Raw genomic sequence first — 72,089 nt, forward strand, 5'->3', positions numbered from 1 at the left:
TCAACCAGAAGATGGTTGTCATTAGCATAATCGCTAACAGCTACACATAGTGGTAGACAAATGCACTCAGACAGGGCCATTTCTGGTCTGTTTCCTCTTCAGAAAGTTAAAGGAAAATACAAATCACTTAGGTGAATTTAACGACGACTTGCAGGCAGTGGGTTCAGAATAACTATGAGAAAAAATGAATCCAAATTATACCTCCAACCAAAAGGACACTTCAGAGACAGGAAGGGAAAAGGGGCATGTGCTCTACACAGGTAGAGCCGTATCTGTCCATGTTGCCTTATGCAAAGTGGGCACTGCTTCATGTGGCAACACCAACACTCACCTAAATAGCCCATATGCCACTGGGTGAGAGAAGTTTTCATTGTTTTTGGCCAGCATTATGTGAGGTGTTAATATGTGTTGTTAGCGATGAGCCTTGGTCAATTTATCTCTGAATATGCCACCCTCTTCAATCTGTCACCTAATCCTGCCTAATGGGCAGGTCAGACCTGGAGTAAAGTATTGGCTGTAAGAAGTAAGAGAAAGCATAACATCTGGTTGTTTTTAAATGACTTCTTATGACATTGCTTGACAGAATAAACATTGTAATGGAGATTTTGTTCCAATCTGCGTTACCCACTCCAGTCAGCAGATGGCGATGTGAGTATTTCAGGTGATGCTTCTTGCGTGACGTATAATCTAGTGGACGGAACTGGAGGCTTCTTCAACAGCGACAACAGGCTTCTGATTCAACCAACGTGGTGGTTTGCTAGCGAATATAAAACTGAAACGTTGACGCGTTTAAGACCAAACTTGTTTATATTACTCTTAGTGTTTTGAACATACTTATGTTTACCTTTCTACTAGCTAATTTCAACGAAATTAGCGAATGTGTTAAATTGATACAGCATTAGGCTAATCCCCCGGAACATGAGCTCACTAAGCAAGACGGAGAAAGTTGCTCTGGTGAAATTAGAGAAAGAAGCTTTCAGAATGAAAAAGGAAAAAGATGCCATAACATTTAAAGAAGAGAATGTAGTGAAAGAAGAGGAAGAGCATTTTGGACTGAAAGAGGAAGAGAAGGCTATCTCAGTAAAAGAGAAGGAAAACGTTTTGGGAGTGAAAAAGGAGGAGACTGAAGATCCGATTACCACCAGTGAGTACTATCTTAAAAACAGGGGCACAAACTATGCAGTTGTTGAACTAATGTGGGGTTTTAAGGGGCATTCTACTGAAGTTCTACACTTGAATATGTTGTTCAGTACTGTATAAATTGTTTAAGGGACAATCTGCCATTGGTACATATTTTTGTGGGACTTTTCAATTAGATGTATTGAATTCTCCATGTGGTGTATATTAAAGTGCACTAAATCTAATATAACAGACTTTTAAAATGTAATATTGGAGCATAATTTACACTTAAAATATCAAAGGGATGCAAAAGGCACCCATTTAGTGGAACGACCCTTTTACATTCACAACCCAAACAATATTTGATAAAATCATGATGAATGTGGCAATTTTTAGACATATTCATGCCTCTTGTAAGACCCTATGATTGCAATAGATGGTCATAAGTTTATCATCTGTTTGATCTTGTCATTCACACAGGAGAGAGACATGACTATCGTGGATCCTCTGTGGAGCCTCAACAACATCCTGATGCTGACGAGGCAGAGAAGAGTCTCTCCAGATCAGAACACCAGATGGTACAGCTTGGTCTGGTCTAGCATACAGCTTGCTCTATCTGGGTCTGGGTTTCTGTAAAGCACTTTATGACAACAGTGGCATCAGCATCCATAATGATATGTGTCCCCTCTTTATGGTTAACAGGACAACGCTAGCCGGCCCCCTTCCACCCTCCCAGAGTCCCCGTGTCGTGCCTCTCCCGGTAGCACCTTACTGCTGGGTATGAAGAGGTTGTCTGTGCTGCTGGTGGACTGCAGGAAATCAATGGGGCTGAGTGGAACTGTGAGAGGAGGAGAAATGAAAAGATCAGATTTGACTCATCAAAGTAAGTGCTGTAATTTAGTTTGAACAAATAAAATAGATCTGCCCACTGCTATCTGTTCCCATTAGGGCTGTCCCCGACTACTACAAATACAGCTTTGCACACTGTTGGCGTTCTCTCAACCAGCTTCATCTGGAATGCTTTTCCAACAGTCTTGAAGGAGGTCTGAGCACTGCTGAGCACTTGTTGGCTGCTTTTCCTTCACTCTGCAGTCCAACTCATCCCAAACCATCTCAATTGGTTTGTGGTCTGGTGATTGTGGAGGCCAGGTCATCTAATGCAGCACTCCATCACTCTCCTTCTTGGTCAAATAGGCCTTACACAGCCAGGAGGTGTGTTTGGTCATTGTTCTGTTGAAAAACAAACGATAGTCCCACTAAGCGCAAACCAGATGGGATAGCGTATCGCTGCAGAATGCTGTGGTAGCCATGCTGGTTAACCTTATCCAATGGTAGAGCGTGTCGTGAAATACAAATACCTCAAAAATGCTATAACTTCAATTTCTCAAACATATGACTATTTTACACCATTTTAAAGACAAGACTCTCGTTAATCTAACCACATTGTCCGATTTCAAAAAGGCTTTACAGCAAAAGCAAAACATTAGATTATGTCAGGAGAGTACCCTGCCAAAAATAATCACACAGCCATTTTCAAAGCAAGCATATATGTCACAAAAACCAAAACCACAGCTAAATGCAGCACTAACCTTTGATGATCTTCATCAGATGACACTCCTAGGACATTATGTTATACAATACATGCATGTTTTGTTCAATCAAGTTCATATTTATATCAAAAACCAGCTTTTTACACTAGCATGTGACGTTCAGAACTAGCATACCCACCGCAAACTTCCGGTGAATTTACTAAATTACTCATGATAAACGTTCACAAAAAAACATAACATTTATTTTAAGAATTATAGGTACAGAACTCCTTTATGCAATCGCGGTGTCAGATTTTAAAATAGCTTTTCGGCGAAAGCACATTTTGAAATGTTCTGAGTACATAGCCCGGCCATCACAGGCTAGCTAATTTGACACCCACCAAGTTTGGGACAACCTAAACTCAGAATTACTATTACTAGAAAAAATTGATTACCTTTGCTGTTCTTCGTCAGAATGCACTCCCAGGACTTCTACTTCAACAACAAATGCTGTTTTGGTTCCAAATAATCCATAGTTATAATCAAATAGCTCTGTTTTGTTTGTGCGTTCAGGTCACTATCTGAAGGGTGACGCGCGAGCGCATTTCGTGACAAAAAATGTCAAAATATTCCATTACCGTACTTTGAAGCATGTCAAACGCTGTTTAAAATAAATTTTTATGCCGTTTTTCTCGTAAAATAGCGATAATATTCCAACCGGGCGACGTTGTATTCATTCAAAGGTTGAAAGAAAAAAAATTGACAATTCTCATGAATGCGCCTCTGTCTCACTGTTCCCAGGCTGACCACTAACAAATTCTCCTGCTGTTCTTCGCCCAGAGACATTCCACTTTCTGGCGCCTTCTGAGAGCCAATGGAAGCCTTAGAAAATGTCACGTTACAGCACAGATGCTGTATTTTCGATAGAGATGCTACAGAAGGACAATAAATTGTCAGACAGGGCACTTCCTGTATGGAATCTTGTCAGGTTTTGGCCTGCCATATGAGTTCTGTTATACTCACAGACACCATTCAAACAGTTTTAGAAACTTTAGTGTTTTCTATCCAAATCTACAAATTATATGCATATTCTAGTTTCCGGGCAGGAGTAGTAACCAGATTAAATCGGGTACGTTTTTTTATCCGGCCGTGAAAATACTGCCCCCTATCCATAACAAGTTAAATCATCCCCGTTTGGCGAAGTCGGCTGTCTTTTTTAGGAAGAAATAGTCTTCACAGTTCGCAACAAGCCAGGCGGCCCAAACTGCTGCATATACCCTGACTCTGTTTGCAAGAGAAGTGACACATTTTCCCTAGTTAAAATAAATTAATGTTAGCAGGCAATATTAACTAAATATGCAGGTTTAAAAATATGTACTTGTGTATTGATTTTAACCTGTTTGGGATAGGGGGCAGTATTTTCACGTCTGGATAAAAAACGTACCCGATTTAATCTGGTTACCACTCCTACCCAGTAACTAGAATATGCATATACTTATTACATATGGATAGAAAACACCCTAAAGTTTCTAAAACTGTTTGAATGGCGTCTGTGAGTATAACAGAACTCATTTGGCAGGCAAAAACCTGAGAAGGTTTCATGCAGGAAGTGGCCTGTCTGACAAGGTGTTGTTCTTGCGTCTGTTTATTGAAGAGTCAGGATCTTAGCTGTAACGTGACATTTCCCACGGCTCCAATAGGCTCTCAGAGCCCGGGAAAAACCTGAACGATGACGAGGCAGCCTCAGGCTGAAACACATAATCGCCTTTGCCAAGTGGCCCATCAGAGGACAATGGAATTAGGCGCGTGCCCGATTCAACCCAGTGATATATTTTCCTTCGGCTGTTTATCTAATTGCAGATTCCCGGTCGGAATATTATCGCTTTTTTACGAGAAAAATGGCATAAAAATTGATTTTAAACAGCGGTTGACATGCTTCGAAGTACGGTAATGAAATTTTTAGAAATCTTTTGTCACGAAATGCGCCGTGCGCACGACCGTTATTTACCATTGGGATAGTGTCTGGGACGCACGAACAAAACGTCGCTGTTGGAACATAACTATGGATTATTTTGGACCAAACCTACATTTGTTATTGAAGTAGAAGTCCTGGGAGTGCATTCTGACGAAGAACAGGAAAGGTAAGACCATTTTTCTTATAGTAAATCTGATATTGGTGAGTGCTAAACCTGCTGGGTGTCTAAATAGCTAGCCCTGTGATGCCGGGCTATGTACTTAGAATATTGCAAAATGTGCTTTCACCGAAAAGCTATTTTAAAATCGGACATATCGAGTGCATAGAGTAATGTATCTATAATTCTTAAAATAATTGTTATGCTTTTTGTGAACGTTTATCGTGAGTAATTTAGTAAATTGTTAGTAAATTCGCCGGAAGTATGCTAGTTCTGAACGTCACATGCTAATGTAAAAAGCTGTTTTTTGATATAAATATGAACTTGATTGAACAAAACATGCATGTATTGTATAACATAATGTCCTAGGTGTGTCATCTGATGAAGATCATCAAAGGTTAGTGCTGCATTTAGCTGTCTTCTGGGTTTTTGTGACATTATATGCTAGCTTGAAAAATGGGTGTCTGATTATTTCTGGCTTGGTACTCTGCTGACATAATCTAATGTTTTGCTTTCGTTGTAAAGCCTTTTTGAAATCGGACAGTGTGGTTAGATTAACGAGAGTTTTGTCTTTAAATAGCTGTAAAATTGTCATATGTTTGAGAAATTGAAGTAATAGGATTTTTAAGGTATTTGAAAATCGCGCCACAGGCTTCAACTGGCTGTTACGTAGGTGGGACGAATTCGTCCCGCCTAGCCCATAGAGGTTAAGACATTGATGTTTATGGTTAGGTACACGTCGGAGCAAAGACAGTCCTTTTTTCGCGAATGCGCACCACATCGATTATATGCAAAGCAGGACAGGCTAGATTAACTAGTAATATCATCAACCATGTGTAGTTAACTAGTGTTTATGATTGATTGATTGTTTTTTTATAAGATAAGTTTAATGCTAGCTAGCAACTTACCTTGGCAACGTAAAGCAGGTGGTTAGAGCGTTGGGCTAGTTAACGTAAGGTTGCATCCCCAAGCTGACAAGGTAAAAATCTGTCGTTCTGCCCCTGAACAAGGCAGTTAACCCGCCGTTCCTAGGCCGTCATTGAAAATAAGAATGTGTTCTTTAACCTCTCTAGGATAGGTGGCGCCAAATCGTCCCACCTACGTAACAGCCAGTGTAATCCCGTGGCGCGTTATTCAAAAACCTAAAAAATGCAAAATCTTCAATTTTTCAAACATATGACTATTTTACACCATTTTAAAGACAAGACTCTCGTTAATCTAACCACACTGTCCGATTTCAAAAAGGCTTTACAACGAAAGCAAAACATTAGATTATGTCAGCAGAGTACCCAGCCAGAAATAATCAGACACCCATTTTTCAAGCTAGCATATAAACCCAAACCACAGCTAAATGCAGCACTAACCTTTGATGATCTTCATCAGATGACAACCCTAGGACATTATGTTATACAATACATGCATGTTTTGTTCAATCAAGTTCATATTTATATCAAAAACCAGCTTTTTACATTAGCATGTGACTAGCATGTGACTAGCATTCCCACCGAACACTGCCGGTGAATTTACTAAATTACTCACGATAAACGTTCACAAAAAGCATAACAATTATTTTAAGAATTATAGATAAAGAACTCCTCTATGCACTCGATATGTCCGATTTTAAAATAGCTTTTCGGTGAAAGCACATTTTGCAATATTCTCAGTAGATAGCCCGGCATCACAGGGCTAGCTATTTAGACACCCAGCAAGTTTAGCACTCAGAAAAGTCACATTTACTATAAAATGTTATTACCTTTGCTGTCTTCGTCAGAATGCACTCCCAGGACTTCTACTTCAATAACAAATGTTGGTTTGGTTCAAAATAATCCATAGTTATATCCAAACAGCGGCGTTTTGTTCGTGCGTTCAAGACACTATCCGAAAGGGTAAATAAGGGTGACGAGCATGGCGCAATTCGTGACAAAAAAAGTCAAAATATTCCATTACCGTACTTCGAAGCATGTCAACCGCTGTTTAAAATCAATTTTTATGCCATTTTTCTCATAAAAAAGCGATAATATTCCGACCGGGAATCTGCGTTTAGGTAAACGGACAAAAGAAAATAAAGCATTCGGTCGACTCGGGCATGCGCCTAAGCCCATAGTACTCTGATCGGCCACTTGCCAAAAGCGATAATGTGTTTCAGCCAGAGCCTGCCTCGATATCGTTCAGCTTTTTCCCGGGCTCTGAGAGCCTATGGGAGCCGTAGGAAGTGTCACGTTAGAGCAAAGATCCTCAGTCTTCAATAAAAAGAGCCAAGATGAAACACCACTTGTCAGACAGGCCACTTCCTGCATGGAATCTTCTCAGGTTTTGGCCTGCCATTTGATTTCTGTTATACTCACAGACACCATTCAAACAGTTTTAGAAACTTTAGGGTGTTTTCTATCCAAAGCCAAAAATTATATGCATATTCTAGTTATTGGGCAGGAGTAGTAACCAGATTAAATCGGGTACGTTTTTTATCCGGCCATGTCAATACTGACCCCTAGCCCTAACAGGTTAACTGACTTGCCTAGTTAAATAAAGGTTTGAAAAAATAAAATACAAATTTTGAAAAATCGGTGGCCAAAAATACCGATTATCGATTTGTTATGAAAACCCCAATTAATCGGCCATTCCGATTAATCGGTCGACCTCAAGCAGAGATCATCCGTTCACCTACTCTGTATCTCACAAAGACACGGCGGTTGGAACCAAAAATCTCAAATTTGGACTCATCAGACCAAGGGACAAATTTCCACCAGTCTAATGTCCATTGCTCGTGTTTCTTTCCCCAATCAAGTCTCTTGTTCTTATTGGTATCCTTTAGTAGTGGTTTCTTTGCAGCAATTCGACCGTGAAGGCCTGATTCACGATGTCTCCTCTGAACAGTTGATGTTGAGATGTCTGTTACTTGAACTCCGAAGCATTTATTTTGGCTCTCCTTCTCAGTGGCCGACTTGAGTAAGACATTTAAGTATTAACTCTCGCAGGTCTGCCGGCCCAGACAGCATCCCTATCCGCATCCTCAGGGCATGCGCAGACCAGCTGGCTGGTGTGTTTATGGACATTCAATCTCTCCCTATCCCAGTCTGCTGTCCCCACATGCTTCAAGATGTCCACCATTGTTCCCATACCCAAGAAAGCAAAGGTAACTGAAGTAAATGACTATCGTCCTGTAGCACTCACTTCTTTCATCATGAAGTGCTTTGAGAGACTAGTCAAGGATCCTTACCTGACACCCTAGACCCACTTCAATTTGCTTACCATCCCAATAGATCCACAGACGATGCCATCTCACTGCACACTGCCCTATCCCATCTGGACAAGAGGAATACCTATGTAAGAATGCTGTTCTTTGACTATAGCTCAGCATTCGCCACCATAGTACCCTCAACTCATCATTAAGCTCAAGGCCCTGGGTCTGAACCCCGCCCTGTGCAACTGGGTCCTGGACTTCCTGACGGGTCTCCCCCAGGTGGTGAAGGTAGGAAACAACACCTCCACTTCACTGTTCCTCAACATGAGGTCCCCTCAGGGGTGCGTACTCAGTCTCCTCCTGTACTCCCTGTTCACTCATGACTGCACGGCCAGGCATGACTTCAACACCATCATTAAGTTTGCCGATGACACAACAGGGGTAGGCTTGATCACCGACAACGACGAGACAGCCTATAGGGAGGAGGTCAGAGACCTGGCCGTGTGGTGCCAGGACAACAACATCTCCCTCAACATGATCAAAACAAAGGAGATGATTGTGGACTACAGGAAAAGGAGGACAGAGCACGCCCCCATTCTCATCGACGGGGCTGTAGTGCAGCAGGTTGAGATCTTCAAGTTCCTTGGTGTCCACATCACCAACAAGCTAACATGGTCCAAGCACACCAAGACAATTGTGAAGAGGGCACAACAAAACCTATTCCCCCTCAGGAGAATGAAAAGATTTGGCATGGTTCCCCAGATCCTCAAAATGTTCTACAGCTGCACCATCGAGAGCATCCTGTAACAATTTCAATGATTTACAGTTCATATAAGCAAATCAGTCAATGTAAATAAATGAATTAGGCCCTAATCTATGAACTTCACATTACTAGGCAGGGGCGCAGCCATCCACCCGCTGGGGAGCTAGTCCCACCCACTGGAGAGCCAGGCCCAGCCAATGAAGCTGTCCGGGTGGCTGGTCTAAGACAATGTGGAGGTCCTGGACTGGCGTGGTTATACGTAGTCAGCGGTTGTGAGGCCAGTTGGATGTACTGCCAAATTCTCTAAAATGACATTGGAGGTGGCTTATAGTAGAGAAATTTAGATTTAATTCTCTGGTAACAGAGTGGATATTCCTGCATGCCAATTGCACACTCCTTTGAGACATCTGTGGCGTTGTGTGACAAAACTGCACATTTTAGTGGCCTTTTATTGTCCCCAGCACAAGGTGCACCTGTGTAATGATCATGCTGTTTAAACATGCCATACCTGTCAGGTGAATGCATTATCTTGGCAAAGGGATATAAACACATTTGTGCACAAAATGAGAGAAATAAGCTTTTGTGCATATGGAAAAAGTCAAATTATGTATCTTACAGCTATGAAGGTTAAATATTTAGAACCACCTGCTCGATAGGAATCCATCGACGTCTGTCTTGAGGGTCCTAGAACGGTCTAGTTGTTTGTATTCTGACTTCTAAAACAGAATTAATAAGTAAGTAAACATATCAGAAATTACCAGGAAGCTCTACAACGTTTGTTTTAAATGATTAAATGTTTGAAAACTGGCCTCAGGTTGAGGGCTCTGATTTGGATTAAACCTCATAGCAAGGCAGTTTTGTCATGTTGAGATTTAAATGCTGTTTTATTTTTAAATAAACATTGTCGTTGGCAGAAGATAAACCAAACTCTGAGGAATCAGAGACGTCCGAACCAGCTAGACGACGCAACTGCTCCCAGATTGGAAAGAGTTTTACCAAGTTAGGAAGCCTGAAAAGACATGAGAGGACACACACTGGAGATGGGGAAAGTGACACAGAGTTACTACAGGACGAAGACGAGTCATTGAGCGAACATAGCTTTGACTCCCAGACGGAAGATATGTTTTTACACGGGGAGGACATCGTTTTGGACTGGTAAGTTGTTCTTATGATAATGCCGTTGTTTGGAATGAATAATATCAAATATTATCCATTTGAGATTTTATTTTATTTGCAATATATAAAAATATAATCAGTAACGAAATGTGTAAAGTACAAATTGGTTATACATTGTGGGTGTATATGTGTTTTTTGTGTGTGTATATATATATACACACACACCCACAATGTATTTTTTTTTAAATGTTATACATATTATACATCAATATATTTTTTATATAATCAGTAAATATTTTGTATATAAAAGTGGAGTAGAATGGAACAGCAAACACACCTCTCCACGCTCCCTCTACTCCACACAATCACCTCACCACAGTGACCACGCTCCCTCTACTCCACACAATCACCTCACCACAGTGACCACGCTCCCTCTACTCCACACAATCACCTCACCACAGTGACCACGCTCCCTCTACTCCACACAATCACCTCACCACAGTGACCACGCTCCCTCTACTCCACACAATCACCTCACCACAGTGACCACGCTCCCTCTACTCCACACAATCACCTCACCACAGTGACCACGCTCCCTCTACTCCACACAATCACCTCACCACAGTGACCACGCTCCCTCTACTCCACACAATCACCTCACCATGCTCCCTCTACTCCACACAATCACCTCACCATGCTCCCTCTACTCCACACAATCACCTCACCATGCTCCCTCTACTCCACACAATCACCTCACCATGCTCCCTCTACTCCACACAATCACCTCACCATTCTCCCTCTACTCCACACAATCACCTCACCATGCTCCCTCTACTCCACACAATCACCTCACCATGCTCCCTCTACTCCACACAATCACCTCACCATGCTCCCTCTACTCCACACAATCACCTCACCATGCTCCCTCTACTCCACACAATCACCTCACCATGCCCCCTCTACCCCACACAATCACCTCACCACAGTGACCACGCTCCCTCTACTCCACACAATCACCTCACCACAGTGACCACGCTATATTGATTGTGTGGAGTAGAGGGAGCGTGGTGACTGTGGTGAGGTGATTGTGTGGAGTAGTGTGAGCGTGGTGACTGTGGTGAGGTGATTGTGTGGAGTAGAGGCAGCGTGGTGACTGTGGTGAGGTGATTGTTTGCTGTTCCATTCCATTGTTATATAAATAGCCATTGGAGGCTGTTGAGGGGAGGGCAGGCCCACAACAATGGCCGGAGTGGAATGGAACAGCACTTCACCATAGTGATTGTGTTCCCTCTACTCTATATTATACAGATCTGTTTATTTTACCTGTTGATACAGGGCTCATCTGTAAAAGTGTTCTTACTGAATTGTTTTTCTTACACCAGGAAGTCTGATGAACAATGGGAACCCACAATGTCAAGGTGTCCATCCCCCACTAATTCAGACGCTGAAGCTGGTTCATCCAGCTGGACCCCTGCTGTCTCCGGCTCCACACCTTCCCCCGCCCGGCCATCTAGAGGTGTGAAGAGGCCAGTCCAGAAGCGGAGGAGGGCCAGTGCACAACCTGCAGACAAAGGGACCGAGGGGCGTTGGCACACTGTGCTAGACGTGGATGTGGAACCAAGTGCACCAACATTTAGACCGAAAAGGCAGCCAGGACCTCAGATGGACATGACTGCAAAGTACAGCCCCCTTCATCTTTTCCAGATGTTTTTCTCCTTGTCAGTTCTGGATTCGCTGGTGTCTAACACCAACAAGTATGGGGCTAAGAAACAAGCAGGCAAGAAAGAGGCATGGAAGCCCATTTCCATCCAAGACCTATACTGTTACATCTCACTGGTTATTTACATGGGGCTTGTGAAGTTGAAAAACCTGAAGGACTACTGGAGAAGCTCAACACTCTACCAACTGCCTTTCCCCACCACTGTCATGTCTTGTAAAAGGTTTCTGACTATCTCACGGGCGCTTCATATCAGTGACCCACAAGTTGATGAGGACAATCACAAGAAGAGAGGCACATCAAGCTTTGATAGGCTCTGCAAAATCAAACCTCTCTACCCCAGCATGGTTGAGGCCTGCAAGACCCATTTTCAGCCCTACCAGAACCTGTCCATAGATGAGAGGATGGTAGCCTCAAAGGCTAGAATTGGCCTCAAACAATATATGTGTAACAAGCTGTGTGGGTATAAACTCTTTGTTTTGGCCGATTCTGTGTGTGCCTACACTTGGAATTTTTTTGTTTATGAGGGGGAAAGCAGTTTTGCTACCGGTAAGGGACTTGGTTATGATTCCGTTATGGAGTTGTTGGATTTTCAACTGCTTGGGACAGGCTACAAACTGTTTATGGACAACTTCTACACAAGCCCTACCCTGTTCACAGACCTGAGGAAGCTGGATGTGTGGGCTTGTGGCACAATTCGTACCAACAGACAGGGCTTTCCAAAAACTAAAGTAAATGACATGCCTAAGAGGGCTGATAGGGGTACCATGCGATGGATTCGTAAGGATGACCTGCTCTTTGTAAAGTGGATGGATACCAGAGAGGTGGTCATGTGCACCACTATCCACAAATCGTACAGTGGCGATCACGTCGTCAGGCGTGTGAAGGACACTAATGGGGCACGGACCACTAAAAATGTCCCCATTCCAGCTGCTGTGAAGGACTACAACAAGAGCATGGGAGGTGTGGACCTGTCAGACGCTCTGATAGGCTACAACAGTGTTCTCCACAAGACAATGAAATGGTACAGGACATTGTTCTATCACTTCATTGACATCGCTGTGGTGAATGCATTCATCCTTCATAAGGAAATGGCTAAGAGCTCTGGACAGACCTCCATGACACAGCTAGCCTTCAGAGAGCTGCTCATCCGGGAGCTTGCTGGCTACGGCACAAAGTCCACTGCATCACATTCTGTCCCTTCTACTCCTGTTGTTCACATTCCCAAATACCTATCTGCAGGCATGAATGTGCCTAAGGGCAAAAAAGGCACAGTAGGGAGGCGTCATTGTGTTCTGTGTCACAGGAAAGGCCCCATCACCTGCACCACTTGTTCTGTTACCCTCTGCTTTACACCAGAAAGAGACTGCTATGGGCCTTGGCATCAGCAGCACGGTATTGTGTAGGACTGAGGATCTTCCAAATACTGTCATTCTAAAGTGTGTAATTTGTATTCTTTTTTTCAAAACATTTTTTGCCTTTTCTTCCTTTTTTTTGAGAGAGGGTGTGTAGCATTTTTGTATGTTGTATATAGTTATTTTCTTGAAAATGTATCACTTTACCAATTTGGAAATTTGGGTACATTTGGACAACTTGTGTGGGACACCTGGGTGACTTCATGCTAAATGTCATGTAGCTCCTGAAGTGATCAGTCTAAAACTTTACACACACTGCTGCCACCTAGTGGCCAAAATTTAAATTGCAGCTGGTCTGGAATAATACAATATGGCCTTTCTCTTACATTTCAAAGATGATGGTACAAAAAAAATACCAAAGTTTTTTTTCTTTGTATTATGTTTTACCAGATCTAAAGTGTTATATTCTCCAACATTCCTTTCACATTTCCATAAACTTCAGTGTTTCCTTTGGTATCAAGAATATGCATATCCTTGCTTCAGGTCGTGAGCTACACGCAGTTGGATTTGGGTATGTCAATAAAGATGAAAATGGGGGGGGAAATGGGTGGATCCAACATTCATGAACCTTCACTATCTTCATTGCTAAACTAGCAACAATGTCTATTGTTATTCTAAATGACCTTCCTGGCCATATGAAAGCCAAGCTAAATACAATGTTGGTGTCAGTTTTCATGTCTTTGGTTATGCAAACATTTGTTTATTCAATTATATTTCTCATTAAGATGAATGTTTTAATTCTATATGGGTCATGCATTGCTTTGGTCATGTGTTCTCTTATGGGTCAATGATTTTAATTAGAATATAGCAATTATGCTCTCTCCTCAGTCACTTACAGTGCCTTTGGAAAGTATTCAGACCCCTTGACTTTTTCCACATTTTGTTACGTTACAGCCTTATTCTAAAATGGATTAAATAAAACAATTTCATAAGCAATCTACACACAATACCCCATAATGACAAAGCGAAAACTGGCTTTTTAGAATTTTTTGCACATTTATTAAAAACAAAAAACAGATACCTTATTTAGATAAGTATTCAGACCCTTTGCTATGAGACTCGAAATTGAGCTCAGGTGCATCCTGTTTCCGTTGATCATCCTTGTGATGTTTCTAAAACTTGATTGGAGTCCAATTGGGGTAAATTCAATTGATTGGACATGATTTGGAAAGGCACAGACCTGTCTATATAAGGTCCCACAGTTGACAGTGCATGTCAGAGCAAAAACCAAGCCGTGAGGTCGAAGGAATTGTCCGAGCGCCGAGACAGGATTGTGTCTAGGCACAGATCTGGGGAAGGGTACCAAAACATTTCTGCAGCATTGAAGGCCCCTGATTTAGCCCCCTGCAGTAAAAGGTTATTAAAAGGCTTAAATTATCTGTTTAAGTCATTAGTAAAGGGCACATCGTTAAAGACTAGAATTATCTTTTTTTTGTGGTCTATATCCTGTCAATCATTTATTCTTACATAAACAGAAAACGTGTACCTAAACACAACATGTCTGCAAGGGCCCCTCTAGGTTCACAACCTCTTGACCATTAAATCTGGATAGCTGACAACTGTCTTTTAAAGGCTATTAGTGATCTGTTTAGGTCGTCAGTAAAGGAAGCATAGTTAAAGAGTACAATGAACCTTTCAAAGAGGATGGTGTGAGGCTTCTGGGGCTTTTGGGGGGGGGTTGACTGAGCCATCCCACAGACACTCTTTTATAGGGGGGTAAAAGATTACAATGACCCTTTCAAAGACTGAGACATTCCCCGGACATCCCACCCATAACTATTTTTAAAAGGGTAAAAATGATGTGTTTAGGTCGTTAGTAAAACATGTTTTCAAAGACACCTGGGGGTCCAGGTTGTTAATTATTTTGTGTACATATAGTTCCACTGTGTGCAAGGGCCCCCTGAGATTCACAACTTCTTGACCCTTAACATTCCCAGCCAAGGGGAGACACAGAGGGAGAGAGAGATAGAGGGGGAGAAAGATTGAATTCATTGAAGGTAAATTACTTTTTCTTTCAAACATTTTATTTTATTTGAAAACTTTAATCCAGACATTTATACATACATATTACAATTATTAAAGTGTATTATGTAATATTAAATACTAAATTGTCACTGTTTTTTTACTAAAGACCTTTATATAGATCATACATATTATTACACGTAGCAACACAACATGACAGCAGCCCAAAACATGGTACAAACATTATTGGGCACAGACGAGCACAAAGGCAAGAAGGTGCCGACAACAATACATCATACAAAGCAGCCACAAGTGTCAGTAAGAGTGTCCATGATTGAGTCTTTGAATACAGAGATGGAGATAAAACTGTCCAGTTTGAGTGTTTTTTGCAGCTCGTTCCAGTCGCTAGCTGCAGCAAACTGAAAAGAGGAGCGTCCCAGGGATGTGTGTGCTTTGGGGACCTTTAACAGAATGTAACTGGCAGAACGGCTGTTGTATGTGGAGGATGAGGGCTGCTGTAGGTATCTCAGAGGGGAGTGAGGTCTTAGAGGGTTTTATAAATAAGCATCAACCAGTGCGTCTTGCGACGGGTATACAGAGATGACCAGTTTAGAGAGGAGTATAGAGTGCAGTGATGTGTCCTATAAGGAGCATTGGTGGCAAATCTGATGGCCGAATCGTAAAGAACATCTTGCCGCTCAATGTATCCTACAATGACTATATCCAACCCTACTCCATGTTTTGCCACATGCATGTATCCTACAGTCGTGGCCAAAAGTTTTGAGAATGACACAAATATTAATTTCCACAAAGTTTGCTGCTTTAGTGTCTTTAGATATTTTTGTCAGATGTTACTATGGAATACTGAAGTATAAAAACAAGCATTTCATAAGTGTCAAAGGCTTTTATTGACAATTACATGAAGTTGATGCAAAGAGTCGATATTTGCAGAGGTGACCCTTCTTTTTCAAGACCTCTGCAATCCGCCCTGGCATGCTGTCAATTAACTTCTGGGACACATCCTGACTGATGGCAGCCCATTCTTACATAATCAATGCTTGGACTTAGTCAGAATTTGTGGGTTTTTGTTTGTCCACCCGCCTCTTGAGGATTGACCACAAGTTCTCAATGGGATTAAGGTCTGGGGAGTTTCCTGGCCATGGACCCAAAATATGGATGTTTTGTTCCCCGAGCCACTTAGTTATCACTTTTTGCCATATGGCAAGGTGCTCCATCATGCTAGAAAAGTTTGTCACCAAACTGTTCCTGGATGGTTGGGAGAAGTTGCTCTCGGAGGATGTGTTGGTACCATTCTTTATTCATGGCTGTGATCTTAGGCAAAATTGTGAGTGAGCCCACTCCCTTGGCTGAGAAGCAACCCCACACATGAATGGTCTCAGGATGCTTTACTGTTGGCATGACACAGGACTGATGGTAGCGCTCACCTTGTCTTCTCCGGACAAGCTTTTTTCCAGATGCCCCAAACAATCGGAAAGGGGATTCATCAGAGAAAATGACTTTACCCCAGTCCTCAGCAGTCCAATCCCTGTACCTTTTGCAGAATATCAATCTGTCCCTGATGTTTTTCCTGGAGAGAAGTGGCTTCTTTGCTGCCCTTCTTGACACCAGGCCATCCTCCAAAAGTCTTCGCCTCAGTGTGCGTGCAGATGCACTCACACCTGCCTGCTGCCATTCCTGAGCAAGCTCTGTACTGGTGGTGCCCCGATCCCGCAGCTGAATCAACTTTAGGAGACAGTCCTGGCGCTTGCTGGACTTTCTTGGGCGCCCTGAAGCCTTCTTCACAACAATTTAAACGCTCTCCTTGAAGTTCTTGATGATCCGATAAATGGTTGATTTAGGTGGAATCTTACTGCCAGCAATATCCTTGCCTGTGAAGCCCTTGTTGTGCAAAGCAATGATGACGGCACGTGTTTCCTTGCAGGTAACCATGGTTGGACAGAGGAAGAACAATGATTCCAAGCACCACCCTCCTTTTGAAGCTTCCAGTCTGTTATTCGAACTCAATCAGCATGACAGATTGATCGCCAGCCTTGTCCTCGTCAACACTCACACCTGTGTTAACGAGAGAATCACTGACATGATGTAAGCTGATCCTTTTGTGGCAGGGCTGAAATGCAGTGGAAATGTTTTTTTTAGGATTCAGTTCATTTGCATGGCAAAGAGGGACTTTGCAATTAATTGCAATTCATCTGATCACTCTTCATAACATTCTGGGGTATATACAAATTGCCATCATACAAACTGAGGCAGCAGACTGAAAATTAATATTTGTGTCATTCTCAAAACTTTTGGCCACGACTGTACAATAACTATATTGTCGTGTCTTTAGTATCATTAAAGGTGAAGACTGTTATTTTATCAAATCAATTCTCTGTAATTATTATTACGTGATTAAACTAATCATGTAAATTTAATTAACTAGGAAGTCGGGCACCACGGAAAATGTTCAGATTACAAAGTTATAATTTTCAGAATATAACTCTTCAGATATTTTAATATCTGATCAATTAGTCTTCTAATTAATGAATTATTATTATTACCTTCGTCAGTCTCATCTGAATGTCGTAAGGTGTTGGTTATCTGCACGAACCCAGCCTTTACTATAAATCATCCATACACCAATTGGCTCAATTATTTATTTACTAACTAATTAAACAATTACAGAATATACAATACATAATAACATTATACCGTTCCTAGTGGACTAAACAAAAACAGTTGGGTTATAACACAATAGATTCAGAGAGAAGAGAAGGGGGTTTTGGAAGGAAGACTAAGGGACATTGGTCTTTATAGGACCTGGGAAGCTATTCTAAGATAAATACATATGCCACTAACGATCGCTCATTTGGAAAAGCAATGCATTGTATTTACGTGAAGCTGGTGATGTGAGGCTCTGGTTTGCCCTGTCCTTTGTGGAATCTTCTGGGGTTGTCGTGTGGTCACGTGGTCTGAGAGGTTCATCTCTCTCTCTGGAGATTCGTCCACGTCGGTCAGTGTTCTCGTACTACATTTGCTACCTTTCCAGCTGCAGTCTGTTAGGCTGTCATCGAGGACTCACTTCTTCTTGAGTGATCAATATTTCAGAGTTCATACCATTTCACTTGTAGAGAAAGCTCCCACGTTTCCTGGCCCGTATGGTTGAGAACAAGTCCTCCCGTTATTTGATACTTAAGTGAGTTTTCGTTATGTAGAGTGGATATTCAACTATCCGCAACCACAGCTCGTGCTGGGGTTTGCTTAGTCCAATGTGAATTGGGTCACGGGGGCTCTTATAGAAATGTGGAAAAAGTGTTGGTTCATCATTTTTTTCATCTTTTTTTTTATATACCTTATAACTGGAACCTCCATCAGGCGCTAGCCAGCAAACCAGCTGCTAGCTACTAGTCATTGTTAGCCACTGCTAGCGGTCTTCACCTTTAGCTCGGACACCAGCTTCAGCTCTGTCAATTCCTGCCAGTCTGCACACTGCGATATCAACCCAGAGGATATCGGACTGCTTTTCTCTACCACATCACCGGATTCCTGCCGCATGCTCTGGACGATTACACCAGATCATTGCTGCTAGCTTGCTGCAACCGAGTGGCTATTGTGGCTAACGCCTCTGTCCCGAAGCAAGCACCAGTTAGCCTTGAGCTAGCCTCGAGCTAGGCCCATCTCCCGGCCAGCCGACGAAGTAATAACAGCTAATTCTTGGGTTACAATACCTCTTTTTCCAATTGGCCTGGACCCTTTGTTGTCGACACGGAGCCCCGCCGAAGCATCACGTCTGTTCTGCCGTCGCAATCGTCCGATGTGGTTTCAATAGGCTTTTCCGTTGCGATGTCGCCGAAGACCCATCTGCTAGCCTCGGCCCGCTAGCTTTCTGAACGCCATGTCTCCCGCTCGCCTAGCGTAGTAGCGACTACCGAACGGCTCCCTGACTCACCTATTGCTGCTCATTGGACCCTATGATCACTCGGCTACACAGCTGATGCCTGCTGGACTGTTCATTAACACTGTACCTCATTTTGTTTATCTGTCGGCCCCAGCCTCGAGCTCAGGTCCTGTGTGTACCTAACTGACCCTCTGCCCATTCATCGCCATTTATCCGTTGTTGTCTTAGCTCTCCTGATCAACACCTGTGATTGCTTTATGCCTCTCTCTAATATCAGTATGCTTTGTCTACTGCTGTTTCGGTTAGTTCTTATTGTTTTATTTCACTGTAGAGCCCCCAGCCCCACCCAACATGCCTTAGATAGCTCTTTTGTCCCAACACATGTGGAGACCTCACCATGCTTAACTGGTGCCTCCAGAGACACAACCGCTCTCATCGTCACTCAATGCCTAGGTTTACCTCCACTGTACTCACATCCTACCATACCCTTGTCTGTACATTATGCCCTGAATCTATTCTACCACGCCCAGAAATCTGCTCCTTTTATTTTCTGTTCCCAATGCACTAGACGATCAGTTCTTATAGCCTTTAGCTGTACGCTCAAGGTCCTAAATGATATCTGGTGATTCTCTGATCCACCTCTACGCAGACGACACCATTCTGTATACATCTGGCCCTTCTTTGGACACTGTGCTACCAAACCTCCAAACGAGCTTCAATGCCATACAACACTCCTTCCGAGGCCTCCAACTGCTTTTAAATGCAAGTAAAACTAAGTCCATGCTCTTCAACCGATTGCTGCCCGCACCCTCCCACCTGACTAGCATCACTACTCTGGACGGTTCTGACTTAGAATATGTGGACAACTACAAATACCTAGGTGTCTGGGTAGACTGTAAACTCTCCTTCCCGACTCACATTAAGCATCTCCAATCCAAAATTAAATCTAGAATCTGCTTCGTATTTTGCAACAAAGCCTCCTTCACTCATGCTGCCAAACATACCCTCGTTAAACTGACTATCCTACCGATCTTTGACTTCGGCGATGTCATTTAAAAAATAGCCTCCAACACTCTACTCAGCAAACTGGATGTAGTCTATCACAGTGCCATCCGTTTTGTCACCAAAGCCCCATATACTACCCACCACTGCGACCTGTATGCTCTCGTTGGCTGGCCCTCACTACATATTCGTCGCCAAACACACTGGCTCCAGGTCATCTATAAGTCTATGCTAGGTAAAGCCCCACCTTATCTCAGCTCACTGGTCACCATAGCAACACCCACAAGTCACACGCACTCCAGCAAGTATATTTCACCAGTCACCCCCAAAGCCAACACTTCCTTTGGCTGCCTTTCCTTCCAGTTCTCTGCTGCCAATGACTGGAACGAATTGCAAAAGTCACTGAAGCTGGAGACTTATATCTCCCACACTAACTTTAAGCATCAGCTGTCAGAGCAGCTTACCGATCACTGCAGCTGTACACAGCCCATCTGTAGATAGCCCACCCAGCTACCCCAGTATCTCTACTTGCACATCATCATCTGCACAGTGAAATGCTTACTTACAGGCTCTAACCAATAGTGCAAAAAAGGTATTAGGTGAACAATAGGTAGGTAAAGAAATAAAAACAACAGTAAAAAGACAGGCTATATACAGTAGCGAGGCTATAAAAGTAGCGAGGCTACATACAGACACCGGTTAGTCAGGCTGATTGAGGTAGTATGTACATGTAGATATGGTTAAAGAGACTATGCATATATGATGAACAGAGAGTAGCAGTAGCGTAAAAGAGGGGGTGGTGGGTGGGACACAATGCAGATAGCCCGGTTAGCCAATGTGGGGGAGCAGTGGTTGGTCGGCCCAATTGAGGTAGTATGTACATGAATGTATAGTTATAGTGACTATGCATATATGATGAACAGAGAGTAGCAGCAGTGTAAAAAGAGGGGTTGCGGGGGAGGGGGCTGGGGGGGCTCACACTGCAAATAGTCCGGGTAGCCATTTGATTACCTGTTCAGGAGTCTTATGGCTTGGGGGTAAAAACTGTTGAGAATACTTTTTGTCCTAGACTTGTCACTCCGGTACCGCTTGCCATGCGGTAGTAGAGAGAACAGTCTATGACTGGGGTGGCTGGGGTCTTTGACAATTTTATGGCCTTCCTCTGACACCGCCTGGTGTAGAGGTCCTGGATGGCAGGCAGCTTAGCCCCAGTGAAGTACTGGGCCTTACGCACTACCCTCTGAAGTGCATTGCGGTCAGAGGCCGAGCAAATGCCGTACCAAGCAGTGATGCAACCAGTCAGGATGCTCTCGATGTTGCAGCTGTAGAACCTTTTGAGGATCTCAGGACCGATGCCAAGTCTTTTTAATTTCCTGAGGGGGAATAGGCTTTGTCGTGCCCTCTTCACGACTGTCTTGGTGTGTTTGGACCATTCTAGTTTGTTGTTGATGTGGACACCAAGGAACTTGAAGCTCTCAACCTGCTCCACTACAGCCCTGTCGATGAGAATGGGGACGTGCTCGGTCCTCCTTTTCCTGTAGTCCACAATCATCTCCTTAGTCTTGGTTACGTTGAGGGATAGGTTGTTATTCTGTCACCACCCGGCCAGGTCTCTGACCTCCTCCCTATAGGTTGCTTTGTCGTTGTCGGTGATCAGGCCTACCACTGTTGTGTTGCCTGCAAACTTAATGATGGTGTTGGAGTCGTGCCTGGCCGTGCAGTCATGGGAGTACAGGAGGGGACTGAGTACGCACCCCTGGGGTGTTGAGGATCAGCGTGGCAGATGTGTCAGGAAGTCCAGGATCCAGTTGCAGAGGGAGGTGTTTAGTCCCAGGATCCTTAGCTTAGTGATGAACTTTGAGTGTACTATGGTGTTGAACGCTGAGCTGTAGTCAATGAATAGCATTCTCACATAAGTGTTCCTTTTGTCCAGGTGGGAAAGGGCAGTGTGGAGTGCAATAGAGATTGCATCATCTGTGGATCTGTTTGGGCTGTATGCAAATTGGAGTGGGTCTAGGGTTTCTGGGATAATGGTGTTGATGTGAGCCATGTGAGTCAGTGAAGACACCTGCCAGTTGGTCAGCACATGCCTAGAGCACACGTCCTGGTAATCCTTCTGGCCCCGCAGCCTTGTGTACGTTGACCTGTTTAAAGGTCTTACTCACGTCGGCTACGGAGAGCGTGATCACACAGTCGTCCGGAACAGCTGATGCTCTCACACATGCCTCAGTGTTGCTAGCCTCGAAGCGAGCATAGAAGTGATTTAGCTCGTCTGGTAGGCTCGTGTCACTGGGCGGCTCGCGGCTGTGCTTCCCTTTGTAGTCTGTAATAGTTTGCAAGCCCTGCCACATAAGACGAGCGTCGGAGCCGATGTAGTATGATTCAATCTTAGCCCTGTATTGACGCTTTGCCTGTTTGATGGTTCATCGCAGGGCATAGTGGGATTTCTTGTAAGCTTCCGGGTTAGAGACCCTCACCTTGAAAGCGGCAGCTCTACCCTTTAGCTCAGTGCAAATGTTGCCGGTAATCCATGGCTTCTGGTTGGGGTATATACGTACAGTCACTGTGGGGACGACATCCTCGATGCACTTATTGATAAAGCCAGTGACTGATGTGGTGTACTCCTCAATGCCATCGGAAGAATCCCGGAACATGTTCCAGTCTGTGATAGCAAAACAGTCCTGTAGTTTAGCATCTGCTTCATCTGACCACTTTTTTTATAGACCGAGTCACTGATGCTTCCTGCTTTAATTTTTGCTTCTAAGCAGGAATCAGGAGGATAGAGTTGTGGTCGGATTTACCAAATGGAGGGAGAGGGAGAGCTTTGTACGTGTTTCTGTGTGTGGAGTACAGGTGATCTCAGTTGTAGTTGTAAATGAGAACTTGTTCTCAACTGGCCTACCTGGTTAAATAAAGGTGAAATAAAAAAACAAAAATTTCCAACCAATGCCTATTCACTTCGGCGTTGCCACTGAGTAAGCATATTTTACCTATGAAAAAATTCTCTCATTTTAAAGGTTAAGATCACATGATATCATTTTGCAAATATTTCCAGCTTTACTCATTCATTTTATACAAGAATTAGATGCAAGCCTCATAACTGAGGGACCTGTATGAACAGAGTTAGGGTAATGTGGCTGTATTGTCTTTCATGAGGTCACAAACTTGAAACAAAACGGACCAGGTCGTAGCTGGCTTCTCCACCGACCGTTTACACATTCTCCAAAAGAGGAATATTGTTCTATTCTCAAATTCTAGGATGTAGTAAAATTGGGCGGGAGAATCCCTTTTGTCTTACTGTGAAACTCTCTCCATACTGCATGGCCCTAGAGAGTCTCTTTACGGAATTTAAGTTAAGTTGTAAAACTCCACCCCCCGCCCCCCTCTTGTTCACATCTCTGCTAGCCAAGTCACTGAAAGGGCCAGCGTCATGACAATATCAACTCAACTCCATTTGATGCCACTGTCATGTATCCTACCATGACTATATCCAACCCAACTCCATGTGTTGTTACTATCATGTATCCTCCATGGCTGAAGCTTTGATCCAGTGGAAGAAGTATTGAGGAGCAGGGAGGTTAAAGGTCACTTCAGGATACAGCTGTAACTCTACACTATCCATAAATAATCAAGTAATGAGATTATATCGGGCCTTATCAAATCTTTTTTCTTTTTCTTTACCTAATTTCCGAAAAAAAATTTTAACCTAATTTTGTTTTCTCCATTTAGTTTTTCCAGGTTTCTGATTTGTCCGTTTTTTTGTTTATGGCTCTCAAAATTACACTGTTAGTAGAAAAAACAACATCATTGGATATTCCAAGTCCACAACAATACTTAAACCACATCAGGAGATCACTTTTGAAGTCCGAGAAAAATCTAAGACATTTTCATTTTAGGGTGTAGATACCGTTTAATTCAAGTGGCACCAGCAAGAGCTTTGCTTGGTTAGTGGTGTCTCTGTAGCACACATGTGATTGCTGTACAAATCACAACTGGATTGATGCAAATAATCATGATATCATTCTGCCAGGTAGGCATCGACTACTTTGTTGACAAGGTTTTTAGGGAAATCTTTTCCATCAATCAGAAGATGGTTGTCATTAGCATCATCGCTAACAGCTACACATAGTGGTAAACAAATGCACTCAGACAGGGGCATTTCCGGGCTGTTTCCTCTTCAGAAACTTTAAGGAAAATACAAATCACTTAGGAGAATTTAATGACAACTTGCAGGCAGTAGGTTCAGAATAACTATGCCAAAAAACGAATACAAATTATACCACTACCCAAAAGGACATTTTAGAGACTGGAAGGGCAAAGGGTCATGTGGTCTACACAGGTAGAGGCCTATCTGTCCATGTTGCCTTTAGCAAAGTGGGCACTGCTTCATGTGGCAACAGCAACACTCACCGAAATAGCCCATATGTCACTGGGTGAGAGAATATTTCATTGTTTTTGTGCAGCATTATGTAAGGTGTTGTTATGTGTTGTTAGCGATGAGCCTTGGTCAATTTAGCTACGAATAAGATGGCGCCGGAGCAGAAGGCAGACGTTTTACGTGCCCCCAACCGATTGTGTTTTTTTGGTCGCTTATCTGCGTTGTTTGTAACTTATTTTTTTACAATTTTGTACATAATGTTGCCACTACCATCTCTTATGACCGAAAATAACTTCTAGACATCAGGACTGCGATTACTCACCACGGACTAGCAGAATCCTTTTTCTTCTTTCACGACTCTGACAAGCCCGAGGATATATGGCTCACTCGGGAACAGGCCCCGACCCCAGTGATCTGCGTGAAGAGGAGGCGGAGAAAGAGAGGCCGGAGGCGATCGAATAAACCTCCACTCCCCTCAATTCTGCTAGCAAACATGCAATCTTTGGACAATAAAATGGACGAGTTATTGGGAAGATTAAACTACCAAACGGGACATTAAAAACTGTAACATATTATGCTTCACAGAGTTGTGGCTGAACGACAACAATATCAACATACAGCTGGCTGGTTATACGATGTACCGGCAGGATAGAACAGCGGCGTCTGGTAAGACAAGGGGTGGTGGTCTATGAATTTTTGTTAACAACAGCTGGTGCACGATATCTAAGGAAGTCTCGAGCTATTGCTTGCCTGAGGTGGAGTTTCAGCTGCAGACCACATTGCCTACTGAGAGAGTTTTCATCTATATTCTTTATAGCTGTTTACATACCACCACAGTCAGAGGCTGGCACTAAGATAGCATTGAATGAGCTTTATTCCGCCATAAGCAAACAAGAAAACGCTCACCCAGAGGCGGCGCTCCTAGTAGCCGGGGACTTTAATGCTGGAAAACTTAAATAAAATTTACCAAATGTTAAATGTGCAACCAGAGGGAAAGAACTCTGGACCACCTATACTCCACACACAGAGATGCATACAAAGCTCTCCCTCGCCCTCCATTTGGCAAATCTGACCATAATTCCATCCTCCTGATTCCTGCTTACAAGCAAAAATTAAAGCAGGAAGCACCAGTGACTAGATCAATAAAAAAGTGGTCAGATGAAGCAGATGCTAAGCTACAGGACTGTTTTGCTAGCACAGGCAGGAATATGTTTCGGGATTCTTCCAATGGCATTGAGGAGTACATCACATCTGTCATCAGCTGTCAGAGCAGCTTACAGATCATTGCACCTGTACATAGCTCACCTGTAAATAGCCCATCCAACTACCTCATCCCCATATTGTTATTTTTTTGTTTGTTGCTCCTTTGCACCCCAGTATCTCTACTTGCACATTCATCTTCTGCACATCTATCACTCCAGTGTTTAATTGCTAAATTGTAATTACTTTGCCACTACGGCCTATTTATTGCTTTACCTCCCTAATCTTACCTTATTTGCACACACTGTATATAGACTTTTCTATTTTGTTATTGACTGTACGTTTGTTTATTCCATGTGTAACTCTGTGTTGTTGTTTGTGCCGCACTGCTTTGCTTTATCTTGGCCAGGTCGCAGTTGTAAATGAGAACTTGTTCTCAACTGGCCTACCTGGTTAAATAAAGGTAACAAAAATCTATAAGTGCATCGATGATGTCGTCCCCACAGTGACCGTGCGTACATACCCCAACCAGAAGCCATGGAGTACAGGCGGCATCCGCACTGAGCTAAAGGCTAGAGCTGCCGCTTTCAAGGAGCGGGACTCTAACCCAGAAGCTTATAAGAAATCCTGCTATGCCCTCCGACGAACCATCAAACAGGCAAAGCATGAATACAGGACTATGGTCAAGTTGTACTATACCGGCTCTGACGCTTGTCAGATGTGGCAGGGCCTGCAAACCATTACAGACTACAGAGGGAAGCACAGCCGAGAGCTGCCCAGTGACACGAGCCTACCGGACGAGCTAAACTGCGGCCTACGCTCGCTTCGAGCCAAATAACATTGAAACATGCATGAGAGCACCAACTATACCGGAAGACTGTGTGATCACGCTCTTCGTAGCCGATGTGAGGAAGACCTTTAGACAGGTCAATATTCACAAGGCCGTGGGGCCAGACGGATTACCAGGATGTGTACTGCGAGCATGCGCTGACAAACTAGCAAGTGTCTTCACTGACATTTTGAACCTCTCCCTGTCCGAGTCTGTAATACCAACATGTTTTAAGCTGACCGCCATAGTGCCTGTGCCCAAGAACACTAAGGTAACCTGCCCAAATGACTACCGACCGGTAGCACCCACGTCTGTAGCCATGAAGTGCTTTGAAAGGCTGATCATGAACATATCAACACCACCATCCCAGAAACCCTAGACCCACTCCAATTTGCATGCCGCCCCAACAGATCCACAGATGATGCAGTTTCTATTGCACTCCACACTGCCCTTTCCCACCTGGACAAAAGGAACACCTATGTGAGAATGCTATTCATTGACTACAGCTCAGCGTTCAACACCATTGTGCCCGCAAAGCTCATCAATAAGCTAAGGACCCTGGGACTAAACACTTCCCTCTGCAACTGGATCCTGGACCTCCTGACGGGCCGCCCCCAGGTGGTGAGGGTAGGCAACAACACATCTGCCACGCTGATCTTCAATACGTGAGCCCTTCAGTGGTGCTTGTTTAGTCCCCTCCTGTACTCCCTGTTCACCCACGACTGCGTGGCCAAGCATGACTCCAACACCATCATTAAGTTTGAGCCAGGACAACAACCTCAATGTGAGCAAGACAAAAGGAGCTAATCGTGGCCTACAGAAAAGGCCGAACATTCCCCCATTCACTTCAACAGGGCTGTAGTGGAGCAGGTCGAGAGCTTCAAGTTCCTTGGTGTCCACATCACCAACAAACTATCATGGTCCAACAACACCAAGACAGTCGTGAAGAGGGCATGACAACACCTATTCCCCCTCAGGAGACTGAAAAGATTTGGCATGGGTCCTCAGATCCTCAAAAGGTTCGACAGCTGCACCACCTAGAGCATCCTGACCGGTTGCATCACCGCCTTTTATGGCAAATGCTCGGCATCTGACCATAAGGCGCTACTGAGGGTAGTGCGTACGGCCCAGTACATCACTGGGACCAAGCTTCCTGCCATCCAGGACCTATATACAAAAAAATTGTCTATGACTCCAGTCACCCAAGACTGTTCTCTCTGCTACTGCACAGCAAGCGTTACCAGAGTGCACGGTCTAGGTCCGAAAGGATCCTTAACAGCTTCTACCCCCAAGCCATAAGACTGCTGAACAATTAATCAAATGGCCACCCAGACTATTTACATTGACCCTCCCCTCCCCCTTTGTTTTGACACTGCTTCTACTCGCTGTTAATTGTCTATGCATTATCACTTTACCCCTACCTACATGTACAAATTACCTCGACTAACCTTTGAAAGTTTGAAAGTTTCTTCAAGGGCTGTTACAAAAACCATCAAGCGCTAAGATGAAACTGGCTCTCATGAGGACCGCCACAGGAAAGGAAGTCCCAGAGTTACCTCTGCTGCAGAGGATAAGTTCATTAGAGTTAGCAGCCTCAGAAATTGCAGCCCAAATAAATGCTTTACAGAGTTCAAGTAACTGACACATCTCAACATCAACTGTTCAGAGAAGACTGCGTGAATCAGGCCTTCATGGTCAAATTGCTGCAAAGAAACCACTACTAAAGGACACCAATAAGAAGAAGAGACTTGCTTGGGCCAAACAATGGACATTTGACCTGTGGAAATCTGTCCTTTGGTCTGATGAGTCCAAATGTGAGTTTTTTGATTCCAACCACTGTGAGACGCAGAGTAGGTGAAAGGATGATCTCTGCACGTGTAGTTCTCACCGTAAAGCATGCAGGAGGTGTGATGGTGTGGGGGTGCTTTGCTGGTGACACTGTCAGTGATTTTATTTAGAATTCAAGGCTCACTTAACCAGCATGACTACCACAGCATTCTATGCCCTAAACAAGGAACACAACAAACAGGTTCAAGAAAATCGGGACTATATTAAAACAATAGGAGAAGTACTACTTACAGCCACACAAAACATTGCACAAAGAGGACACGATTAGTCTGCAGAGTCAGATAATAAAGGGAACTTCATGGCAATCCTAGAAACAATAGCTAAGTATGACACAACTGTGAAAAAAAGGTTGACTTCCATTCATAATGCAAAATATACAAGCAAAGGGATTCAGAATGAGGTTCTGAGTTGTTTGGCAGACATGGTACGAACAAAAATGATAGAAGAAGTGAAAGACAGTGAGGTCTTTAGCATAATGGCAGACGAAACAAAAGATGTAAAAAAAAGGAGCAGATATCTCTAGTACTCAGGTACTATCTCAGAGGAGCTGTCCATGAGAGCTTTCTCCACTTTGAATCGGCTGATCGACTAGATGCAGCAGGGCTTACTGACAAAGTCATGGTCTTGAATACAAAAACAACTTAGTAGGCCAAGCATATGACGGTGCTTCAGTTATGAGTGGCAAGCATTCAGGTGTCCAGGCACGCATTAAAGAACAAGCAAAGCATGCCTTTTACATCCACTGCAGTGCACACTGTCTAAACTTAGTTTTAGTGGATACATTCAAAGCTGTCCCTGAGGTAGGACAGTTCTTCTCCTTACTAGAAAGACTTTACGTCTTCACATCTGGGTCATATGTGCATCAAAAAGGGCTTAGCATACAAAAAGAGATGTACCCAGGTGCACCTAGAGAGCTTCAGAGACTAAGTGACACTAGCTGGGCATGTCGATATATGACTCTACATACTATTATGGCTAGATTACCTGCCATTAAGAGAGTCCTGCAAGACAGTCCAAGAACACAATGGTGACAGATCTGTTGAGGTACAGATCTGTTGAGGCACAGATCTGTTGAGGCACAGATCTGTTGAGGCACAGATCTGTTGAGGCACAGATCTGTTGAGGCACGAGGTCTGCTTGCACAGATAGATTTACAATTCATTGTGTGCCTTGTTACACTCCCTAAAGTGTTTGGAGAAGCAAAATCTCTATCAGATATGCTACAGTCTTCATCACTTGACCTGTCAAAGGCTGTTGATTTAGTTGAAGCCTTAGTTCAAACTTTGAATGACTACAGGGATGAGTCATTTTTTGATGACCTATGGAATGAAGTGTTGAACACAGCTGAGCAATGTGATACTGCAATACACCCCCCTGCAAAACGACCAAAAAAGCTAAGCTCTCAATTTAATGGAGACGGTGTACTCAGAACAATGGGTCAGAGGTCAGATTCAGAACAAGAAAAAGGCTGTTTTCGTACAACCCTTTTCTACCCTGTTTTAGATCATATGCTCTCAATGAGCTTAACAGAAGGTTCCCTAGCAAAAACTGTGACGTAATGAATGGCATCCAAACTCTGAACCCTACAAGTGTTGTGTTTCTCAAAGAGAAGTCCCTGTTTCCATTTGCTAGAATGTATGAATCAAATATTGAGGACTTGGGGCATGAACTACATCAGTTCAGAAGACTTTTAGAAAGGAGAATACAGAGTGGCATGCAGAGACCCTCCAGTGTAGTAGAGCTGGCATTATTCATTGAGCCTTATAAAGAAGTTTTCTTTGAGCTCTTTAAACTGTGCAAGATAGCTGTTTCAATCCCTGTTAGTACTGCTTCTTGTGAACTGAGTTTTTCTGCACTAAAGCTGGTGAAAACATATCTCAGGCCCACAATGTCAGATGACAGATTAAGCAATTTAGGTGTATTAAGTATTGAGTCACGGAGGGCAAAGGCGTGAGTCTAGATGAATTTGCTGATCTTTTTGCAAAAAAAAACACAAAAACCGGAGAATACAGTTGATGTGACCTGATACTGAATATGTAATGCAAATGAAAATTATAATGGAAATGCAAATAAATTGTTGAATGATTATGAACATGGTCTTTTGCCTGCTAATGCCTGCAATGCAGTGAAGAAAACGATATGACAACAATAACGTCTAATGTAACTGGCCCCTCTAACAGTACAACTGGCCCCAGCTTGGCCCCCCCAGTTGAAATGGTCTAGAACCGCCACTGCACGTAGGAGGGCCAAGCACAGGAAGTAGCTCTTTTCATTAGTTTAGTTGGAATAGGGTCCAGTATGCAGCTTGACGGTTTAGAGGTCATGACTATTTTCGTGAATGTGTCAAGAGATACAGGATTTTAAAACTCTAGGTATTTCCATTGATCTGAGGTTCTGGCAGTTCCATGCAGACTCAGGACAACTGAGTTTTGGAGAAATACGCAGATTCAAAGAGGACTCCGTAATTTGCTTTTCTAATGATCGTGAATTAGAATAATAATTTTATTTCCATGATTCCAATAGTTCACCCAAGTGTTTTTGCTCTAAATCGCAAATCAAATCGCAATTGCAACATTTGGTAAAAAATTAGGCCTAGACTTTTTGCAACATTTGGTTAAAAATTAGGCCTAGACTGTTTCCCCATATCGTGCAGCCCTACGTGGCCATGTGGAAATTATCTCAAATTAATGCAGGAAATGCATAAAGTGATCAAAATGCAGAAAATGTATTTTTGGATGAATTGAAAGACCCATTGAAAACCGTTAGAATGCATGTGTTGTCACCCCAGGGTCACAATACTACTCATAAAGACCATTTAGAATTTAGAATGTGTGTGTTGCCACCCTAGGATCATGCACAACTCATAAAGAACATTTAGAATTTAGAATGTATGTGTTGCCACCCTAGGATCATGCACAACTCATAAAGAACATTTAGAATTTAGAATGTATGTGTTGCCACCCTAGGATCATGCACAACTCATAAAGAACATTTAGAATTTAGAATGTATGTGTTGCCACCCTAGGATCATGCACAGCTCATAAAGAACATTTAGAATTTAGAATGTATGTGTTGCCACCCTAGGATCATGCACAACTCATAAAGAACATTTAGAATTTAGAATGTATGTGTTGTCACCCGAGGGTCACAATACTACTCATAAAGACCATTTTGAATTTAGCATGTTTGTGTTGCCACGCTAGGATCACGCACTACTCATAAAGCAATTTTAGAACTTGTATTATTCAAAAACATAAAATACGGTCAAATACTGTCATACCATCATTTAAAAATTTTTCAATATCATGATATTTTGGCTATCCACAAAGTCAAAATGCCCTCCAGGCCTGGTGGTGGCAGCAGTGTACTACAACCACTGTTTACCGGAGCTTCCTGAGGAGAAAATAATAAGGCTGTATTTTGCTTGATTAACCATCCAAAAATGTTATGTGAGTAAAGTCATACATTATAAAAAAAACTTGCGACAGATGTGATGGAAACAGGTTTTCAGAAGACTGAGGTGGGTTTTCCTCTAACTTTTTACCTTGGCTTTGCTCCTTTCATATTTCTTTTGATCCTGACAAACTCCCCAGGTCCTGCCGGTGACAAGCATACCCATAACATGATGCTGCCACCACAATACTTACTGTGTGGTTAATGTGTGGTCTATCTCCAGGTCATCAGACTGTTAAATAGTCACCTCTAGCCGGCCTCCGCCCAGTACCCTGCCCTGAACTTTAGTCACTGTTACTAGCCATCTACCACCCAGTACTCCACCCTGTATTCTAGTCAAGGCTCATCCTATATAACAACTGCTTTTCACACCTTTTCTATTCTCATAACACACCATCATATACATTGCAAACAAACTGTATATATTTATATTCCAGACTCTGACATTGCTCATTCTACTATTTCTATATTTCTTCATCCTTAAAATAAATTGTGGGGATTTGCATGTATTGTATTGTTAGATATTACTGCACTGTTTCACTACACCTACGATAACATCTGAGAAATATGTGTATGAGACCAATAACATTTGATTTGATCTGGTCAGAGGTGTGCAGACAACAGACGGTGGTAGAGGTGTTTGTGGTGGAGAAGACTGTGGACTCAGTGGAGGACATCCCAGCCACTTGGCAGTGTTGACACTGCTACTTCCTACCTGACTGGTAATAGGACTTCACTGTCACTATCATGTATCCTACCATGACTATATCCAACCCAAGGTCAATTCAGGATAGAGCTGCTGCTCTACACTATCCCTACATAATCCAGTAATGAGTGAAAATGTATAGAATATTTAGGGCCCTATCAAATCCATTTATTTTTCAACCTAATTCCGTTTTTTGTTTTTTTCTCAAATTCCATTTTCTCTGTTTTGTTTTTCCAGGTTCCTGATTTGTCCCTGTTTTTCCCTCTAAATCACACTGTTAATAAAGAAACTACACAATTGGATGTAAGTCCACAACAAATACCACTTCAGCTGACCATTTTGTTTCTGAGAAAAATCTAAGAAAATGTTACTTTGGGGTGTAGATACCCTTTAATTCAAGTGGCACCAGTAAGAGCCTTGCTTGGTTCATGGTGTCTCTGTAGCACAAATCAAATCAAACTTTATTTGCCACATGCGCCAAATAAAACAAGTGTAGAGTTTACCGTGAAATGCTTACTTACAAGCCCTTAACCAACAGTGCAGTTCAAGAAGAAGAAAATATTTACCAAGTAGACTAAAATAAAAAGTAATAATAAAAAGTATCACAATAAGAACAACAATAACGAGGCTCTATACATACCTACACAATGGAAGGCTCTATACAGGGGGCACCGGTACCGAGTCAGTGTGGAGGCTATATACAGGGGGCACCGGTACCGAGTCAGTGTGGAGGCTATATACAGGGGGCACCGGTACCGAGTCAGTGTGGAGGCTATATACAGGGGGCACCGGTACCGAGTCAGTGTGGAGGCTATATACAGGGGGCACCGGTACCGAGTCAGTGTGCAGGGGTACAGGCTACTTGAGGTAATCTGTACATGGTGGTGGGGGCAAAGTGACTATGCATAGGTGACTATGATATCATGTAAATTGTTCGGTGGCGATTTTTATGAAATGATCAGCAGGTTAATGGCTTTAAAAAAAAAACATTTTTAGTCATTTAGCAGACACTCTTATCCAGAGCGACTTACAGTAGTGAGTGCATACATTTTTCATACTGGTCCCCCATGGGAATCGAACCCACAACCCTGGCATTGCAAGTGCCATGCTCTACCAAGTGAGCCACACAGGAGGGGTTGGGGGGGTATAAGCTGTTGAGGAGCCTTTTGGTCCTAGACTTGGTGCTCCGGTACTGCTTGCCGTGCGGTAGCAGAGAAAACAGTCTATAACTTGGGTGACTGGAGTCTCTGATTATTTTATGGGCCTTCCTCTGACACCGCCTGGTATAGAGGTCCTGGATGGCAGAACAAATCACAACTGGATTGATGCAAATAGTCATGATATCATTCTGCCAGGTAGACATCGACTACTTTGTACTTAACATTTAATTGACAAGGTTTTTTGGGAAAGCTTTTCCATCAACCAGAAGATGGTTGTCATTAGCATCATCACTAACAGCTACACATTGTGGTAGACAAATACACTCAGACAGGGGCATTTCTGGGCTGTTTCCTCTTCAGAAAGTTAAGGAAAATACAAATTACTAAGGCGAATTTAACGACAATTTGCAGGCAGTGGGTTCAGAATAACTATGAGAAAAAATGAATACAAATCATACCACCACCCAAAAGAATACTTTACAGACAGGAAGGGTAAAGGGGCATGTGCTCTACACAGGTAGACTTCTTATGACATTGCTTGCCAGAATAAACATTGTAATGGGGATTTTTCTCCAATCTGCGTTACCCACTCCAGCCAGCAGATGGCGATGTGAGTATTTCAGGTGATGCTTCTTGCGTGACGTGTAATCTAGTGGACGAGACGGGTGGCTTCTTCAACAGACAAAAGGCTACAGAGTCAACCAAAGCGGTGGTTTGCTATCGAACATAAAACTGAAATATTGAAGCTCTTTAGACCAATCTTGTGTATATTACTCTTAGTGTTCTAAACATAATTCTGTTTACCTATCTACTAGTTCATTTAAACGTAATTTGCTTGTTAAATTAGCAAATGTGTTAACTTGATACTGCACTAGGCTAATCACCCGGAGCATGAGCTCAGTAAACAAGACGGAGGAAGAAGCTCTGGTGAAAGGAGAGGAAGAAGCTTGAAGAATGAAAAAGGAGAAAGAGGAGGCTATCACATTGAAAGAAGAAGAGGATGATATTACAGTGAAAGAGGAAGATGGGAAAGAGTTTGTCAGAGTGGAAGAGGAGGAGGTAGAAGCTGTCAGAATCAAAAAGGAGGAAGAAGTGAAAGAAGAGGAAGAACCTTTTGGTGTAAAAGAGGAAGAGGAGGCTATCTCAATAAAAGAGGAGACGGAAGTTCCGATTACCACCAGTGAGTACTGTCTTAAAAACGGGGGCACAAACTATGTTGTTGTTAAACTAATGGGGTTGGTATAATTTGTGGAACGTCCCAACAGCAATCTGTTCCAAAATCTTCGTAAAGTACAAGGTTGCCAACAAACGCCGCATACAAAGTAGCATGATCAATTCACTGAGCTAACTAGCTGCCGAATAGGTATCAACTCACCACGTAGTTTATTCTTAATGTTTGTCCATAGGCTATCAGAGTGGATTAACGTGGTGAGTGAAAAACGTATTGAAATAGCCCACTCCCTACCCGGTATCTTATTCTGCCGCTAAACAACTTGGTATGCGTTGTTTGTTGGCAACCTTGTTATTTACGAAGTTTTTGGAACAGATTCCTGTTGCAACGTTACACAAATTACAAACACCTGAACTAATGTGGGGATTTAAGGGGAATTCTACTGAAGTTCTGCACTTGAATATGTTGTTCAGTACTGTAGGAATTGTTTAAGGGCCAATCTGCCATTGGTACATATATTTCTGGGACTTTTAAATTCGATGTATTGAATTCACCACGTGGTCTATATTAAAGTGCACCTCATCTAATATAACAGGATTTTAAAATTAAATACTGGTGCATCATTTCTACTTAAAATATCGAAGGGATGCAAAAGGAACCCATTTCATGGAAGGACCCTTTTTCATTTGCATCACAAACAATATTTAAAAAGCATAATGAAAGTGGGCATTTTAGGCCCTTTTTAGACATATTCATGCCTCTTGTAAGACCCTATGATTGCAATAGATGGTCATAAGTTTACTATCTGTTTGATCTTGTCATTCACACAGGAGAGAGACATGACTATTGTGGATCCTCTGGGGAGCCTCAACAACATCCTGATGCTGACGAGGCAGAGAAGAGTCTCTCCAGATCAGAACACCAGATGGTACAGCTTGGTGTGGTCTAGCATACAGCTTGCTCAATCGGGGTCTGGGCTGGGTTTCTGTAAAGCACTTTATGACAACAGTGACATCAGCATCCATAATGATATGTGTCTGTGTCCCCTCTTTATGGTTACCAGGACAACGTTAGCCCTCCCTCCCTCCTGGTGTCCCTGTGTCGTGCCTCTCCCGATAGCACCTTACTGCTGGCTATGAAGAGGTTGTCTGTGCTGCTGGTGGACTGCAGGAAAACAACGGGGCTGAGTGGAACTGTGGGAGGAGGAGAAGAGAAGAAAGGATCGGATTTGACACAAAGTAAGTGCTGTGGTTTGAACAAATCAAATAGATCTTCCCACCGGTATCTGTTACCAGTAGGGCTGTCCCCAACTAATCAAATCAAATCAAATGTATTTGTCACATACACATGGTTAGCAGGTGTTAATGCAAGTGTAGCGAAATGCTTGTGCTTCTAGTTCCGACCATGCAGTAATATCTAACAAGTATTATAACCTAACAATTTCACAAATACAGCTTTGCACACTCTTGGCATTCTCTCAACTAGCTTCACCTGGAATGCTTTTCCAACAGTCTTGAAGGAGTTCCCACATATGCTGAGCACTTGTTGGCTGCTTTTCCTTCACTCTGCGGTCCAACTCATTCCAAACCATCTCTATTGGGTTGAGGTCGGGTCATTGTGGAGGCCAGGTCATCTGATGCAGCACTCCATCACTCTCCTTCTTAGTCAAATAGCCCTTACACAGCTGGAGGTGTGTTGGGTCATTGTCCTGTTGAAAAACAAATGATAGTCCCACTAAGCGCAAACCAGATGCGATGGCGTATCGCTGCAGAATATTGTGGTAACCATGCTGGTTTATTGTCCGAAGCACAAGGTGCACCTGTTTAATGACCATGCTGCTTAATCAGCTTCTTGATATGCCACACCTGTCAGGTGGATGGAATATCTTGGCAATGGGATGTAAACAAATTTGTGCACAAAATTGGAGAGAAATAAGCTTTAGTGCGTATTTGAAAAAGTCACATTCTGTATCGTACAGCTATTAAGGTTATATATATATATCAGTGAGGGAAAAAAGTATTTGATCCCCTGCTGATTTTGTACATTTGCCCACTGACAAAGAAATGATCAGTCTATAATTTTAATGGTAGGTTTATTTGAACAGTGAGAGACAGAATAACAACAAAAAAATCCAGAAAAACGCATGTCAAAAATGTTATAAAATGATTTGCATTTTAATGAGGGAAATAAGTATTTGACCCCTCTGCAAAACATGACTTAGTACTTGGTGGCAAAACCCTTGTTGGCAATCACAGAGGTCAGACGTTTCTTGTAGTTGGCCACCAGGTTTGCACACATCTCAGGAGGGATTTTGTCCCACTCCTCTTTGCAGATCTTCTCCAAGTCATTAAGGTTTCGAGGCTGACGTTTGACAACTCGAACCTTCAGCTCCCTCCACAGATTTTCTATGGGATTAAGGTCTGGAGACTGGCTAGGCCACTCCAGGACCTTAATGTGCTTCTTCTTGAGCCATTCCTTTGTTGCCTTGGCTGTGTGTTTTGGGTCATTGTCATGCTGGAATACCCATCCAAGACCCATTTTCAGTGCCCTGGCTGAGGGAAGGATGTTCTCACCCCAGATTTGACGGTACATGGCCCCGTCCATCGTCCCTTTGATGCGGTGAAGTTGTCCTGTCCCCTTAGCAGAAAAACACCCCCAAAGCATGTTTCCACCTCCATGTTTGACGGTGGAGATGGTGTTCTTGGGGTCATAGGCAGCATTCCTCCTCCTCCAAACACGGCGAGTTGAGTTGATGCCAAAGAGCTCCATTTTGGTCTCATCTGACCACAACACTTTCACCAGTTGTCCTCTGAATCATTCAGATGTTCATCGGAAAACTTCAGACGGGCATGTATATGTATTCTTGAGCAGGGGGACCTTGCGAGCGTAGTGTGTTACCAATTGTTTTCTTGGTGACTATGGTCCCAGCTGCCTTGAGATCATTGACAAGATCCTCCCTTGTAGTTCTGGGCTGATTCCTCACCGTTCTCATGATCATTGCAACCCCACGAGGTGAGATTTGCATGGAGCCCCAGGCCGAGGGATATTAACAGTTCTTTTGTGTTTCTTCCATTTGTGAATAATCGCACCAAATGTTGTCACCTTCTCACCAAGCTGCTTGGCGATGGTCTTGTAGCCCATTCCAGCCTTGTGTAGGTCTACAATCTTGTCCCTGATATCCTTGGAGAGCTCTTTGGTCTTGGCCATGGTGGAGAGTTTGGAATCTGATTGATTGATTGCTTCTGTGGACAGGTGTCTTTTTTACAGGTAACAAGCTGCTGTTAGGAGCACTTCCTTTAAGAGTGTGCTCCTAATCTCAGCTCGTTGCTTGTATAAATGACACCCGGGAGCCAGAAATCTTTCTGATTGAGAGGAGGTCAAATACTTATTTCCCTCATTAAAATGCAAATCAATTTATAACATAACATTTTTGACATGCGTTTTTCTGGATATTTTTGTTGTTATTCTGTGTCTCACTGTTCAAATAAACCTACCATTAAAATTATAGACTGATAATTTCTTTGTAAGTGGGCAAACGTACAAAATCAACAGGGGATCAAATACTTTTTTCCCTCACTGTATATATTTGATCCCCTGCTGATTTTGTACGTTTGCCAACTGACAAAGAAAGGATCAGTCTATAATTTTAATGGTAGGTTTATTTGAACAGTGAGAGACAGAATAACAACATTTGATTTAAATTTTGAAATGTTTGAGAACTTGCCTCTGGTTATTACTGATTTGGATTAAACCTCATAGCAAGGCTTTTTCTCATGTGGACGTTTCAATCAGGTCTCTCTTTAAATAAACACTCTTTGGCAGGAGAAAAAACAAACTCAGAGGGACCAGAGCCAGAGACGTCCAAGCCAGCAAGACGACACCTCTGCTCCCAGATTGGAAAGAGTTTCATCAAGTTAGGAAACCTGAAAGCTAATGAGCAAATGTACACAGGGGAGACGCCATACCATTGCGCCCACTGTGGAAAGAGTTTTAAACGGTTAGACACCCTGAAATCTCACGAGCGAACACACACAGGGGAGAAGCCTTTCCATTGCTCCCAGTGTGGAAAGAGTTTTAGCCAGGTAGGAAACCTGAAAACTCATGAGCGAATACACACAGGGGAGAAGCCTTTCCATTGCTTCCAATGTGGAAAGAGTTTTAGCCACTTAAGAAATCTGAAATCTCATGAGCGAACACACACAGGGGAGAAGCCTTTCCATTGCACCCAGTGTGGAAAGAGTTTTAGCCAGTTAGTTAACATGAAAAGACATGGGAGGATACACACAGGAGCGAAGCCACACCATTGCTCCCAGTGTGGAAAGCGTTTTAGCCAGGCAGGAAAGCTGAAAGCTCATGAGCGAATACACACAGGGGAGAAGCCTTTCCATTGCTCCCAGTGTGGAAAGAATTTTATGCGGTTAGACACCCTCAAAACTCATGAGCGAATACACACAGGGGAGAAGCCATACCATTGCGCCCAGTGTGGTGAGAGTTTTAGCCAGTCAGGAATCCTGAAAGCTCATGAGCGAACACACACAGGTGAGAAGCCTTTCTATTGCTCCCAGTGTGGAAAGTGTTTTAGCCAGGCAGGAACCCTGAAAGCTCATGAGCTAATACACATAGGGGAGAAGCCTTTCCATTGCTCCCATTGTGGAAAGAGTTTTAGCCACTTAAGAAATCTGAAAGCTCATGAGCGAATACACACAGGGGAGAAGCCTTTCCATTGCTCCCAGTGTGCAAAGCGTTTTACCCATTTAGGAAATCTGAAAGAACATGTGAGACTGCACACAGGGGAGAAGCCTTACAAGTGCTCAGACTGTGTGAAGACATATTACTCATCACAGTCACTTAAACGTCATGTGAGAATCCACACAGGAGAGAATAATTACTTCTAGTGTGTATATTGATATTTCACTTCACATTGACTTAATTACTTCTCCTAGTGTGTAAATTTATGTTTCACAGTGCTCCCATTGTCTTATATTGTTGACTGAGAATGTGTTTATTGTTTATACCGTATGAAATTAAATGGTACAAAGTATGCTCAAACATATATTTGTATGTTTTTATTAGAAAGCATGAATTGAATATGGAGTATGTCAGTTTGAATATAGAGTAGATCAGATTCCATGTGTTTAAATGGTCCTTTTTTAAACTCTGTGTTTATCTGGGTGTGTCATTGTTGGCCCACTGATGATTTAATGAAATTAAAAATGTTCGCAGACTCTGTAATGGTAAGTCTTAATTGTATGTGTCCACATAACTGAGTATGTGACTAACCTTGTGAAACTGTCCTATTATAATCTCCTGTTCTTGGGAGTATCATCCTGTGTTGCAAACCAATTTGCACCTGCGTCCTTGTATAAATAAAGTCCCTCCCAGGAACAGGAATCTATAAAGATATGTGCTCATCACCCAATGCTTCAGGAATTCAGACGGTCTACACTACACTCTGTAACTCTGTTATTCTCTCTGAGCTCAGAAATAAAGAATCTTGGTTTGACTTGGACTCCAGCAGATCCTTATTGTATTATATCCGCCACAACTCGCCCACAGATTGCTGTTTATCATTGTCTCAATGAAGACTTCCTATTTCCACTTTTCTGGGGGCATTTACAAGCCTCCGACTGGTAAAATAAACATTATTTACACATTTCAACATTTCCATGTGAATGTTAGATGTGGAAAACTGATTCGATTTGTAAAAAGCCATCAACATCAGGAATTTGTATTTATTTTTCACCCAACTGGCAACCTAAATCCAATGACAGGTGACATTTTGTGTTGATTTCATGTGGAATTCACTTTAGTTGAAGACTCAAAGAAATGTAAATAGAATCTAGATGTTGAACTGACGTCTGTGCCCAGTGGGCTGGTTTGAATAAGCGGCAGGTGTTGGATCAATATCCACCTTAGTAGCTAAATTTCCACCTGCTGTTAAAGTATGTCAGTGTTTCTATCAAACAGACTTATTGCAGATAATAGGCTTTGCGTGACAAAAAAATAAATAATTTTGCTTTTACATTCTGCATAAAACAGTATACACATTTTTTTGCTTTTAAATTCCCACGTACAGAATGAAAAATACAACTTAAATGGGTTTCCATCACATTTTCAACTCTACTGATGGTTTAAAAGCTGTTGGGTTTTATAGAAAATGTGAACATGGTACGTGCACTGTAGCCAGCAGCTCACAGATACAGTGCTGGTAGGCTACCTACATGATGAGATTATTATGGATAAGAGAGATATTATTTTATTTGTCAAATGGCAGACAAGCGTCGATCATCATGTCACCAGAATAAGACCCTCACCAGAATAAGACCCTCAAAATGTATTGGAACGGAGCATCAAGCTCATCACTTTCACAGCTTTCACCACCCTGTGGAGTTTATAACTAATTTAATCTGTAGCCTAATAAACTGCACTGGAGGCTCCTGTTGCTGCTACCCTCAAGGGCAAATTGACCGATTTTTCACCTAGTCGTCTGTGGGATTCAAACCAGTGACCTTTCGGTTACTCTTAACTGCAGCAGGAGCCCCATGTTGACAGGAGAGCCCACATTTATTCTTCCCTCATTATGAACATTCATATTGGTCAACAGTCAACCTATTGTGTGTATTGAACATTCATATTGGACTGTAGCAGCTAGCTAACTGGCTACCGATTAACCAATTGTGTGTATTGAACATTCATATTGGACTGTACAGCTAGCTAACTGGCTAGTGATCAACCTATTGTGTGGATTGAACATTCATATTGGACAGCCTTACCTATAGAGTAGCACCACCACCCATCAGCCCATTCTCTTCCTGACGTCAAAGCTGCAGTGTATTGTTACTATAGGAGTGTTTTATTAATAGAAGTGAAAATAGAAGTGAAAATAGAAGTGTATAATTATTATTTTTTAATAAACTTTAAGATACTTTTTGCCTCTATGCAGATGTAGAAGCTGAATAGGAATATACATTATCAATAAATAGTTGATTGTTCTTTTTTCACATCATACTAAGCATACTGAGCCACAATCTGTAAAATGTGACCATACTATTTATTTAAAGCCCCACTAAGATGTCACCATACTATTTCTTTAAAGCCCCTCTGTCAGATATAAATCATCAGAGTGGGAAACCAACTGAAATGGAAACAATGGAGCAAATGGATCACTATCAGAGGGGTGTATTATGACATCAGATAGAACTACTCAGACGTTCCAAATATCACTTGATTATCAGAGGGGTTATTATGACATCAGATAGAACGACTCAGACATTCCAAATCAGGCTTAATTCATATTGTTGGATTCAACATTTTGAACATTGAGATATTAAAGACATGATAGATCAGATGCATAGTATATTAAGGAGTGAAAGAGACTGGGTCTCTGTTGAAAGACAGATAGCTATGGAATGTGTTGGGTGACAAGAGGAGAGCAACGTGTTAATACAGAGAAGGCAGATGGACCTCTGTGGATTAGATGAAGGGCTTGAGGTCAGGAGGTGAGGACAGATTCTCTTAAGGGAGTAATAAGGGTTTGGTATCCTGTTACCCTCTTTCTGTTGAAACATAAGATGTAAGGATCGGAGAGAAGGCGTCTTTTAAGTAGGATGTATATAACTGTGATGGAGAGAAATGTTTTGCTGTCTGAAAACAGCTGTACAGAACCTTTGGGAAGAATTAAACTTGGTTAAAGCTTCTCTAGTGTCCGTGGGTTATTTACTCTGAAAAATAAGAACCTAACAATATCATGAAGGTGGATATTGATCCAACCATTTCAAAAGTAATGACCGGGCTGATGGAAACAGGATATGCCTTTACAATTTTATAAATGCCGACAGACGATTTGTTTGTTCGTTTTACATGGTGGGATCATTTTGTGTCAGTAAAAACATTTTAGTGCGAAATGGCTGTGGAAACTCCTACTGTATATGCAGTACAGCCTTCGGAAAGTATTCAGACCCCTCGACTTTTTCCACGTTTTGTTACTTTACAGCCTTATTTTAAAATGGATTAAATAGTTCTTTCCCCCTCATCAATCTACACACAATACCCCATAATGACAAAACAGAAACCGTTTTTTGGGAAATTGTTGCTAATTTATTAAAAATAAAAAACGGAAATATAACATTTACATAACCCTTTTCTCAGGACTTTGTTGAAGCACTTTTGGCAGCAATTACAACATTGAGTCTTCTTGGGTATGACGCTACAAGCTTGGCAAACCTGTATTTGGGGAGTTTCTCCCATTCTTTTCTGCAGATCCTCTCAAGCTCTGTCAGTAAGTTGAAGGAGTTGGTGGACATCCTGAAGCCATTTTGGAGAAGCAACAGATATGACCCAGGGGGAGAAGATAGTCACAATCAGTTCCATTGTTCCCTCTGTCCTGTCCCTGAATCACCACCTGGAGCAGCAGAAGCCTCAAGTCCATTTCCTGAGTGGCCTGGTCAGAAGTCTCCAGACATACCTGAACCAAAAGATTTCTTGGAATCTTCAATCAATGTGAAAATGGCCAGGATACAAGATGGAATCACTGCCGCCTTTTCAGATCCAGTCTACCTCAAAGCAGCTGCCTTGGATCCGGCTCTTTCTCTGATGTGGGTGGAGCACCATGTGCTGGTCAAGGAGGTGGCACAGAGAGTGAAAGGTAAATATTATTGAGTTTAATGTAATTTTCCTCATAATTTAATCCAATTGACTGCAACAGTAATACTTTTTCAGTTTAACACACTGTATCACCAATATTCTAATACTGGCCTTTTTGTTTCTGCTTTTACATGTTTTGCCAGAACTGATTCTGCAAGATGCTGCAGGGACTGAGCAAGCTGTGCCTCTTGTTGATGAGGAAGAGCGAGAGGACCATAGTTTTGGACAAGAAGAAGGGCTGTTTGCAGCATACTGTAAGAGACAGAACTCTTGTTGATGAGGAAGAGCGAGAGGACCATAGTCTTGGACAAGAAGAAGGGCTGTTTGCAGCATACTGTAAGAGGCAGAACTCTTGTTGATGAGGAAGAGCGAGAGGACCATAGTCTTGGACAAGAAGAAGGGCTGTTTGCAGCATACTGTAAGAGGCAGAACTCTTGTTGATGAGGAAGAGCAAGAGAACCATAGTCTTGGACAAGAAGAAGGGCTGTTTGCAGCATACTGTAAGAGGCAGAACTCTTGTTGATGAGGAAGAGCAAGAGAACCATAGTCTTGGACAAGAAGAAGGGCTGTTTGCAGCATACTGTAAGAGGCAGAATAAAGCTGTTGGGACCACTCCAGCACTACAGCTAAGTCACTAAGTTGACATATGCGAAGGACAGAATGCCATCTTGTTCTGGGCAACGAACATGAAAGCTCTTCCTTCACTGTCCCGAGTGGCCATCAGGATCTTGGCAGTGCCTGCCTCCAGTGCTCCGGTGGAGTGTGTCTTCAGCCATGGTGGCATCATACTGCGGCCTCATCGTGCACAAATGACTGACAGACTTTTATCGAATTTGGTCTTTTGCAAATGCAATGCATCATAGGGCCCTGAGATAAGAGATGAAATGAATCTGTTTATGCATTACACACACACATATTTTTTCTCTGACATTCAGGCCAGTGTTCAAATTGTAGGCCTACTTGAAGTTCAGTAGCAGTTGTTTTGATGTCCCTTTTAATAAATTATTGTAACTTTGTCAGGATTGTTTTTGGTGTCTGGAGTATATCTGGAGAGAGAGAGAGAGCACTAGAATATTTTGTTTTTGTTGTCATATTGATGTCTTTCTCATGGCTACCCATGTATTTCCATGAAAATATAAAGTTTGTTTGGAAAGTAGTAAATATATATATATTTTTAAACCATTCATGATTTGCGTAAATGTAATATACTAACTCTTACTCTTGTTAAACATATGAAATGGTATTGCATTTGATGAAGAGCACATTATGACTTGTTTAGGACTCGAAACTCAAAGTTTAAGACTTGAGACTTGACTTGAGACTTGTCGGTCTTGACTTGAGACTTGACTCGGACTTGCTTGTGTTGACTTGGGACCTGAGTGCTAAGACTTGAGACTTACTTGTGACTTGTAAAACAATGACTTGGTCCCACCTCTGGTAGAAGCTGTTAAGGAGCCTTTTGGTTCTAGACTTGGTGCTCCGGTACCGCTTGCTGTGTCCATGACTTGTGTGACTGGAGTCTCTGAAATTTTGGGGGGCTTTCTTTATAAAGGTCCTGGATGTCAGGAAGCTTGGCCCCAGTGATGTACTGGACTGTACACACTACCCTCTGTCGCGCCTTACAGTCAGATGCTGAGCAGTTGCCATACCAGGCAGTGACGCAACTGGTCAGAATGCTCTCGATGGTGCAGTTGTAGAACTTTTTGAGGATCTGGGGATCTATGCCAAATCTTTTCAGTCTCCTGGGGTGTGAAAAGTTGTTGTCGTGCCCTCTTCACGACTGTCTTGGTGTGTTTGGACCATGATAGTTTGTTGGTGACGTCTTCACGACTGTCTGTCCATGTGTGCACCTACGTTCTAAACTTTAATTTATAGGCAAGGTTGTAGCAATCTCATGATGGGTATAGGGGAAATGTTAGTATCATGTAGTAGCCTAAACCTATCGCTGTTACAATGAACAGGGTGAATGGAATATGAATGACAGTCACCTAATATGCTGTAATACAAATAAAGCCATGCTCATTAAAAATGTATCGTCTCCTGCCTCATCTTAAACGGCACTGTTAGGATGGTGGACCATTCTTGGTACACATGGGAAACTGTTGAGCTGGAAAAACCCAGCAGCATTGCAGTTCTTGACACAAACCAGCACGCCTGGGACCTACTACCATACCCCGTTCAAAGACACTGAAATATTTGGTCTTCCCAATTCACCCTATGAATGGCACACATGCACAATCCATGTCTCATTTGTCTCAAGGCTTAAAAATCCATATTTAACTTGTCTCCCTCCTTTCATCTACACTGATTGAAGTGAATTTAACTAGTGATATCAATAAGGGACCATAGCTTTAGCCTGGATTCACCTGGTCAGTCTATGTCATGGAAGGAGCAAGTGTTCTTAATGTTTTGCAGGCTCAGTGTATAGCACTACAGATAATCAAGTGCTATTTGCATGTGATGCATTTGCTCTGTTGTTTACAGGATGGTTTGTATCTTATAGAGCGTGGCTTTAAGGGAATAGTATGGTCACATCTAGATTAAAACGAATGTGAAAAATTAGCAGAGTAAATGTGTAATTTAAAAAATATATATACACTGCTCAAAAAAATAAAGGGAACACTAAAATAACACATCCTAGATCTGAATGAAAGAAATAATCTTATTAAATACTTTTTTCTTTACATAGTTGAATGTGCTGACAACAAAATCACACAAAAATAATCAATGGAAATCCAATTTATCAACCCATGGAGGTCTGGATTTGGAGTCACACTCAAAATTAAAGTGGAAAACCACACTACAGGCTGATCCAACTTTGATGTAATGTCCTTAAAACAAGTCAAAATGAGGCTCATTAGTGTGTGTGGCCTCCACGTGCCTGTATGACCTCCCTACAACGCCTGGGCATGCTCCTGATGAGGTGGCGGATGGTCTCCTGAGGGATCTCCTCCCAGACCTGAACTAAAGCATCCGCCAACTCCTGGACAGTCTGTGGTGCAACGTGGCATTGGTGGATGGAGCAAGACATGATGTCCCAGATGTGCTCAATTGGATTCAGGTCTGGGGAACGGGCGGGCCAGTCCATAGCATCAATGCCTTCCTCTTGCAGGAACTGCTGACACACTCCAGCCACATGAGGTCTAGCATTGTCTTGCATTAGGAGGAACCCAGGGCCAACCGCACCAGCATATAGTCTCACAAGGGGTCTGAGGATCTCATCTCGGTACCTAATGGCAGTCAGGCTACCTCTGGCGAGCACATGGAGGGCTATGCGGCCCCCCAAAGAAATGCCACCCCACACCATGACTGACCCACCGCCAAACCGGTCATGCTGGAGGATGTTGCAAGCAGCAGAACGTTCTCCACGGCGTCTCCAGACTCTGTCACGTCTGTCACGTGCTCAGTGTGAACCTGCTTTCATCTGTGAAGAGCACAGGGCTCCAGTGGCGAATTTGCCAATCTTGGTGTTCTCTGGCAAATGCTAAACGTCCTGCACGGTGTTGGGCTGTAAGCACAACCCCCACCTGTGGACTTCGGCCCTCATACCACCCTCATGGAGTCTGTTTCTGACCGTTTGAGCAGACACATGCACATTTGTGGCCTGCTGGAGGTCATTTTGCAGGGCTCTGGCAGTGCTCCTCCTGCTCCTCCTTGCACAAAGGCGGAGGTAGCGGTCCTGCTGCTGGGTTGTTGCCCTCCTACGGCCTCCTCCACGTCTCCTGATGTACTGGCCTGTCTCCTGGTAGCTCCTCCATGCTCTGGACACTACGCCGACAGACACAGCAAACCTTCTTGCCCTAGCTCGCAGTGATGTGCCATCCTGGATGAGCTGCACTACCTGAGCCACTTGTGTGGGTTGTAGACTCCGTCTCATGCTACCACTAGAGTGAAAGCACTGCCAGCATTCAAAAGTGACCAAAACATCAGCCAGGAAGCATAGGAACTGAGAAGTGGTCTGTGGTCACCACCTGCAGAACCACTCCTTTATTGGGGGTGTCTTGCTTATTGCCTATAATTTCCACCTGTTGTCTATTCCATTTGCACAACAGCATGTGAAATGTATTGTCAATCAGTGTTGCTTCCTAAGTGGACAGTTTGATTTCACAGAAGTGTGATTGACTTGGAGTTACATTGTGTTGTTTAAGTGTTCCCTTTATTTTTTTGAGCAGTGTATATTTCACCTTTATTTTACCAGGTAGGCTAGTTGAGAACAAGTTCTCATTTAGAACTGCGACCTGGCCAAGATAAAGCAAAGCAGTGCGACACAAACAACAACACAGAGTTACACATGAAATAAGCGTAAGTCAATAACACAATAGAAAAAAAGAAAGTCTATATACAGTGTGTAAATGGCGTGAGGAGGTAAGGCAAGAAATAGGCCATAGTAGCGAAGTAATTACAATTTAGCAAATGAACACTGGAGTGATAGATGTGCAGATGATGATGTGCAAGTAGAAATACTGGTGTGCAAAAGAGCAGAAAAGTACATTTAAAAGTATATGGGGATGAGGTAGGTAGATTAGATGGGCTATGTACAACTGCAGCGATTGGTTAGCTGCTCAGATAGCTGATGTTTAAAGTTAGTGAGGGAAATATAAGTCTCCAGCTTCAGCGATTTTTGCAATTCGTTCCAGTCATTGGCAGCAGAGAACTGGAAGGAAAGGCGGCCAAAGAGGAGTTGGCTTTGGGGATGACCAGTGAGATATACCTGCTGGAGCGCGTGCTACGGGTGGGTGTTGTTATCGTGACCAGTGAGCTGAGATAAGGTGGAGCTTTACCTAGCATCGACTCATAGATGACCTGGAACCAGTGGGTCTGGCGATGAATATGTAGCGAGGGCCAGCCGACTAGAGCATACAGGTCGCAGTGGTGGGTGGTATATGGGGCTTTGGTGACAAAACGGATGGCACTGTGATAGACTGCATCCAGTTTGCTGAGTAGAGTGTTGGAGGCTATTTTGTAAATGACATTGGCGAAGTCGAGGATCGGTAAGATAGTCAGTTTTATGAGGGTATGTTTGACGGCGTGAGTGAAGGAGGCTTTGTTGCGAAATAGGAAGCCGATTCTAGATTTAATTTTGGATTGGAGATGTTTAATATGAGTCTGGAAGGAGAGTTTACAGTCTAACCAGACACCTAGGTATTTGTAGTTGTCCACATATTCTAAGTCAGAACCGTCCAGAGTAGTGATGCTAGTAGGGCGGGCGGGTGCGGGCAGCGAAAGGTTGAAAAGCATGCATTTAGTTTTACTAGCGTTAAAGAGCAGTTGGAGGCCACGGAAGGAGTGTTGTATGGCATTGAAGCTCATACAACACGGAAGGAGTGTTGTATGGCATTGATGCTCATTGAAGCTCAGAATGGTGTCGTCTGCGTAGAGGTGGATCAGGAAATCACCCGCAGCAAGAGCGACATCGTTGATATATACAGAGAAAAGAGTCGGCCCGAGAATTGAACCCTGTGGTACCCCCATAGAGCCTGCTAGAGGTCCGGACAACAGGCCCTCCGATTTGACACACTGAACTCTATCTGAGAAGTCGTTGGTGAACCAGGCGAGGCAGTCATTTGAGAAACCAAGGCTGTTGAGTCTGCCGATAAGAATACAGTTGATTGACAGAGTTGAAAGCCTTGGCCAGGTTGATGAAGACAGCTGCAGAGTACTGTCTTTTATCGATTGCGGTTATAATATTGTTTAGTACCTTGAGCGTGTCTGAGGCGCACCCGTGACCAGCTCGGAAACCGGATTGCACAACGGAGAAGGTACGGTGGGATTCTAAATGTTCAGTGATCTGTTTATTAACTTGTCTTTCGAAGACTTTAGAAAGGCAGGGAAGGATGGATATAGGTCTATAACAGTTTGGGTCTAGAGTGTCACCCCCTTTGAAGAGGGGGATGACCGTGGCAGCTTTCCAATCTTTAGGGATCTCGGACAATACTAAATGGAGGTTGACCAGACTGGTAATAGGGGTTGCAACAATGGCGGTGGATAATTTTAGAAAGAGAGGCTCCAGATTGTCTAGCCCAGCTGATTTGTAAAGGTCCAGGTTTTGCAGCTCTTTCAGAACATCTGCTATCTGGATTTGGGTGAAGGAGAAGCTGGGGAAGCTTGGGAAAGTAGCTGCAGGGGGTGCAGAGCTGTTTACCAGGGTAGGGGTAGCCAGGAGGAAAGTATGGCCAGCCGTAGAGAAATGCTTATTGAAATTCTCGATTATCGTGGATTTATCGGCGGTGACAATGTTTCCTAGCCTCAGTGCAGTGGGCAGCTGGGAGGAGGTGCTCTTATTCTCCATGGACTTTACAGTGCCCCAAAACTTTTTGGAGTTAGAGCTACATGATGCAAATTTCTGTTTGAAAAAGCTAGCCTTTGCTTTCCTGACTGACTGCGTGTATTGGTTCCTGACTTCCCTGAAAAGTTGCATATCGCGGGGACTATTCGATGCTAATGCAGTACGCCACAGGGTGTTTTTGTGCTGGTCAAGGGCAGTCAGGTCTGGAGTGAACCCAGGGCTATATCTGATCCTGGTTCAACATTTTTTGAATGGGGCATGCTTATTTAAGATGGAGAAGAAATTACTTTTTAAAGAATGACCAGGCATCCACGAAAAAATTAACTGAGTAAATGTGTATTAACACACTACCTATTCATGGAAGTATTTATTCATCATCTACATATTAAGCTTCTTCGTCTGTGTACAGGAAAGTATTAGTTGTAATACGTAAGAGAAAATATATCAGCTTATTGTTAAATTATTATGACGTTCTTTCCAAGACAAAAAGTGTAGTAACTATTGTTTCCAAACTGCGTTACCCACTCCAGTCAGCAGATGGCGATGTGCGTCTTTCAGGTGATGCTTCTTGTGTGACGTATAATGGACTGGACGGGACGCTTATTCAGGAACAACAACACGGCTACTCTTTCAACCACCTCGATAGCTTGCTAGCCAACATAAAACTGAAAGATTGACGGTTTAGACCAAGTTTATGTACATTAGCTAATCCTAGTGTTTAAAACACATTTCAGTTGACGTATCAACTGCTTAACTTTAATATACTTTGCTTGTTCAATTTGCAAACTTGTTAAATATTGATACTGAGCCTAGTCCTAGGCTAGTCGCTAATGCTAACTAGCTAGTTAACTAGCTAACATCCCTGACCATGAGCTCACTAAACTACTCATCCCCTGCTAAAGAAGAAGAAGAGGTCTACTGGACGGAGAAAGAACCTCTGGATTTGAACATTGTCGTGAAAGAAGAAGAGGGTGTTACAGTGAAAGAAGAGAAAGAACCTTTCAGAATGAAACAAGAGGAAGAGGAGGTTGTTATAGGAGAAGAACCTTTTACAGAGGAAGAGGATGCTATCTCAATAAAGGTGAAGAAGGAAGACGTTTTGGGAGTGAAAGAGGAGACAGAAGATCAGATTAACACCAGTGAGTACTGTCTTAAACAGGGTCATACACTGCCGTTGTTGAACTAATGTGGGGTTTTAAGTGGCGTTCTACTGAAGTTCTACACTTGAATATGTTGTTCAGTACTGTAGGAATTGTTAAACGGTCAATCTGCCATTGGTACATATATTTTGGGGTCTTTTAAATTAGATGTGTTGAATTCTCCATGTGGTCAATATTAAAGTACCTCTCATCTAATATAACAGGCTTTTAAAATTCAATATTGGTGCATAATTTATACTTAAAATATCAAAGGGACACAAAAGGCACCCATTTCGTCGAACAACCCTTTCACATTTGCATTTTAGGCCCTGTTTAGAGATATTAATGCCTCTTGTAAGACCCTATGATTGTTCACACAGGAGAGAGACACGACTATTGCGGATGCTTTGGGGAGCCTCAACAACATCCTGATGCTGACGAGTCAGAGAAGAGTCTCTCCAGATCAGAACACCAGATGGTACAGCTTGGTCTGGTCTAGCATACAGCTGGCTCTATCTGGGTCTGGGTTTCTGTAAAGCACTTTATGTCAACAGTGACATCAGCATCCATAATGATATGTGTCTGTGACCCCTCTTTATGGTTAATAGGACAACGCTAACCCTTTCGCCCTCCTGGAGTCCCTGTGTCATGCCTCTCCCGGTAGCGCCTTACTGCTGGGTATGAAGAGGTTGTCTGTGCTGCTGGTGGACTGCAGGAAAACAACAGGGCTGAGTGGAACTGTGGGAGGAGGAGAAGAGAAGAAAGAATTAGATTTGACACATCAAAGTAAGTGCTGTAGTTTAGTTTGAACAAATAAAATAGATCTGCCCACTGGTATCTGTTACCAGGACAACCAGCAGAGTTCTGTTAGTTGACATGAAGATAGACTGGTGGATATGGATGTTATGAATATCATAACACTGAAAAAGGATTCTGCCAATGAAAAGAGAGAAACCAATAGACCATATAAAACCTTGATGAAAGGTAGATTTAGAGAGAAAGTTTCAAGATGATCCAATGTAAGGTGAATGTTTTCCTGAAAACATTATGGATGTTACATTGCCTGTCCCAGTCAACCCCCCCCCCCTATCTTTACAAGACTCTAGAACTAAACTCCAGACACTTCAATGTGGTCTGTGTTGCTTCATTAACATCTGATCTACATAACTTGTTTAAAATGGCAAATATATATTTTTAAATCAAGCACCATAAGACTTTTCTAAAAGCCATGAAAATTGATTGAATGAAAAGCATTTTTTTGGGGGGGGGGGACTCACAGAACATGTCTTAATTTTGAAATGACTAACTTTATTGATTTCATGTGTAACTGACGTCAGTGTGCTGCTAACAGTTTAGTTTCCTCCACTGTCCCCATACTGGACTCAAACTAGTGATCCTCTGCTTCTCAACACACGTCACCGCTCTCCTTGACAATGAACTCTATTCAGAGTGCTAGAGCCACACACTCACTATAGCACAATAAGTGGTGTGTATTTAACAGATGGTGAGATCAGAAACAAATCAGTCCCTTTGTTTGCTCTGTTTCAGAGCTACTCTGCTTTCTGACAAGGGAAATCCTTTTCAACTATAAATGTGTATTTGGCTGCCATTTAGGCTGCAACAACAATACAGTGGGGGAATACCCCCTGATCTGTTGTTTAATGAAGGGTCACCTACGCCCAGTACCCAAACAGCTAGTCCCATTTTGGGATTTTTCTCTTGTGCTTGAGGCTATTGCTGCTGTTGGAGCCACTGGAAAGAGTGGAAATTAGATTTATATTGTTTAAAACCGCTTTACTTTAGCCATTACATCCGTATAATGAGTTCCACCCCCATACCTTCATGAGGTTCTATAGTAGCAAGGATCTGACACCTCCGTAGGGCTTGATGGCTCAATCCACCAGAGGTATGGCTACATCATAGGCATTGTTCAAAGGCATCTCTGTTCAAGAGATCTGTAATGCAGCATGTTGTGGTGATGTACCTTCATGAGGTTCTACTGACTGGACATCACTACACATACTGTGAGTAGAGTGGGGACCTCTGAGGGATGATCCTGTCTAGACTTGGCATCAGAGAGTATATGAGCTCTATGGTAGTTGACTATATCCCCCTGAGAGAGACTTTGTAATTTCTTCAAACAATCATCTTTATTTAATATTGATAAATTATTGCAATAATGAAGCTGTTGACACCACACTCTTGAGTGTGTTTCCGAGAGCTTAACCTTGAATGAAAAATAGAGCTCTTATAAATGCTTAGTCAGGGCTGGTTCCATCCCTCCCATGCTGATCGGGGGGCACCACAAGCCATCCTGGGTTCATCCTGTGGTCATCTGCACCTGGTGTTGTTTTAACCCCCCAACCCGGCTGTAGGTTTTTATCAGCAAGTTATGAATCAATTGTCAGCTCAAGCTCCAGAGGCCCAACTCAGTCCCATAGACACAGATGAGAGTACCCATCAAAGCTATTTGATGACTAAACAGTATTAATACAATCTTGTAATTGTTCTGTTTGTCCACCCTATCGACAACGGGGAGATGTTGCTGATGTGCTTTGTGTCTGTCTCCAATGTAAAAAAAATATATAAAAATGGACATTCTTGCAGTCAGCATGCCAATTGCACACTCCCTCTGAGACATCTGTGGCATTGTTGTGTGACTATTATCCCCAGCACAAGGTGCACCTGTGTAATAATCAAGCTGTTCAATCAGCTTCTTGATATGCCACACCTGTGAGGTGGATGGATTACCTTGGCAAAGAATAAATGTTCACTAACAGGGATGTAACAAATTCTGCACATTTCTTTTCAGCTCATGAAACATCCAACACTTTACATGTTGCGTTTATATTTTTGTTTATTGTAGTAACTATCAGTTTTAGGAACATCAACCCAAAATATTTCACCTTATTTTGTACTTTACCCAAAATATGACATCAGCAAAAGTCAAAATGTTGAAAACCTGTGAACGTCAAAATAAGAAATTGTGCCATTTAAACAGCATGTGTCGAACCCTTTCGACAAAGGGGAGATTTTTTTGATGTGCTTTGTCTTCGACGTAAAAACAAGTTTTAGACTTCCACAAAAATTACTTCTTTACACACTTCCTTAAACATAAAATAAGTATGTCGCATTCTGTATCATACAGCTATGAAAGTTATATATTTAGAACCACCTGCTCGATTGGAATCCAGCGAAGTCTGTGTCTTCAGTGTCCTAGAACTGTTTAGTTTTTTGTGTTCTGACTTGTAAAACAGGATGAATAAGATAAGTAATGTAAACATATCAGTAATTACCAGGAAGCTCTACATTTGTTTTAAAATCTCACTAAGATTGTTAAAACTGGTCTCAGGTTATTGAGAGATCTGATTAGGATTTACCCTCGTAGCATGGTTGTTTTATCATGTGGAGGTTTCATTCAGGTCTCTATTTAAAAAAAAAAACACTGTCTTTGGCAGGAGAAAGACCAGACTCAGAGGAACCAGAGCCAGGGACGTCCAAACCAGCAAGACGACACAAGTGCTCCCACTGTGGAAAGGGTTTTAACCGGTTATGGAACATGAAACAACACGAGAAAATACACACAAGGGAGAAGCCTTACCACTGCTCCCAGTGTGGAAAGAGTTTTACGATTTTAGGAAACCTGAAAGCCCATGAGAGAATACACACAGGGGAGAAGCCTTACCACTGCTCCCAGTGTGGAAAGTATTTCAACCAGACAGGGGAGCTGAAACAGCATGAGAGAATACACACAGGGGAGAAGCCTTACCACTGCTCCCAGTGTGGAAAGAGTTTTGCGATTTTAGGAAACCTGAACGCTCATGAGAGAATACACACAGGGGATAAGCCTTACCACTGCTCCAAGTGTGGAAAGAGTTTTACAATTTTAGGAAACCTGAAAGCCCATGAGAGAATACACACAGGGGAGAAGCCTTACCACTGCTCCCAGTGTGGAAAGTGTTTTAACCATTTAGGAACCTTGAAAGCGCACGAGAGAATACACACAGGGGAGAAGCCTTACCACTGCTCCCAATGTGCAAAGTGTTTTATCCATTTAGGGGACCTGAAAAAACATGAGAGAATACACAGGGGGGAGAAGCCTTACCATTGCTCCCAATGTGGAAAGAGTTTTAAGCTTTTACGATACCTTTTACGATACCTTAGCCAACTGTTGGAAAAAAATGGTGTTTGACCAAATACAATGCTATTTCTCTGTAAACAAATTAACAACAGACTTTCAGCATGCTTATCGAGAAGGGCACTCAACATGTACTGCACTGACACAAATGACTGATGATTGGTTGAGAGAAATTGATAATAAGAAGATTGTGGGAGCTGTACTGTTAGATTTCAGTGCAGTCTGTGATATTATTGACCATAACCTGAGAAAACGTATGTGCTATGGCTTTTCAACCTCTGCCATATCGTGGCTTCAGAGATATCTATCTACTAGAACTCAGAGGATTTTTAATGGAAGCTTCTCTGTCAAACATGTAAAGTACCGCACAGCAGCTCTCTAGGCCCTCTACTCTTTTCTATTTTTACCAATGACCTGACACTGGCATTAAACAAAGCATGTGTGTCCATGTATGCTGATGACTCTCTAGGCCCTCTACTCTTTTCTATTTTTACCAATGACCTGACACTGGCATTAAACAAAGCATGTGTGTCCATGTATGCTGATGATTTCCTATGAGTCAATGATTTTAATTAGAAAAAGCAATTATGCTCTCTCCTCAATCCCTTACAGTTTCTTTGGAAAGTATTCAGACCCCTTGACTTTTCAAAAATGGATTAAATAAAACATTTTCCTCAGCAATCTACACATAATACCCCATAATGACAAAGCGGAAACAAGTTTTTTATAAATTTTTGCTCAGGTGCATCCTGTTTCCATTGATCATCCTTGAGATGTTTCTACAACTAGATTGGAGTCCACCTGTGGTAAATTCAATTGATTGGACATGATTTGGAAAGGCACAGACCTGTCTATATAAGGTCCCACAGTTGACAGTGCATGTCAGAGCAAAAACCTAGTCATGAGGTTGAAGGAATTGTCCGTAGAGCTCCGAGACAGGATTGTGTTGAGGCACAGATCTGGGGAACGGTACCAAAACATTTCTGCAGCATTGAAGGCCCCCGATTTAGCCCCCTGCAGTAAAAGGTTGTTCATGGGGTAAAATTATCTGTTTAGGTCATTAGTAAAGGGCACATTGTTAAAGACTACAATTATCTTTTATTTTTTTGTGGTCTATATCCTCTCAATCATTTATTCCTTCATAAACAGAAAATGTATGTGTACCTAAACACAACATGTCTGCAAGGGCCCCTCTAGGTTCACAACCTCTTGACCATTAAATCTGGATAGCTGACAACTATTTTTAAAAGGGTAAAAGTGATCTGTTTAGGTCGTCAGTAAAGGAAGCATAGTTAAAGAGTACAATGAACCTTTCAAAGAGGAAGGTGTGAGGCCTCTGGGGCTTTTTTGGGGGGGGTTGACTGAGACATCCCTCGGACACTCTTATGTAGGGTAAAATGTATCTGTTTAGGTTGTTAGTAAAACGTGTTGAAAGACACCTGGGGGTCCAGGTTGTTAATTATTTTGTGTACATGTAGTTTCCCTGTGTGCAAGGGCCCCCCGAGATTCACAACTTCTTCACCCTTAACATTCCCAGCCAAGGGGAGAGACAGAGGGAGAGAGACAGAGGGAGAGAAAGAGAGAGAGAAAGATATAATTCATTGAAAGCAAATTACATTTTCTTTCAAACCTTTTATTTTATTCAAAAACTTTAGTACAGACATTTAAACATACATATTACAATTATTAAAGTTTACTATGTAATATTAAATACTAAATTATGTCTCTAATGTTTTTTTACTAAAGACCTTTATATAGATCATACATGTTATTATTACACAGCAACACAACATAACAACAACAAGGTAGGGTGACAACATGGTGGCAACACGGTAGCAACACAACATGGTAGAAACACAACATGGTAGAAACACAACATGGTAGGAACATAACAACAACATGGTAGCAACACAACATGGTAGAATAACAACATAACAACAACATGGTAGAAACACAACATGGTAGCAACACAATATAACAACAACATGGTAGTAACACAATATAACAACAACATGGTAGTAACACAACATAACAACAACATGGCAGCAACACAACATAACAACAACATGGTAGCAACACTACATGACAACAACATGGTAGCAACACAACATGGCAGCAACATGGTAGAAACACAACATGACAACAACATGGCAGCAACACAACATGGCAGCAACACAACATGGCAGCAATACAACATGGCAGCAACACAACATGGTAGCAGCACAACATGGTACAAACATTATTGGACACAGACAAGAGCACAAAGGCAAGAAGGTAGAGACAACAATACATCACGCGAAGCAGCCACAACTGTCAGTAAGAGTGTCCATGATTGAGTCCTTGAATGAAGAGATGGAGATAACACTGTCCAGTTTGAGTGTTTTTTGCAGCTTGTTCCCGTCGCTAGCTGCAGCGAACTGAAAAGAGGAGCGACCCAGGGATGTGTGTGCTTTGGGGACCTTTAACAGAATGTGACTGGCAGAACGGGTGTTGCATGTGGAGGATGAGGGCTGCAGTAGATATCTTAGAAAGGGGGGAGTGAGGCCTAAGAGGGTTTTATAAATAAGCATTAAACCAGTGGGTCTTGCAATGGGTATACAGAGGAGTATAGAGTGCAGGGAGGAGCATTGGTGGCAAATCTGATGGTAAAGAACATCTTGCCGCTCAATGTATCCTACCATGACTATATCCAACCAGACTCCATGTGCTGCCACTATCATGTATCCTACTTGGCTGAAGCTTTGATCCAGTGGAAGAAGTATTGAGGAGCAGGGAGGTTAAAGGTCACTTCAGGATACAGCTGTTACTCTACACTATCCCTAGATAATCCAGTAATGAGAGAAAATGTATAGAATATTTAGGGCTCTATAACATCTCTATCTAATCCGTTTTTTAATTATTTTTTTTAACCTAATTCCATTTTCTCCGTTTAGTTTTTCCAGGTTTCTGATTTGTCCCTGTTTTTCTGGTTTTCGCTCTCTAAATCACACTGTTAATAGAAAAACAACAACATTGGATGTTCTAAGTCCACAACAATACTTAAACCACATCAGGAGACCACTTTTGAAGTCTGAGAAAAATCTAAGACATTTTCATTTTTGTAGCGCCTTACTGCTGGGTATGAAGAGGTTGTCTGTGCTGCTGGCAGACTGCAGGAAAACAATGGGGCTGAGTGGAACTGTGAGAGGAGGAGAAGAGAAGAAAGGATCAGATTTGACACATCAAATTAAGTGCTGTAGTTTAGTTTGAACAAATACAATAGATCTGCCCACTGGTATCTGTTACCAGGACAACCAGCAGAGTTCTGTTAGTTAACATGAAGATAGACGGGTGGACATGGATGTTATGAATATCATAACACTGAAAAAGGATTCTGCCAATGAAAAGAGAGAAGCCAATAGACCATATAAAACCTTGAAAGTTAGCTTTAGAGAGACATTTTCAGGATGATCTGATGCTAGGTGCATATTTTACAAAAACATTCCCTAAAAACATGATGGATGTTACATTGCCTGTCCCAGTCAACCCCCTATCTTTACAAGACTCTAGAAGAGGCAGACAAAACTCCAGACACTTCAATGTGGTCTGTATTCATTGCTTCATTAACGTCTCATCTACAGAACTTGTTAAACATGCAAATGTACAGTTGTAGTTGGAAGTTTACATACACCTTAGGCAAATATATTTAAACTCAGTTTTTCACAATTCCTGACATTTAATCCTAGTAAAAATTCCCTGTCTTAGTTAGGATCGCCACTTTATTGTCACGTTCGTCGTACTGATGAGACCAAAACGCAGCGGGAATGTGTATACTCATCTTCTACTTTATTAGAAGGAAACTCAACACATAACAAAAATAACAAACATCGACCGAAACAGTCCTGCAAGGTGCAACAAACACCAAACAGTAAACAACTACCCACAAATCCCATGGACAAAACACCCCTATTAAATAGGACCTTCAATTAGAGGCAACGAGAAACAGCTGCCTCCAATTGAAGGTCAAACCAATAAACTAGACATAGAAATAGAAAACCTAGAACGAACATAGAAATACACTAACATAGAACATTAAACAAAAAAAAACGAAACACCCTAAACAAACACCCCCTGCCACGCCCTGACCAAACAAAAATAACAAACAACCCCCTTTTACTGGTCAGGACGTGACCTTTATTTTAAGAATGTGAAATGTCAGAATAATAGTTATTTAGGCTTTTATTTCTTCCATCACATTCCTAGTGGGTCAGAAGTTTACATATACTCAATTAGTATTTGGTAGCATTGCCTTTAAATTGTTTAACTTGGGTCAAACGTTTCGGGTAGCCTTCCACAAGCTTCCCACAATAAGTTGGGTGAATTTTGGCCCATTCCACCTGACAGAGCTGGTGTAACTGAGTCAGGTTTGTAGGCCTCCTTGCTCGCACACGCTTTTTCAGTTCTGCCCATACATTTTCTAAAGGTTTGAGGTCAGGGCTTTGTGATGGCTACTCCAATACCTTGACTTTGTTGTCCTTAAGCCATGTTTCCACAACTGTGGAAGTATGCTTGGCGTCATTGTCTATTTGGAAGATCCATTTGCGACCAAGTTTTAACTTCCTGACTGATGTCTTGAGATGTTGCTTCAATATATCCACATAATTTGCCATCCTCATGATGCCATCTATTTTGTGAAGTGCACCAGTCCCTCCTGCAGCAAAACACCCCCAGAACATGATGCTGCCACCCCCGTGCTTCAGGGTTGGGATGGTGTTCTTTGGCTTGCAAGCCTCCCCCTTTTTCCTCCAAACATAACGATGGTCATTATGGCCAAACAGTTCTGTTTTTGTTTCATCAGACCAGAGGACATTTTTTCAAAAAGTACGATCTTTGTCCTCATGTGCAGTTGCAAACCAGAGTCTGGCTTTTTTATGGCGGTTTTGGAGCAGTGGCTTCTTCCTTGCTGAGTGGCCTTTCAGGTTATGTCGATATAGGACTCGTTTTACTGTGGATATAAATACTTTTGTACCAGTTTCCTCCAGCATTTTCACAAGGTCCTTTGCTGTTGTTATGGGATTGATTTCCACTTTTCGCACCAAAGTACGCTCATCTCTAGGCGACAGAACGCGTCTTCTTCCTGAGGGGTATGACGGCTGCGTGGTCCCATGGTGTTTATACTTGCGTACTATTATTTGTACAGATAAACGTGGTACCTTCAGGCATTTGGAAATTGCTCCCAAGGATGAACCAGATTTGTGGAGGTCTACAAATTATTTTCTGATATCTTGGCTGATTTTTTCTGATTTTCCCATGATGTCAAGCAAAGAGGCACTGAGTTTGAAGGTAGGCCTTTGAAATACATCCATAGGTACACCTCCAATTGACTCAAAAGATGTCAATTGGCCTATCAGAAGCTTATAAAGCCATAACATCATTTTCTGGAATTTTCCAAGCTGTTTAAAGGCACAGTCAACTTAGTGTATGTAAACTCCTGACCCACTGGAATTGTGATACAGTGAATTATAAGTGAAATAAGATATTTGTGGAGTGGTTGAAAAACAAGTTTTAATGACTCCAACATAAGTGTATGTAAACTTCAGACTTCAACTGTATGTATATATTTTTTAACAAGCTATGTAAGCCTTTTCTAAAAGCTGTGAAATTGATTAAATGAAGAAAAACATTTCTGAGACTTGGGCTCCGTCGACAAAATGTAGTCAATTTTCTACTTTAACAGGTCAAATAAACTCCAACATATAGACTTTAAAGAACATTGTTTCATTTGGAAATGACTAACCTTTTTTTGTTCATGTAACTGACATCAGTGTGCTGCTCACAGTTTAGCTTCCTCCACTGTCCCCATACTTGGCTAAAACTAATGATCCTCTGCTTCTCAACATGCGTGACCGCTCTCCTTGACAATGTTCCGATTGAGCTATACAAAAGGTACCAGTTGGATAGCTCCATCTGTGATGTTTCAAGCTAGCTGTGGAGCGAGCTTACGGCACGTTCTTACCTCCATTACACATGTTCAGGTTGACTTTCCCACGGAATCAACCATATACAGTACCAGTCAAAAGTTAGGACACAACTACTCATTCAAGGGTTTCTTTATTTTTACTATTTTCTACATTGTAGAATAATAATGAAGACATCAAAACTATGAAATAACACTTATGGAATCATAGAGTAACCAAAAAAGTGTTAAACAATATGCCACACCTGTCAGGTAAATGGATTATCTTGGCAAAGGAGAAATTTTAACTAACAGGTATATAAACAAATGTGTGCACCGAATTTGAGAGAAATAAGCTTTCATGTGTATGGAAAAAAACTGGGATATTTCAGCTCATTAAACATTTGACCAACACTTTACATATTTATATTTTTAATAACATCTACCCAAAATATTTCACCTTCTTTTTTACTTTACCCAAAATATCATGACATTATTGATAGTCAAAATGTGTGAACGTCTAAATAAAGAAATGCCATTGTGTCGACCCTATCGACAATCTGGAGATGTTACTGATGGGCTTTGTGTCTGTCTCCAATGTAATTTATTCATTTTTGAATTAGGTTTTAACCTCTCTAGGGGGTGTGGGACGGTGAAAATGCAGAGCACCAAATTCAAATTAAATTACTATAAATATTTAACTTTCATGAAATCACAAGTGTAATACATCAAAATAAAGCTTAACTTGTTGTTAATCCAGCCGCCGTGTCAGATTTCAAATAGGCTTTACGGCAAAAGCAAATCATGCGATTATCTGAGGACAGCACTCAGCACACAAAACATTATATACAGTTACCAGCCAAGTAGATTAGTCACAAAAGTCAGAAATAGCAATAAAATTAATCACTTACCTTTGATGATCTTCGTATGGTTGCACTCACAAGACTCCCAGTTACACAATAAATGTTTGTTTTGTTCGATATGGTCCTGTTTATATCCAAAAACCTCCATTTTGTTGGCACGTTTTGTTCAGTAATCCAATGGCTCAAATGCGGTCACAACAGGCAGACGAAAATTCTAAATAGTATCCGTTAAGTTCGTAGAAACATGTCAAACGATGTTTATAATCAATCCTTAAGTTGTTCTTAGCCTAAATAATCGATAATATTTCAACCGGACAATAGCGTTGTCAATATAAATGAAAAACAAGAAAAGCGCGCTCTCGGTCACGCAGAAAACAGCTCTGGGTTCATCCCACTATCCACTCACTCAAAGTTGTCATTCTCTCTCATTTTTCAGAAAAGCCTGAAACAATGTCTTAACTTCTCTGGGGTATGTGGGACGCTAGCGGAACACACTCCCAACAGCCAGTGAAATAGCAGGGTGGCAAATTCATATTCATATTTATATCCAAAAACCCCATTTTACATTGGCGCGTGATGTTCAGAAAATGTTTTCCTCCCAAAACCTCCGGTGAATGAGCACATCAATTTACAGAAATACTCATCATAAATGTGGATAAAATAAAAATAAACAACTGTTATTTAAAGAGTTACAGATAAACTTCTCCTTAATGCAACCGCTGTGTCAGATTTTTAAAAAAAAACTTTACGCCGAAAACACACTTTGCAGTAATCTGAGTACAGCGTTCAGAAACGAAACCAAACCCGCCATTTTGTGGAGTCAACAAATCTCAGAAATACTATTATAAATGTTCCATTACCTTTGATGATCTTCATCAGAAGGCACTCCCAGAAATCCCAGGTCCACAATAAATGTTGTTTTGTTCGATAAAGTCCATCATTTGTGTCCAAAAACCTCCTTTTTATTGGCGCGTTCGGTCGAGTACTCCAAATGCGCTGTGCTCGCGCATTAATTTCAGACGAAAAGTTTAAAAAAGTTATATTTACGTTCGTAGAAATATGTCAGACGATGTATAGCGTCAATCTTTAGGGTGTTTTTAACATAAATCTTCCATAATATTCAAACCGGACGATAACAATGACTTCATAAATGAAAAGGAACTCAGATCCCTCTCTCGACCGCGCGCGTGACTGAACTCGTGCCTGATTTTGGGATACTCCAGGACCTGTTATTCTCTCTCTATAAACAGTAGACGCCTGAAACAATGTTCTAAAGACTGTTGACATCTAGTGGAAGCCGTAGGAAGTGCAACATGAACCCTAAGTCACTGTATGTTAGGTAGGGAACCACTTGAAAAACTACAAGCCTCAGATTTCCCAATTCTTGGTTGGATTATTCTCAGGTTTTTGCCTGCCATATGAGTTCAGTTATACTCATTCAAACAGTTTTAGAAACTTTGGAGTGTTTTCTATCCAAATCTACTAATAATATGCATATCCTACCTTCTGGGCCTGAATAGTAGGAAGTTTACTACGGGCACGCTTTTCATCCGGATGTCAAAATACTACCCCCTACCCTATAGAGGTTAAGACTGTTCACAACTAGTGGAAGCCATAGGGAACGGAATCTGGGTCCTATCCCTTTAAATGGTGGATAGGCTTTCATTGGAAAAACAGCCATTTCAAAATAATGGCACTTCCTGGATGGATTTTCCTCAGGTTTTCGCCTGCCATTTCAGTTCTGTTATACTCACAGACATTGTTTTAACAGTTTTAGAAACGTTGGAGTGTTTTCTATCCAAATCTACTAATCTATTATATGCATATCCTTGCTTCTGGGCCTGAGTAGCAGGCAGTTTATTTTGGGCACGCTTTTCATCCGGAGGTGAAAATAGTGCCCCCTACCCTAGTGAGGTTAAGGAAGTGTGTAGTTCACATTCTGTATCATACAGCTATGAAGGTTATATATTTACAACCACCTGCTTGATAGGAATCCAGCGATATCTGTGTCTTGAGTGTCATAGGACTGTCTAGTGTTTTGTGTTCTGACTTATAAAAAATAAGTAATGTAAACATATCAGTAATTACCAGGATGCTCTACAACATTTGTTTTAAAATCACACAAAGATTGTTTTAAATTATGAAATGTTTGAAAGCTGGCCTCAGGTTATTGAGGCATCTGATTTGGTTTAAACCTCATAGCAAGGCAGTTTTATCATGTGGAGATTTCATTCTGGTCTGTCCTAAAATAAACACTGTCTTTGGCAGGAGGAAAACCAAACTTGGAGGAACCAAAGATGTCCAAATCAGCAAGTCGACACCTCTGCTCCCAGATTGGAAAGAGTTTTACCAAGTTAGGAAGCCCGAAAAGACATGAGCGAATACACACAGGGGAGAAATCTTACTGCTGCTCCCAATGTGGAAAGAGTTTTAGTCACTTTGGAAACATGAAAGCTCATGAGCGAATACACACAGGGGAGAAGCCTTTTCATTGCTCCCAGTGTGGGAAGAGTTTTAAGTGGTTAGGGGCCCTGAAACGACATGAGAGAATACACACAGGGGAGAAGCCTTACCACTGCTCCCAGTGTGAAAAAAGTTTGATGGAAAAGCTACTTGAAAACACACGCGAGAATACACACAGGGGAGAAGCCTTACCACCGCTCCCAGTGTGAAAAAAGTTTCCAATGGAAAAACTACTTGAAAACACATGAGAGAATACACACAGATGAGAAGCCTTACCACTGCTCCCAGTGTGGCCAGTGTTTTAACCGGTTATGGGATCTGAAACAACACGAGATAAAACACACAGGGGAGAAGCCTTACCACTGCTCCCAGTGTGAAAAACGTTTTCAACGGAAAAGCTACTTGAAAACACATGAGAGAAATACACAGGGGAGAAGCCTTACCACTGCTCCAAGTGTGGAAAGCGTTTTACCCATTTTGGAAGCCCGAAATAACACATGAGACTGCACACAGGAGAGAAGCCTTACAAATGCTCAGATTGTGGGAAGACATATTACTCATCACAGTCACTTAAAAGTCACGTGAGAATCCACACAGGAGAGAATAATTACTTCTCCTTGTGTGAATATTGATATTTTACATCAAATTGACTTAAAATTCATCATAGAACATACACAGTGCTCCAATTGTCTTATATTGTTGACTGAGAATGTGTTTACCTGTTTGTACCATATGAAATTAAATGGTACAAAGTATACTCAAAGATATATTTGTATGTTTTTATTAGAAAACATGAATTAAAGTTTGTCAGTTTGAATATAAAGTAAATCAGGTTCCATGTGTTTAAATGGTCCTTTTTTAAACTCTGACACTGTGTTTGTGTTTATCTGGGTGTCTCTCCTCCAGCACTACAGATAATCAAGTGATGTTTGGATGTGATGCATTTGTTCCATTGTTTACATTTGCATTGTTGGCCCACTGTTGATTTAATGAAATGAAAATGTTCACAGACTCTGTAATGGAAAATGTTAATTGTATGTGTCCACATATCTAAGTATGTGACTAACCTTGTGAAACTGACATATTATAATCTCCTGTTCCTGGGAGTATCAACCTGCGTTGCAAACCAATTTGCACCTGCGTCCTTGTATGAATAAAGTCCCTCCCAGGAACAGGAAACTATAAAGATATGTGCTCATCACTCAATGCTTCAGGAATTCAGACTGTCTACACTGCGCTGTTGTAGCGGCTGTCTTTGGAGAGAGTGGACCAAGGCGCAGCGTGGTTAGTGCTCATCATGAATTTATTAAAAGATCGAACACTTTTTAAACACAAAACGCAAGAAACCGACAGCCAAACAGTTCTGTCAGGTGCAAAACACTAAACAGAAAATATCTACCCACAAACCCCAAAGGAAAAACAGGCTGCCTATGTATGACTCCCAATCAGCAACAACGATCTACAGCTGTTCCTGATTGAGAGCCACACACGGCCAAACCAAAGAAACAAACCAACATAGAAAAATAAACATAGAACGCCCACCCATGTAACACCCTGGCCTAACCAAAATAGAGAACCAAAAACCCCTCTATGGCCAGGGCGTTACAGCCGTTTAACTCTGTTATTCTCTCTGAGCTCAGAAATAAAGAATCTTGGTTTGACTTGGACTCCAGCAGATCCTTATTTTATAATATCCATCACAACTCGCCCACAGATTGCTGTTTATCATTGCCTCAATGAAGAGTTCCTCGTTCCACTTTCCTGGGGGAAATTTACAAGCCTCCCACTGGTTGAATAATATCGTTGTTTCCACGTCATTTCAACAAAACAAATCCATGTGATGATGTTAGATCAATGTGAAAAATGGATTGGATTTGTAAAAAGCCATCAACTTAAGGTATTTTTATTTATTTATTACCGAACTTGTAACCGAAATCCAATGACAGGTGACATTTTGTGTTGAATTCACTTTAGTTGAGGACTCAAAGAAATGTAAATAGAATCTAGATGTTGAACTGACGTCTGTGCCCAGTGGGCTGGTTTGAATAAGCGGCAGGTGTTGGATCAATATCCACCTTAGTAGCTAAGTTTCCCATGCAATTTGCGACCGATTTTCATGTGAATATTCTCAAATCTGCATAAAACAATATAGGCATTTTCCCACCAGAAATGTTTCCATCAAACATACTTATTGTGGATAGAAGGCTTTGCGTGACAAATAAATAACTTTTGCTGTTAACATCCCCATGTATTTAATGAAAATTACAAGTTAAACGGCTTTCTATCGCATTTTCAACTCTACCGATGTTTTTTAAAACTTGTGTGAAATATAAAACGTCCTCTTGTCCCATGTACTGTAGCCAACAGCTCACAGATACAGTGCTGGTAGGCTACCTACATGATGAGATTATTATGGATAAGAGATATTATTTTATTTGTCAAATGGCAGCCAAGCATCGATCATCATGTCACCAGAATAAGACCATCAAAATGTATTGGAAAGGAGCATCAAGCTCATCACGTGCAGTTTCACTACCCTGTGAAGTTCATAACTAATTTAACCTGTAGCCTAATACAAAATAGGAAAAACGCCAAGGGGGTGAATACTTTTGCAAGGCACTGTATATGACGTCATAATACACCCCTCTGATAATCAAGTGATATTTGGAATGTCTGAGTAGTTCTATATGATGTCATAATTCACACTTCTGATAATCAAGTGACAAGATACAAGACCATGGTGATTGCCTATGGAGCTGTGAAGGGAACGGCACCTCCATACCTTCAGGCTCTGATCAGGCCCTACACCCAAACAAGGGCACTGCGTTCATCCACCTCTGGCCTGCTGGCCCCCCTACCTCTGAGGAAGCACAGTTCCCGCTCAGCCCAGTCAAAACTGTTCGCTGCTCTGGCACCCCAATGGTGGAACAAGCTCCCTCACGACGCCAGGACGGCGGAGTCAATCACCACCTTCCGGAGACACCTGAAACCCCACCTCTTTAAGGAATACCTGGGATAGGATAAAGTAATCCTTCTAACCCCCCCCCCCCCGCCCCCCTTAAAAGATTTAGATGCACTATTGTAAAGTGGTTGTTCCACTGGATATCATAAGGTGAATCCACCAATTTGTAAGTCGCTCTGGATAAGAGCGTCTGCTAAATGACTTAAATGTAATGTAAATGTAAGTGATATTTCGAATGTCTGAGTAGTTCTATATGATGTCATAATACACCCCTCTGAAAATCAAGTGATATTTGGAATGTCTGAGTAGTTCTATCTGATGTCATAATACACCCCTCTGATAGTGATCCATTTGCTCCATTGTTTCCATTTCAGTTGGTTTCCCACTCTGATGATTTACAGTGCCTTGCAAAAGTATTCGGCCCCCTTGAACTTTTCGACCTTTTGCCACATTTCAGGCTTCAAACATAAAGATATAAAACTGTGATTTTTTGTGAAGAATCAACAACAAGTGGGACACAATTATGAAGTGGAACGAAATTTATTGGATATTTCAAACTTTTTTAACAAATAAAAAACGGAAAAATTGGCCGTGCAAAATTATTCAGCCCCCTTAAGTTAATACTTTGTAGCGCCACCTTTTGCTGCGATTACAGCTGTAAGTCGCTTGGGGTATGTCTCTATCAGTTTTGCACATCGAGAGACTGAAATTTTTGCCCATTCCTCCTTGCAAAACAGCTCGAGCTCAGTGAGGTTGGATGGAGAGCGTTTGTAAACAGCAGTTTTCAGTTCTTTCCACAGATTCTCGATTGGATTCAGGTCTGGACTTTGACTTGGCCATTCTAACACCTGGATATGTTTATTTGTGAACCATTCCATTGTAGATTTTGCTTTATGTTTTGGATCATTGTCTTGTTGGAAGACAAATCTCCGTCCCAGTCTCAGGTCTTTTGCAGACTCCATCAGGTTTTCTTCCAGAATGGTCCTGTATTTGGCTCCATCCATCTTCCCATCAATTTTAACCATCTTCCCTGCCCCTGCTGAAGAAAAGCAGGCCCAAACCATGATGCTGCCACCACCATGTTTGACAGCGGGGATGGTGTGTTCAGGGTGATGAGCTGTGTTGCTTTTACGCCAAACATAACGTTTTGCATTGTTGCCAAAAAGTTCGATTTTGGTTTCATCTGACCAGAGCACCTTCTTCCACATGTTTGGTGTGTCTCCCAGGTGGCTAGTGGCAAACTTTAAACGACACTTTTTATGGATATCTTTAAGAAATGGCTTTCTTCTTGCCACTCTTCCATAAAGGCCAGATTTGTGCAGTATACGACTGATTGTTGTCCTATGGACAGAGTCTCCCACCTCAGCTGTAGATCTCTGCAGTTCATCCAGAGTGATCATGGGCCTCTTGGCTGCATCTCTGATCAGTCTTCTCCTTGTATGAGCTGAAAGTTTAGACGGACGGCCGGGTCTTCGTAGATTTGCAGTGGTCTGATACTCCTTCCATTTCAATATTATCGCTTGCACAGTGCTCCTTGGGATGTTTAAAGCTTGGGAAATCTCTTTTTGTATCCAAATCCGGCTTTAAACTTCTCCACAACAGTATCTCGGACCTGCCTGGTGTGTTCCTTGTTCTTCATGATGCTCTCTGCGCTTTAAACGGACCTCTGAGACTATCACAGAGCAGGTGCATTTATACGGAGACTTGATTACACACAGGTGGATTCTATTTATCATCATTATTTATTTAGGTCAACATTGGATCATTCAGAGATCCTCACTGAACTTCTGGAGAGAGTTTGCTGCACTGAAAGTAAAGGGGCTGAATAATTTTGCACGCCCAATTTTTCAGTTTTTTTATTTGTTAAAAAAGTTTGAAATATCCAATAAATTTAGTTCCACTTCATGATTGTGTCCCACTTGTTGTTGATTCTTCACAAAAAATTACAGTTTTATATCTTTATGTTTGAAGCCTGAAATGTGGCAAAAGGTCGAAAAGTTCAAGGGGGCCGAATACTTTCGCAAGGCACTGTATATATGACAGAGGGGCTTTAAAGGAATAGTGTGGTGACATCTTAGTGTGGCTGGAAATAAATAGGATTATTAATCATAAACTCCTATAGCAACAATACACTGCAGCTTTGACATCAAGAAGAGAATGGGCTGATGGGTGGTGGTGCTACTCTATAGGTAATGCTGTCCAATATGAATGTTCAATGCACACAATAGGTTGATCAGTAGCCAGTCAGCTAGCTGCTACAGTCCAATATGAATGTTCAATACACACAATAGGTTGATCGGTTGCCAGTTAGCTAGCTGCTACAGTCCAATATGAATGTTCAATACACACAATAGGTTGATCAGTAGCCAGTCAGCTAGCTGCTACAGTCCAATATGAATGTTCAATACACACAATAGGTTAATCGGTTGTCTGTTAGCTAGCTGCTACAGTCCAATATAAATGTTCAATACACACAATAGGTTCACTGGCGAGGGGATTTCCCAATAAGTGTCCTGCAATAAGAGCTAAGACGCTAATATTTGTGTAAACTATATATATATATTTGTGTTATGTGGTTGTCACTGAGGTGGCTGATATCCCACTCCATAGTTAAGGCTGAACAGTGACTATAGGAAGTCTACACCCCCTTGATGTTTTTTTCACATTTTGATCCCTTAAAATTACATCTAAAAAGGGAATAAATTAGGTTTTATAGAACATGTTCAACAATTTGTTTTGTTTTATATTATAATTGGATAAGCCCCCCCCCCCACTGAGCTGGGTTTTAACTTTTTACCTGGGCTTTGCTCGTTTCATATTTCTTTTGATCCTGACAAACTCCCCAGTCCCTACCTGTGACAAGCATACCCATAACATTATGCTGCCACCACAATACTTATTGTGTGGTTAATGTGTGGTCTATCTCCAGGTCATCAGACTGTTAAATAGTCACCACTGGCCAGCCTCCTCCTAATACCCTGCCCTGAACTTTAGTCACTGTTATTAGCCGTCTACCACCCAGTACTCCACCCTGCATTCTAGTCCAGGCTCATCCTATATAACTACTGCTGTACACAGCTTTTCTATTCATATACGGTCCTTAACCTCAATACACACCATCAAATACATTGTAAACAAACTGTATATATTTATATTCCAGACTCTGACATTGCTCGTTCTACTATTTCTATTTTTCTAAATCCTTAAAATAAATTGTGGGGATTTGCATGTATTGTTTTGTATTGTTAGATATTACTGCACTGTTTTGCTACACCCGCGATAACATCAGAGAAATATGTGTATGCAGCCATCATCCAGTCTCTCAGAAGCCCATGTTGAGCCAGCAGTGTTCTCACTATGGAAGAGGGAGCAGGCAGCCGTCATCCAGCCTCTCAGAAGCCCATGTTGAGCCAGCAGTGTTCTCACTATGGAAGAGGGAGCAGGCAGCCGTCATGGCAGCTGATGACAGTTGTGACAGCCTTGGACACACAGCAAAGTTTGACACAGTCAGTGTTGTTGAGCAGAGAATCAACCAGATTGTCCACAGTGTGTTGTTGAGCAGATTGTCCACAGTGTGTTGTTGAGCAGAGAATCAACCAGATTGATTCACAGTCAGTGTTGTTGAGCAGAGAATCAACCAGAGAATCAACCAGATTGTCCGTGTCGAAGTTATTCAGGTGCATAATACATTTTATTTATTCTATTCTGTTATTCAATTAGAAAATGTACTCTGAATGAGAACAAGCACATCTGTGAGCGTTATGCATTATAACATCGATTGACTTACCCATTACTCATCTCATATGTATATACTGCGTACTGTATCCTATATTATCTCTTCTACACTATCTATTGCATCAGCCGCTCTAACACTGCTCAATCATATATTTATATGTATATATTCTCATCCCATTCCTTTACTAGATTGTGTATATTAGGTTTTGTTGTGGAATTGTTAGATATTACCTGTTAGATACTGCTGCACTGTAGGATCTAGAAGCACAAGCATTTCACTACACTCACAACAACATCTGCTAACCATGTGTATGTAACAATAACATCTGCTAACCATGTGTATGTGACCAATAACATTTGATTTGATTTGACTAATTGATGACGCTGACAGCTTTATAGTAAAAACAGAGCTGGAGTCAATTCCATTTCAATTCCAGTCAATTCAGGAAGTAAACCAAATTACAATTCCACATTTTCCTCATTGAAAACCATAGAAGAGAATTTTAATTTTCAGTTTACTTCCTGAATTTACTGGAATTTAAATGGAATTGACCCCAACCCTCACTAAAACTGAATATTCCTTTTTGCCTGTCTCCAAACCACAGCATTTTTGACATCACAAACAGCCTGTTCCTGATATTCTGGTCTACATACACCAATGCTGAATGGCAGTGAGATGCCACCCTCCTTCTCACATCCAGCCTGTTCCTGATATTCTGGTCTACATACACCACCACAATCACTTACAGTGCATTCGGGAAGTATTCAGACCCCTTGACTTTTTCCACATGTTGTTACGTTACAGCCTTATTATAAAATTTATTAAATTGGGGGATTTCCTCATCAATCTACAGACAACACCCCATTATGACAAAGCAAAAACTGGATTTTAGACATTTTTGCTAATGTATTTTAAAATGTATTCAGACCCTTTACTCAGTACTTTGTTGAAGCACCTTTGGCAGCGATTACACCCTGGTCTTCTTGGGTATGACGCTACAATCTTGGCACACCTGTATTTGGGGAGTTTCTCCCATTCTTCTCAACAGATCCTCTCAAGCTCTGTCAGGTTGGATGGGGAGCGTTGCTGCACAGCTATTTTCAGGTCTATTCAGAGTTGGTCGATCGGGGTCAAATACAGGCTCTGGCTGGGCCACTCAAGGACATTCAGAGACATGTCTCGAAGCCACTTCCACATTGTCTTGGCTGTGTGCTTAGTGTCGTTGTCCTGTTGGAAGGTGAACCTTTGCCCCAGTCTGAGGTCCAGAGTGCTCTGGAGCAGGTTTTCATCAATGATCTCTCTGTACTTTGCTCCGTTCATCTTTCCCTCGATCATGTCTCGCAGT

At 42.0% G+C, this 72,089-nt stretch overlaps 3 protein-coding genes and 1 pseudogene across 3 annotated transcripts; all 4 read left to right on the forward strand.

The window, feature by feature from the left end:
• Positions 1-666: 666 nt before the first annotated feature.
• On the forward strand, positions 667-13,565 carry LOC106608465 (piggyBac transposable element-derived protein 4-like). The gene is made up of 5 exons (XM_014206394.2): positions 667-1,144; positions 1,600-1,697; positions 1,822-2,002; positions 9,639-9,879; positions 11,223-13,565. The coding sequence occupies exons 1-5, from the start codon at positions 919-921 to the stop codon at positions 12,961-12,963; spliced, it is 2,487 nt and encodes an 828-aa protein (XP_014061869.1). The 5' UTR covers positions 667-918; the 3' UTR covers positions 12,964-13,565.
• Positions 13,566-34,073: 20,508 nt separating this feature from the next.
• LOC106608466 (zinc finger protein OZF-like) lies at positions 34,074-40,082 on the forward strand. Its single transcript, XM_014206396.1, has 4 exons — positions 34,074-34,588; positions 35,410-35,507; positions 35,643-35,817; positions 38,402-40,082. The coding sequence occupies exons 1-4, from the start codon at positions 34,363-34,365 to the stop codon at positions 39,472-39,474; spliced, it is 1,572 nt and encodes a 523-aa protein (XP_014061871.1). The 5' UTR covers positions 34,074-34,362; the 3' UTR covers positions 39,475-40,082.
• A 10,000-nt stretch (positions 40,083-50,082) lies between these two features.
• On the forward strand, positions 50,083-55,526 carry LOC123736256 (zinc finger protein 271-like). The gene is made up of 4 exons (XM_045713167.1): positions 50,083-50,647; positions 51,028-51,125; positions 51,256-51,433; positions 54,106-55,526. The coding sequence occupies exons 1-4, from the start codon at positions 50,377-50,379 to the stop codon at positions 54,837-54,839; spliced, it is 1,281 nt and encodes a 426-aa protein (XP_045569123.1). The 5' UTR covers positions 50,083-50,376; the 3' UTR covers positions 54,840-55,526.
• An 8,319-nt stretch (positions 55,527-63,845) lies between these two features.
• On the forward strand, positions 63,846-65,046 carry LOC123736580 (gastrula zinc finger protein XlCGF7.1-like; annotated as a pseudogene).
• The last annotated feature ends 7,043 nt before the right edge of the window (positions 65,047-72,089 follow it).

This window comes from Salmo salar, chromosome ssa02, assembly GCF_905237065.1.
Source record: "Salmo salar chromosome ssa02, Ssal_v3.1, whole genome shotgun sequence".
Lineage (NCBI taxonomy): Eukaryota > Metazoa > Chordata > Actinopteri > Salmoniformes > Salmonidae > Salmo > Salmo salar.

Bases quoted from the DNA above. Each gene is read 5' to 3' on its own strand.
- LOC106608465 (XM_014206394.2), top strand. From the start codon at position 919: ATGAGCTCACTAAGCAAGACGGAGAAAGTTGCTCTGGTGAAATTAGAG. The intron at 1,698-1,821 runs GTACAGCTTGGT...TATGGTTAACAG, and splicing joins CCAGATCAGAACACCAGATG to GACAACGCTAGCCGGCCCCC. The intron at 9,880-11,222 runs GTAAGTTGTTCT...TTCTTACACCAG, and splicing joins GAGGACATCGTTTTGGACTG to GAAGTCTGATGAACAATGGG.
- LOC106608466 (XM_014206396.1), top strand. From the start codon at position 34,363: ATGAAAAAGGAGAAAGAGGAGGCTATCACATTGAAAGAAGAAGAGGAT. The intron at 34,589-35,409 runs GTGAGTACTGTC...TCATTCACACAG, and splicing joins GGAAGTTCCGATTACCACCA to GAGAGAGACATGACTATTGT. The intron at 35,818-38,401 runs GTAAGTGCTGTG...ACTCTTTGGCAG, and splicing joins AGGATCGGATTTGACACAAA to GAGAAAAAACAAACTCAGAG.
- LOC123736256 (XM_045713167.1), top strand. From the start codon at position 50,377: ATGAGCTCACTAAACTACTCATCCCCTGCTAAAGAAGAAGAAGAGGTC. The intron at 50,648-51,027 runs GTGAGTACTGTC...TTGTTCACACAG, and splicing joins AGAAGATCAGATTAACACCA to GAGAGAGACACGACTATTGC. The intron at 51,126-51,255 runs GTACAGCTTGGT...TATGGTTAATAG, and splicing joins CCAGATCAGAACACCAGATG to GACAACGCTAACCCTTTCGC.